Here is a 72,089-nt window from a genome sequence, read left to right as displayed (position 1 = left end):
GATATGAATGAAGACTGTCATGAATTGGTGTGTGGATTGTCTAAAGAGCATTAGACATATGCATATGATTGTTGCAACGTTCATGAGTGCTTATGAATATGATTTGAGCATTGGATTAAACCCACGCTCACTTGGATCACTTCATGGATTTTATCACGAGTGATTGGTGAGATGATAACATCTTATATTCTTGAAACCGAGATGTGTGAGTTGTATCTTGCGAGTTGGTTGCACATTGATAATATGTAAACGCACCAGTAACTTGGTGTTATAAAATATATTGTTGTGTGTGATTCGGTGAGTGAGTGCAAGCGAGCATTGAGTCAAAGTTTATATGTTCCTTTTATTCAAAGTAGGATAAAAGCGATATATGTGGGCCCCTAGATGATTTAGTGATGGCACCTAAGTGCTTGGCCAAGCCGGGACTAAATTGATGTGTTCAATTGTAGTCTGTTGTCAGTCATCATAAATCTGAATTCGGGAAACAGCACATAGACAGAGAGAATGATTTAGATCCATGTCTCAGTCTATACGATATCTAGAATGGAGGAATATATGATCCCTTATCTAAAGGACACGCGTATCTGATAAGATCAGAGTTGACAGCGGTTTTGTAAAGCTACGATTGCAGATCAGGATCTGAAGTCGTACGCAGAATAGTTATTAGACTTATCCAAGTGGGAGACTGTTGGATTAGTGTCTAAGTCCATAACTATTTTGGTATGTACTTGACCCGATGGTGCATGGTCCTTTTGGGTTACCTTCACCAAAGCAACTTGATAGGATGAATAATGGAGAGAAAGGATTAAATATGATTTATTAATATATTATGAGAATAATATATTAAAGGAGAAATCATATTGTTTAATTAATATTAGTCAAGAATTAATAAGAATTAAGTTTGTGGATAAAAGAGATTAATTAAACTTAAGGGACTGGAATTGTAATTATAAGATAATTGCAATTGGGCTATGGATTACCTTATAATATAAGGTTGGACGAATTCTATGGGGAAGCCCATTAGAAATCGTCCAAGGATTGTTAAGGAAGGAGTCCATGGGTTGCTTAGGGCTTAAGCATCCAAATTAGGGTTTCCTTCTTAGATAACCCTAATAGCCTCACTATTTAAAGGACCCTTAAGCTCCAAAAACGTGGTGAACAAGATCCTTTGGGTTTCCACACGTTTTGGGCAGCCTCCTTCACTTCTCCTCTTCATCCTCTTGCTCTTGGTGTTTGTGAACCATTAAAGGAGTGACATTTGTGACTCTAAGCTTTCTAAAGTCATTACAAGGAGGATTTGAGATTGTTATTGCTACATAACAATCAAGGTAATATCTTAAACCCATTCTTATGTTAATATTGATTATCATGTGCTAGATCTAGGGTTTAAAGTCTTGGATGAATTGCATGTACAATAGAGAAACCAAGATCCAAGCATTAGGGTTTGTATGAGCACATAGGATGTTCTTATGGCTAAAACCCATCACGCTCAGAGGATTGTACATACAAGGATTTCATGAATAGCAAACCCATTACTTTTAATGGGGCCGGAGGGATAATGGCTCTATCACAGTGGATAGAGAAAACTATAATGGTTTTCGAGATTTGTTCTTGTCCGGAAGGGAACAAAGTGAAGTTCGCTGCCTGTACTTTCTCCGTGAGAGCTCTGACATGGTGGAATGGCCATGTCAAGTCACTAACGCTAGTAGTGGCTAACTCTATGGGCAGGGAGAACCTAAAACAAATATTACTGCAAGAGTACTGTCCACAGGGAGAATTACAAAAACTCGAACAGGAACTTTGGGGCCTTACCATGGTAGGCTCAGACATCACGACCTATACCAATAGGTTCAGTGATTTGGCAATCCTTTGCCCAGGGATAGTTGCTCTAGAGAGCAAGAAGATCGAAAGATACATCTGGGGACTGTCACCCCATATTCGAGGAAGTGTTCTAGCTTCCAAACCAATCACTTTCGATAGTGCCAAACAGTTGGCACAAGCTCTCGTAGACCATGGGGTCTGCCAAGACTTCGCAACTACCGCACCGGAGCAACCCAGAGGAAGCAACAACAACAACAACAACAACAACAATACCAACAACAAGAAGAAGAGGTTCTGGAACAAAAGGAAGAGTCAACCTTCACAAGAATCTTCCAAGAAACAACAGATTGTGGCAGTCCATGCCGCTACTGCCCCCACTGCTGCTCTAATTACCACTACACCAGCAAAGCCATATGCTGGAAACCTGCCGAAATGCAGCAAATGCAATTTCCATCAAAACAGAAATTGTCGGGAGATGCACTGCAACAATTGCAACAAGAAGGGGCACACTGCTTGTTTCTGTAGAGCACCAGCACAACCAGTCACCCAAGTCCAAGGAGTCGGTGTAGGCCAGGCATGTTATGGATGCGGTGAGGCTGGACACTACAAGAGAGACTGCCCTAAGGCAAGGAACGTTGGCGGCATAGGAAGAGTGTTGGCAATAGAACAGGACGAAGCGATGGCTGATCCCACGTTGGTTACGGGTACGTTTCTCCTCAATAACGCTTATGCATGCATACTCTTTGATTGTGGTGCGGAGAGGAGCTTTGTGAGTCATAAATTCAAGCATATACTAAAACAGAACCCTATATCACTCAATAAGATATTCACAGTAGAAATGGAAAACGATAGAACAGAAAGCACGAATGACATGTACATAGGTTGCACGCTAACTCTAAACGAACGTTCATTTCAAATCGATCTAGTGCCGATCACTATAAAGAGCTTTGATGTCATCATCGGTATGGATTGGTTAAGCCTGCACCATACTGATATTCTTTGTCATGAAAGGGTCGTTCGCCTAAACCTGTCAAGCAGCGAAACTCTTGTCATTTATGGTGACAAACCCGGTACCAAATTACAAATTATCTCTTGCGTCAAAGCCCAGAAATACCAACGTAAGGAGTACCATGCCTTCTTAGCCCACGTGGTAGATAAGGAAAAAGAAACAAAGAACATCAAAGACATTCCAGAGGTCTACGATTTTCCCGATATCTTCCCTGAAGATCTCCCAGGAGTCCCACCAGAACGACAAGTCGAGTTCAGAATCGATTTAATTCCCAGAGCTACCCTAGTAGCTAAGTCGCCTTATCGTCTGGCGCCAGCTGAGATGCAAGAATTATCCAGCCAATTAAACAAACTGCTCAACAAAGGATTCATCAGGCCAAGCTACTCACCTTGGGGAGCACCGGTCTTGTTCGTAAAGAAGAAGGATGGATCTTTCCACATGTGCATTGATTACCGGGAACTTAACAAGCTTACTATCAAGAACCGGTACCCGCTACCACGCATTGATGACTTGTTCGAACAACTCCAAGGAGCGAGTTATTCCTCAAAGATCGACTTAAGATCCGGGTATCACCAACTACGAGTCTTGGAAGGAGATGTTCCCAAAACAGCTTTTCGAACTCGTTATGGTCACTACGAGTTTGTAATGATGCCCTTTGGATTAACAAACGCACCGGCGGTGTTCATGGACTTAATGAACCGAGTGTGTCGTTCATTCTTGCATAAATTTGTGATCGTGTTCATAGACGATATACTCATTTATTCAAAAAATAAAGAGGATCATAGTCAACACCTCCGACAAGTCTTGGAAACGCTAAGAAAAGAGAAGCTATACGCAAAATTCTCCAAGTGCGAATTTTGGATTCGAAAGGAAGATTTCCTAGGTCACGTGGTTAGTAAAGACGGAATACATGTGGACCCTTCCAAAATCAAAGCAATCGAGAACTGGTCAGCTCCAAGAACCCCAACGGAAATTCGACAATTCTTGGGCCTTGCTGGCTATTACTGTAGATTTATACAAAACTTCTCGAAGATTGCTAAACCACTCACCACCCTGACACGGAAGGGTGTAACTTTCAAATGGGAAGGAAAACAAGACGCTGCATTCCAAACGCTTAAGCAAGCACTATGCAGCGCACCTATATTGTCCTTGCCAGAAGGAACAGAAGACTTCGTGGTCTACTGTGATGCATCTAATCTTGGATGCGTACTAATGCAACGAGGTAAGGTCATCGCTTACGCCTCAAGACACACGAAGTCAACTACACTACCCACGATCTTGAACTAGGAGCATTCGTTTTCGCGCTAAAGATCTGGAGACACTATCTTTATGGCACGAAATGCACGATCTTCACCGATTACAAGAGCCTTCAACACATCCTTAACCAAAAAGAACTCAACATGAGGCAGAGACGATGGGTTGAACTACTGAATGACTACGAATGCGAGATTCACTATCACCCAGGAAAAGCGAATGTAGTAGCTGATGCCCTTAGTCGGAAAGAATACTCAGGTCGCCGAGTGAAATCCTTAACCATGGCGATCTATTCACGTCTGTCCACACAAATCAAGGAAGCTCAGAGGGAAGCCTTGAAAACAGAGAATGTGGCAGGTGAAGCCCTAAGAGGAATGGACAAGAATCTTGAAGTCAAGGGTGACGGAGTTCGTTACTTCATGGATCGGATCTGGACACCGAAGTTTGGTGGATTCAGAGATGTGGTCATGAACGAGGCTCATAAGACTCGATACTATGTGCATCCAGGTTTGAGCAAGATGTATCTTGACCTCAAGAAATTGTATTGGTAACCGAACATGAAAGCAGAGATCGCTACCTATGCGGGCAAGTGTCTGACTTGCGCTAAAGTCAAGGTAGAATACCAAAAGCTATCGGGATTGTTGCAACAACCCAAAATACCCGAGTGGAAGTAGGAACGGATAACCATGGACTTCATAACCAAATTACCCAAGACAGGAGGTGGGCTAGACACCATCTGGGTAATCGTAGATAGATTAACAAAATCCGCACACTTCCTGCCAATAAAAGAAACCGACAAGATGGAGAAGCTAGATCGAATCTACATCTGAGAGATTGTACGACTACATGGTGTACCAATATCCATTATCTCCGACAGAGATAGTAGGTTCACCTCGCGATTCTGGAAATCGTTACAAAAATCTCTAGGAACGAGGCTCGACATGAGTACTGCTTACCACCCACAAACCGACGGTCAAAGTGAGAGGACCATACAAACCTTGGAAGATATGCTAAGAGCTTGTGTAATCGATTTTGGTAAAGCGTGGGATACCCATTTACCACTAGTCGAATTTTCATACAACAATAGCTATCACTCCAGCATTAAAGTTGCTCCATTTGAAGCCCTCTACGGACGGAAGTGCAGATCACCACTGTGTTGGATTGAACTAGGTGACACACAACTCGCCAAGGGACAAGTACCCGACAGCACTCTCACTGGCCCGAAAATCATAAGAGAGACAATTGAGAAGATTGTACAAATTCGAGAACGAATAAAGGCTTCAAGAGACAGACAAAAGAGTTATGCGGACAAAAGACGGAAGCCCTTGGAATTTCAGGTCGGGGACCGAGTGCTATTAAAGGTCTTGCCCTGGAAAGGGCTGATACGTTTTGGAAGACGCGGGAAACTAAACCCAAGGTATATCAGACCATTCGAGATCCTTGCAAGGATCGGCCCGGTAGCCTACAAACTTCGTCTACCGCAGGAACTCAATAACGTACACCCTACCTTTCATGTGTCAAACTTGAAGAAATGTTTGTCCGATGAGACCCTTTTCGTCCCTCTAGACGAAATCAAAATCAACGAGAGTCTCCATTTTATATAAGAACCAATAGAAATCATGGATAGGGAAATTAAAAGAACAAAACAAAGTCGCATACCCGTCTTGAAGGTCCACTGGAATGCAAAGTGAGGACCTGAATACACCTGGGAACGCGAAGATCAAATGAAACACAAGTACCCACATCTTTTTCCCTAATCCACAAGTGTTTTTCTTACATTAAATTTCAAGACGAAATTCCCTCTAACGGGGGGATGATGTGACAACCCGATATTTCGATTCTATGTAATGACCTAAAAAGCCAAGTATTGTAAGCACTTTTGAAAATAATGAAATTAACTTTGAATATAAAATGTACAAAAGTCTCTATTTGGTTACCTACTATGTTAGATATCATTAAACCGTGAGCATACATAAAAAGAACGTCCAAATCTGACTTCGTATGAGGAAGTTATGATTTTTCCAAGTTCGGTATAGCGGTAGACAGCCAAAAACTCGAAACAGAGAGCGAACGACTTTTGGCCGAAATGACCTAAATGAGAATCAAAGGTCTCGAAAATGGTAAAAAGTCTGGCAAAAACAGACATCGGATAAAGAAGTTATGGATTTCTAACGAACTTTTCCTACCCCGACCTTTTAAAAATAAATAATAAAAATAATTTCAAAATTTGCCGACGGAGTCTAAACAAAAGTTGTAGAGCGTAGTCTCACCTGTTGGATTTTGAGCATTCTAACACTCCTAAGTGTACATGCAACCCTAAATACCTTGGATCTATGTTTTCTCTATTATACATACAAATATGAACATCCAAGGTATTATCCTAATCTAGCATACAAAACAATGAATATAACAAGATAGAATACATACCTCTTTCATGTAGAAAATCTTCATGAAGCTTGAGTGCCTAGTGCCTCAAGTGTGACACCTCAAATGGTTAACACAACACCAAATACACTTGGAATAACTTGAGAGAATTCTACACTTCATGAAATCGGCTAGCCCTTCTATTACACACACTAGTAGCCGATTTTGGTCAAGAATAAGATGCATATATAGTTAGGGTTACACCAGGTAAACCCTAATTGTCATGGCCTTTCATTTCCATGATCCATGGGTACAAATACACCATGGAGCATCATATGGGTTTTAGCCCAACTAGATAATCCATGGAGCATTAGCCCACTATATAAGTATGGATGATTTGCACAATCAACCCATATATTTAATTAGTCTTCTTTTGATCACTTAATTAATCCTAGATTAATTCTTGATCAATACTAATTAAATAATCTTATTATTCTTATTATTAATATACTAGAACTTATAATATATTAATAACCATAAGTGCCTTATTTTTCTCATTATAGTCTATCCAAATGCATGATGTCATGCAACCCAAATTGACCATGTCGGGTCGGGTCAAGTGTTACCAATTATAGTTATGGACTTAGACATTAATCCAACATCACCAACGTGTGGATATAAAGAACATCAAAAACGGAGTTCATATGAAGAAGATATGAATTTTTGAAGTTTACTAAATAATTAAAATATAAATTTAAATAAAAATCCGGTATTATCCGAAGGAGGAGTCACCGGGCCAATCCGAGTTACGCCCAGCGTACTCGAGGACTAGGCCTCGGAACGTCCACATCGCCCCTCTACTCCCCTATGTCTTGTCCCGTCCGAAGTCCAGGAGTCGAGGATGCGATCACGCATGATGAACGGGTACGCCCTGCGTAACCCCGTACGCCCAGCGTACCGAGGCGGTTCCCAGCCCCTATAAAAGGGATACGTGGGTTCCGGGTAAATTGCTCATTTTCTTCGTTTTACGTGCAAGTAATATCCCGAAGCCCCGGTTTCCATACCCAAGCCCCGAAGGAAGTTTACGCTCCCGAGAATCCCGAGAAAATCTGCTTTCTCAAGTCAAAGTTATGCTCGGTTTTCATCTCACCTTCTTCGATCTATCAAGTGAGTTCATACACCTATAAACTACGCTTTTAAATGTTTGATAAATGCTTTTTATACACTTTTAAGGGGGGGGGGGGGGGGGGAATGCAAGTAAACACACAGTTATTATCGTGTGTAACCTAAAGTTTCACTAAGTAAACACATGGTTATTATCGTGTGTAACCTAAAGTTTTACTATATAAACTTTTTATCTAGTAATCATATGTGATTCATAACTACTACGTGAGAACTTTCGTATGCAATATATATTCTCGATAACATCTTGTCTTTTGGAAATAAAACATGTTATATATATATATATATATATATATATATATATATATATATATATATATACACGAATCAAACACTTTATTTATACTTTAAGTATATGTGATCATTTATGTCACTTTAAATGTTATACTTTACATAACAAGTGAGCATTACACTAGAGTTTACTATATGAACGAAACACACTTTGAAAAACTATAATATGTATAGTTTACGAGAAAATCATGAACATTTACATACTAGAAACACTATATCAAAGAGATATTTTCATATGCAAGAACAAACGGACATTTTCATACGTAAATCTGTTTTATATTAAGTTTTGTGAGACATTTCACGTACTTTTGAGTATGCATTTTAAGTCCTGTATTATATACCATAATCTCTTGTAGGGGGGAGCGTGATACTTGTGTATAGATCTATACGGGATTGATAATCCCACACCTAAGTTGTTAGCTACAGCTAGGCCAGCAGGCCTGGGGTGACAAACGTCATAACTTTCCAACGCCTGAAGAACGTTGTTATAGGCATCCTGGTCAAACAGTACGGTTATAAGACTCACATGGAGTATTAAAAACACATTGATTTACGGGTTTTTCAAATGCCTTAACGATTTATACATAAACCTATTACTTTCGGCATGAAAAGTACTATTGCATCACAGTTTTGGAACAACTAAACTACCATCCACTATAGTAGAAAATATGAGATTTTCTAGGAACTTTTAAACATGTACAAACCATTTTTATTCTATTTCATATTAACATTGTCACTAAAAACTTATGAACTCACCAGCTTAAATGTTGACCTACTCTTTCAAAACCACTTGTATTTCTCAGGGATTCATTAATATAGGTAAACTACAGCTTTTGAAGAAGGGACGTTGCGACGTTAGTTTAATTTTATTTTGACATCATATTGTAATTTGTTTTTGAAACAAGTACCTTTCAACAATGTAAACTTTTAAATTATATATATGATGGTTGTATTACTTTCTTTACTATGTATTCAATTGTTGCGATACTACATGAAGTCATCCGCATTCGAACGATTCCGTCGTTCTGGTTTTGGGGTGTGACAATTGGGCCTTTCATTGTGGTTTATTTAAATGACTCAAGGTTCTCTGGCTTTCAATTTGATAAACTCATAAAATGATACATTTTTTATTTTATATCTCTAAAATCCATTCAAATGAATTTTTTTATTTTTATTTTTATTTTTGGAGAAAAAGTTTAACGGAAGTTATTTAAAGGTGGGGATCTAGTTAAATGATTCATGAAATTATATGTATGTATCTATGTTAAGTTGTTACACGAAGGAAGTGATCATTTGTTTAAGATTTATACCTCGTCATTTTTTTTTCTTATTTATAAAATCTGCCCATGTGTATCTTGACATTTTGTGTACAGCTTGTCCATATCTAAATTTTTGTCTAGTGGTTTTGAAAATTGATTTAAATTATCAGTTTATAGAGACATACATTGTTTGATTTATTCAATTTGTTGCCTGCTTAAGATGTTTTTAAGGTTTTCAATAAATTCAGTTATGAAAATTTATATTTTAGTTTATGTGTTATTAATACGGATATCAATCGATCCAAATGTAGGTTGACATTTGATCGAATAAACACATATATGATAATAAGCATGCGACAATCTTCTCGGTTACATGTTACTAATAACTCAATAAAAAAGACTTGTTAATTGATGATTTATTATTGATGTTTATTATTAAATTTTATATTTTTGTTTTATGTGTTTATTAATGCGGATATTAATCGACCCAAAGGTAGGTTCATATTTGGTCGGATAAACACATATTTGATGATAAATATCATTAATAAGTCAATCCAAAAAGAGACTTATTAATTGACATGTTTTATTGTCAATTCTTATTATCAAATTTTATAGTTTATCTGTTTATTAATGTGGGTATTAGCCGACCCAAAAGTAAACTGATATTTGGCCAAATAAACATATATGTGGTGATAAACATGTGACGATTTTTTGGTTTCATGTGATTAATAAGTCAATTCAAAGAGATGCTTGTTAATTGAAATGATTTCTTGTCAATGTTTATCTCTAAGACAAGGATATCTCTTGCAATTTAATATTATAGTCTAAAGACTTGATATTAATGTTGTGTTGATATCTTTTAAAGATCTCATACATTGAATTTATTGATTACGGTTTATGGATAAATAAACATAAAAGTAGATTTGCTTATGTTTGAATTATGATATTATATTTGTTAACATTGATCACATTTATGATTTATGTAATCAATGAGATTAACTTTAAGGAATGAAATGAGGACATTATGTTAGTTCTCAATCGCATGGATATTGACCTTGCATTCTGTGAGGAGCTTGAGTTTGATGCTGACCACGCTTCACTTTTGGGTGTCCACGATTATTTTTCTTAATCGAAGGTTCATTGATCGAAATTTTTGACGGATCCATTATCCCCCTTGACTTTCTTATAAAATTGATTTTTCCTTGATCTGGTTGATTGTTGTATATTTCTTTAAACCTTTGCATGTCATGATCACAATTAAGATCACCATATTCCACATATACAAAAAGCTCCAAATCAAGTTTTCTCCAAAAAAAACATCAATTGAATCTAACGGAATAGGTAAATCTGCAGTAAAAAGCACTAAATATCACTAAGTGATTACAAATAAAAAAAATATCAATTCAGTCTAGTAGACTAAACATACCTTTATTGATATACATCGCAAGTTCATGAGCATATGGTAATCCAAAACATGTCCGCAATTGACAACCACATTTTTTAGGAGTTGGACTAAATCCTTTTAACCGATGAAGCTCTTCTAAGACTTTATCCATAGCATGAAATGAAACAACAAACTCCAGTTCTCGGAATAGTTTATTCTCGAATTTTGGCTTACGAAAGATTCTACATCTTGCAAGACTTTCTTTGATAGCAGTGAGTTGTGCCTGAACAACTTTTTCAATGACATATATGAATCTGTCCAAATCACATTTCGCCGAATCTAGGTGTTTTTTCAGCTTGGAATGTTGGCTATCAACTCTATTTGTTGTTGAATTTCCAAAACTAATATGTTTGTCAGTCCATAATGATACAAATCTCTCGACATACTTGTCCAACCAAACACTACAAAGGTAACCAAAAACATCTAAAAGATGAAGAAAAATAAAAATCAGATTAGTATAACTAAATGAATAATAAGTGTTAAACAAATTAAGACTTCAAAAAATATATGAATGTTACTTGGATATTCAAACAATAATGTTTGAAGGGTTGCATAGTTTTCCAGGTATGCACTCGGTGTTGGAGATTCAACTAATTTCTTCCACATTGGCCGAAGAGGACCTTTTTGATGCATGTCATGCAATGCTTTGTTATATCATTAAATATATGTCACCTACAAAGTAAATTATTACTTTGTGGAAAAACTTCTTCGCACGCTTTCATCAATACCATATCTCTATCGGTAATGATAACACGAGGGAAAAAGATTCATTAATAGTTAATTTCAAACAAGTTAGTGCCCATCTATAGTTGCTTGTCTTTTCATTACACATGAATGCAAAGGCTATGGAAAACGTCTTATTTGTAGAAGTGACCCCAACAATTTCCAGAAAATGAAGGTTATACTTGTTTGTTTTATATGTATCATCCATCAACACCACATATGGAAATGTTTGCCATATTTTTAATGATGTAGGATGAATGAAAAATAAATCTTCTAACTCATTACCCCTATTTTAACGAAACTCAAAGTCGTACCCTTTAGTTTGCAAAATATGCATAACATTCTGCATCGGGGTTCTACCTTCTTGTTAAGATCTCTAAAACTTTGACGAAAATTGTATATAGTTCTCAGTGAAGACACATTATTTGGATTTTGCTCTTTTAATGTTGACAGAATATCTTGCGGTTTCACATTGAGCTTTGTCAATTCTTGCACCAATAAAACACGGTTAACGTTATATACTACAATGTATTTCAAAAGTAGATATGGTGTAAAAAAACCATTTTTTGAATATTTATGTTATTAAGATAGGATATTTTTTAAATTTTTAAATGAAAGATTTTTACAATTATCAAAAAAAAAATGGAAACTTGAATTTTGAATTCCTTATAAATACTTTCCGGAAAATAAGGAAATACCAAAAAAAATCAAAAAATAAGAATTTCTTAAAAATTGCCACGTGTCAATTAGCCTATTTAGAAATAGGACATGTGTCATTTCAAGGTTTTGTTTATTAGAGGAGGTAGATTTATTATATTTTAATTTGTGAGGTTAATATCAATTAATTTATACAAAATATTGTATTATATCCTATCTAATCTTTATGTCATCTAACTAATATATTTTCTTATTTACTTTTGTTACTTTGGGTTATGGCAACAACATATAATTTGTTCCGATAATTCTACATATGTTACCCGTTTTGATGAAAATGTTAACCCAAATATAGCACATGGATATCAGCACACAAGTTTCAAATCTTTTTCCATTGTTAATATCAAAGGTCCAGTATATAACAATGCCAAGGTCAAAAGAAAACAAAGAAAAATGTATTTGAATAAGAGAATATGTAATGACACATTCACCACACCAATATGTATTCCATCTAGTATATAAAATATATCCGTTTATCCAAATCCGTTTGTTTCTTTTGAACTAATTGATACATATTTATATTTACTAATGTTTATATTTTATAGCTAATCGTGGTCGCGTTCAACAAAATTTCGAATCTACTTCCATTTTTAATTTAATAATTTCGTTATCTAACATTTCCAACGATACGAATACATTCTGTTTAACATTTGTTTTATATGCTACTTATGTCGATCTACATGCATTATACATATTTCAATTTATATTTGTATCCGATTGATTTCTAAATTCAATACTAACAATCGAACATTGTCCACCACACCAACATGTATTCCATATGGTTTATGAAAAATATTCGTTTATCAAAATCCATTTGTTTCTTTTTGAACTAATTAGTACATATTTGTAGTTACTAATGTTTTTATTTTATAGCTAATCTTGGTCGTGTTCAACAAACTTCCGAATCTACTTCCAATTTTAATCTAAGAACTCTGGTATCTAACATTTCCAACGATACGAATACATTTCGTTTAACATTTATTGTATTTTATATGCTACTTATGTCGATATGCATGCATTATGTTTATATCCAATTCATTTCTAAAATCAGTACTAACAATTAAAACATTATCCTCGGGAAATGGACAATATTATGTATTATTTAATCATATGAGGTCATCGACTTCATTAGCAATCACTCAAGATTCTTCCGTAAGTTTATTGTTCGGGAATCAAACTTTAAAGGAATAGTGAAAATATATCTGCTATACCCTTTTTTTGATTTGACATAAGATGAAGACTTAAATGATCATCACATTCTTAAACATGTAATTTGAGGTCTCTCAAAAGGTAATGTTCATAATCTATGCCTCCATTTATTTTTAATTAAACTAATTCTTTATTAAAACTTTAATTTTTTCAATCTTTTAACAACTTTTATATATATATATATATATATATATATATATATATATATATATATATATCAGATTACTTGGACTAGGGTGATGAGACTCTTGTATGTGCTATTTGCCATGCAAAATTACGGAAAGATGAAGTCCATTGAGGTAATAAATCTGGGAAGAACACATATTTTTCCATGTTTTGTGGTGAGGGCAAAGTTGAACTTCCAAAATTAAAAGAAGCGCCTCCATAATACCTAAATCTCTATCGTCATCTTGATCCCAGATGCAAATATTTCATGAAGAATATTCGTCGCTTCAATTAGATGTTTTCATTTACTTCGATGGGTGGAAAAGTTGACTCTTCCATTAACAAATGCAATGTTTCGTATACTTTCAGAATTAGCGGTCAAAATTATCATAGTATGGACAGTCTTATACCTTCATATGGATCCAAACCAAAGTTCTCTCAACTTTACATATATGATACTGAAAACGAAGTTTCGAATAGACATAATGCTTTCAGTTTTGTCTTCATATTTATTTTCGGATGATTTTTAAAAAAAAATTATAATCTATTTATTTAAATATTTAATTACTGAATAACTCATACAATCTTTATTATTAACAATAAAGAAAAGACGGGTGTATATCACCTTCTCATTCACTTGATATCGAGATCAGACAATTCTTGAAGGTTATGTTGGATTCAACAAATGAACTGATTAAGTGGTATAGAATGGCAAGATATTATTTTTCGGAAAATCCTCATATGGATTTAAAGTTACGTCTTATAGGAAGAAGGCAAAAAGATGGACGAACGTATAACCTACCTGTTAGCCTATATATTATTAGCCCACTTGCTTATGGGTCATTTAGTCTTTAGCCCATTAGGGTTTTGTCTAGCTAGTATCTATATACACTTTCTTCTTTGTAGTCTTTATGCTTTTCATTGAGAACCCTTGTATTTTCTCTTTATTATAATCATATGACAACTTTATCATGGTATCAAAGCGGAGGTTTGATACGTTGTTAGAAGCCTTTATATGGTTACTGTAGCAGATTCATTTGTAGCAGATCGATGTGTTGATTCGTTGTTGTTGTTGATTCATTCTTTGTTGCTGTTAATTCGCTCGTTGTTGTTAGTATTTGTTGTTAAATTGATTCATTGTCGCCGTTGATTCGTTGTCTGATTGATTGATTCCGCTGGTTTGTTACTCCTTTCATTCTCAGATTGTTATATTGTTATTGTGGTTATTTATTCGCTACCAACATGACTGGAAAGGATGATTGCCTTCAGTCAATCAGTACTCGTCTAGATGGAAAGAATTATACGTATTGGAGTTACGTGATGAAGAACTTCCTTCGTGGGAAGAATATGTGGGGCTATGTCACTGGGACTAAAGCCAAACCCTCAGTGCCTCAAACTGAGAATGTTGATTTATTGCTTAATACTTGGGAGACTGATAACTCCAAGGTTATCACTTGGATTAATAACTCTGTTACTCGGTCAATTGGTATGCAGTTAGCTAAGTATGACACAATAAAGGAAGTTTGGAATCACTTGGAGAGACTGTATACTCAGTCTAATGTTGCTAAACAATACTAGTTAGAATATGATATTCGTGCTCTTCAACAGAATGACCAGAGTATTCAAGATTTCTATGATGCTATGTCTGATCTATGGGATCAGTTGGATCTTACTGAATCTAAATAGTTAAAAGGTTTTGAGCCTTACATTACTAGGAGGAAGAACAACGCTTGGTCCAGTTCTTGATGGCCTTACGTTCTGATTTTGAAGGTCTACGTGGAACAATTCTTCACCACTCTCCTCTTCCCTCAGGTGATTCTATTGTCGATAAGTTAATTACATAAGAGACTCGTATCAAGTCTCATGCAGATAAAGGGTTTAAAGCAACCTCTATTCCTACTCTTGCTCCTGCTATGCTTGCTTTCTCCTCAAATCAGTCCCGACAAACTTCAAGGGTTGCTTATGATGATTGTGCATTCTGCAAACATAAGAATCATTGGAAAGCTCAGTGTCCATTGTTAGTCAACAAGGGTGAATCTGGTCAACCTCATTCGAGACAACAAAATAAGTCTGGTCAATAGAAGTTTCGGCCACGTTCATATAGTACTCCTTCATAGACCCCTCGTCCTCCACATTTTGTTGTTGCTACTATCCCACCAGTTGATACAGATTCTGTTGGAAACATGCCCCCATCTGCATTGGATCCAAAGGTGTTTGAGAGCTTCAGTGTAACATCCCAAAATTCAAGACTAAAAATTTCTTTTAATAAAACATTACTTAAAGCAAAATCATCAATCCAAAACATAATCAGAGTATTAATTTCCAAAACACATGTTCGTTATCAGAGTAAAACATTCCCAGGCGATCTAATCTGTGGTGTGTGCCATGCGATCACCCCGAGCTCTTCCCTCCGCTACCGAAAGTACCTGAAACCAAAACTGAAAACCGTAAGCACGAAGCTTAGTGAGTTCCCCACCCTACCACATACCATGCATAACCACATACTGCACATACTGGGCTACTCCCGCCATTCTGGGCCTCGCCCTCTACCACGGGCCTCGCCCGCTACAACGGCCCCACCGCTCCAGGCCTCGCCTGGCTTCGAGCCCCGCTCGGATTCAGATCTGTTTCGCTTAGGCCTCGCCTGTCACAGGGCCTCGCCCGCTAACGTATAATAGCACATAAACATCTCACAACACGTAAGCTAACACATACTGATGGATCTTGTCCTAAGGCCTCGCCTATCCTGGGCCTCGCCCTTGTCCTGCTACTGATGAGTCATGGAACCCCGTCCATGCTCTTACTGATAGTGAGATACGGGCCCAGCCCACACTCACTATTTTCCTAACTTGGGCCTCGCCCCTGATCTGTTGTTAATGAGATGTGGAACACCATCCTCACTCTGCTATTGGTGAGATACGGGACCTCGTCCTGAATATCATACTAGTATACTGTGCCTAGGGCTAACCCCCGGGTCTTCTACTTATAACTACATGGGCCGGCATTGTGGTCGTAGACCCATTCACACAAAAGGGAAACTCACATGCACTTGCTGAACTTGCTGATAACCCCTCTGGATGTTGACCGACAATACCCTGAATTGTTGCTCCGCTAGTTCCCCGAGCTACCAATATCAATGCAACACTTAGTCTAACTGACCCCCGAAAGTCAACCCAGTCAACGCTGGTCAAAGTCAAAGTTCTGGTCAAAGTCAACCTTCCAGGTCAACCCTACTCGCCGAGTCTATCTACTGACTCGCCGAGTTCATATGCTTAAAGTCCTTCCATTCATAACTCGACTCGCCGAGTCAGTCCATGACTCGCCGAGTCTACCGATTTCCGAGTCCTGACCTGTCCGACTCACCGAGTCTCCACTCGCCTCACTGATTCGAGTCTCAACTCGAAGGGTTTGGGGTTTCGCGACCTGACTCGCCGAGTCCAAGAACAGACTCACCGAGTACAAGGCAATCTTCATCCGACTCGACGAGTTGTTCATCCCACTCGTCGAGTTGCTCCTAATCTTCATGCTACTCGCCGAGTCTACTCAAAGGACTCGTCGAGTCCATTCAGATATTCATACATGCAGAGGACTTTTGAGTCATGCATGGACTCCAAACTATAGATCTGCCCTTCCCAAGCCTATTCCTCACGTAAAGTTGCAAACTTTACGTGTAGAGAAGGAGATCTAGGATAAACACACCATAAACTAGGGTTTAAGGCAAGGAGGCTCTATAATCAACTCAAGGGCAGCTACTTTATGCTTCACGGGGCCAAAATGTGCTTAGATCCAAAGTAGCAACTTTAGATCTGGCTTCTAACTCAAATGGGTAACTAATTATGGCTAAAAAGCCCCAAAACTCATAACTAGAATAGATCTAATTGAAGTAAATGACTTAGTACCTTCAATAACTCTGCAAGATTCCACAAACTTCAGATCTAAGGCCAATCCTTGAAGCTTCAATGATTCCCCTTTTTCTTCTTCCTTCAAATCACCCAAAAATGGCTTGGAAGCTTGAATGAGCAACAATGGGGCTTAGGGTTCGGTGTTCTGGGTGAGAGAGGCAGTAAAGGAACCCTAGGGGAGAAAATGAGACGTTTAAATAGGCTCCAAGTCCCGAATTTAGGGTTTTCATCGTTCAGACCAGATTCGCCGAGTCTCCTTGGCCGACTCGCCGAGTCGGTCACTTACTCCTTGACCCGGATCCCGCTCGGACTCGCTGAGTTCCTCCTTGGACGCGACGAGTCGTCCCTTAAACTTAGGGTTTCCTTTCCTTTCTTGGCCTTCCTGACTTTGGGTGTTACATTCAGACAGTATTTGGCTTCTAATCCCACTGCCATTTCTGCATCTATGTCTCACTCTGGTCCTACTGCATCTGGTACAACAGGTATTCCCTCATCTTTGTGGATTTTAGATTCTGGTGCAACCAATCATATGACCCCTCCTTTGTTATCATTTACTTCTTTGTCGCAAGTGTCGTCTATTTCTGTTAAGTCTACTAGTGATACATCTACGTTAGCTGAGGGTGTTAGGTCTGTCTCTATTTCTCATATCACTCCCCCTGATATTTATTACATTCCCAAACTTACTTTGAATCTTGCCTCAGTCAGTCAGTTATATAAGTCTGGTAACTGGGTGTTCTTTTTTTATTATGTTTGTGTTATATAGGATCAACACACCCAGAAGGTGATTGGGATCAGTCGTAGGGTGGGGGAACTGTATGTCTTGGAGGTTCTTAAAGTGTCTGATGTTGCTGCCTCCAACATTGATTTATCTTCTTTCCGTTTGAGTCCTTTGTCGTATGAGTTTTATCTTTGGCATTCTCGTTTGGGACATGTTTCTGTACCACGTTTGATTTTTTTAGCATCTAGTGGTGTTTTTTTGTCATTTAGACACTTGTGATATTTCTGATTGCAGTGGTTGTAAACTGGCAAAATTTTCTGCTTTACCTTTCAATAAAAGTATTTCCTGTTCTATTGCTCCTTTGACATTATTCATTCTGATGTATGGGGTCCTTCACCAGTATCCACAAAGGGTGGGTCAACCTATTAGGTATCTTTTATAGATGATTATACTTGATATACATGGGTTTATCTTATGAAACGCATATCTGATTTCTTTGATATTTACAGTAATTTTAGAGCTCTTGTAAAAACTCAACATTCGGCTGTGATTAAGTGCTTCAGGTGTGACTTAGGGGGTGAATATACCTCTAATGATTTTACTCAGTTACTTGCTTTTGATGGTACCAAACATCAGTCCTCGTGTACTGACACACCTCAGCAAAACGGTATGGCAAAACGAAAACATCATCACATTGTTGAGACTGCCCATTCATTACTCTTGTCTGCGCAGGTCCCTAGTGCCTTTTGGGGAGAAGCAGTCCTAACTGTTGTGTATGTGATTAATCGTATCCCTACTTCATTAAATTCAGGAATGTCTCCTTTTGAGAAGTTGTATGGTCATCTACCAGACTATTCTTCCTTATGAGTTTTTGGATGTACTGGTTTTGTTCTTCGTCCTCATGTTAAGAGGAACAAGTTGGGGCCGAAATCTTCTATTTGTGTATTTTTGGGGTATGGTATTGGATAGAAAGGATACGGTTGCTATGATCCTGTGAGTCAGAAGTTATATGTTTCCCGGCATGTCACCTTTTTGTAACATATTCCTTTCTACTCAATTCCTGCTACAGCCCACAATGTAACGAAATCGGATCTTCTGCATATTGATCCTTTTAATGAAGAGATAGAGTCCCGGTATCCATCTATGCCACCTGTTCCTTCAGCTCATGATACACCCACCTCTTCAGAGAGTTCCTCAAGCTCCCCTACTCCTGAGCCTGCTCCTCCGATTGTTAAAATTGAGGATCCACCTCCTCCACCACCCCTCAGGAGATCTACTTGTCCTATCAAGTCCACCAAGCTTCCAGATTTTACTTACTCTACATATTTAGGACCATTTGCTTCATTTATAGTGAGTATCCATCATCTGTCTGAACTTGAATCATATAGAGAAGTTGTTTTAGATCCTCTTTGGCACAATGTTATGGATGAGGAACTCACTGCTCTTCATCAGACTCATACATGGGATTTGGTTTCTCTTCCTTCTGGGAAACATACGATAGGTTGTCGTTGTGTGTACAAGATAAAAACAAAAGCTGATGGGTCTTTTGAGTGGTACAAGGCCAGGCTTGTAGCAAAAGGATATTCTCAACAGTATGGTTTTGACTATGAGGAGACATTTGCCCCAGTTGCAAAGATGATGACAGTCTGTACTATGATTGCAGTTGCATCCGTTCGACAGTGGAAGATTTTTCAAATGGATGTCAAGAATGCTTTTTTTGAGTGGTGATCTCCATGAAGAGGTTTATATGACTCCTCCCCCAGGAATTTAGCACCGGCCGGGTGAGGTTTGTCTGCTTCGCAAAGCTTTGTATGGTCTCAAGCAAACCCCTCGTGCTTGGTTTGAAAAATTCTCCACAGTGATTACCTCTCTTGGATTTGTCTAAATTAATCACCATTCTGATTTGTTTGTTAGATGTTCGAGTGCAGGACAGATTCTTTTATCCTTATATGTGGATGACATGATTATTACAGGTGATGACCATGGTGGTATTGAGTCTTTGAAGCATGATCTAGCTCATCGATTTTCTATGAAGGATTTGGGCTTGCTGCGTTATTTCTTGGGTATTGAGGTAGCTCAGTCTAAGAAAGGGTATCTTCTTTCTCAGACTAAATATATATCTGACTTGTTTACATGGGCGGGCCTCTATGACAATCGGACTATTGATACTCCCCTTGAAACCAATACACGCTACTCTCCTACTGATGGTGTTCCTTTGTCCGATCTGAACCTTTATCGTACTATTGTGGGAAGTTTGATCTATCTTACAGTTACTCGTCCAGATATTGTCCATGTTGTTCAATTTGTCAGTCGTTTTGTAACTGCCCCTACCTCTGTTCATTGGGGAGCTATTCTTCGTATTCTGAGATATCTTCGTGGCACTCAGTTTCAGACCCTCTTGTTTCCCTTGACGTCTTCTCTTGAGTTATGTACATTAGTGATGATGATTAGGATGGTTATCTCCATGATCATAAGTCCACCACTGGATTTTGCGTATTTCTTGGAGAGTCTCTCATTTCGTGGAAGATCAACTGATCAAGAAACAAGATGTTGTCTCCGGATCTTCCACGGAGGCTGAATATCGTACTATGGTTGTAACTACATGTGAGATTATCTGGTTACGGTGGCTGCTTGCGGATATGGGAGTTCATATTTCTTCATCTACTCCCTTGCATTGTGATAACAAAAGTGCGATAAAAATTGCAAAGAATTCTGTTTTTCATGAGCGGACGAAGCACATTGAGATTGATTGTCATTTTACCCGTCATCACCTGCAGCTCGAGACCATATCGTTTCCGTTTGTTTCATCAACTTTGCAGATTGCGGATATTTTTACGAAGGCTCTATCGCTTCTCGGTTTCGGTTCTTATGTGACAAAATCTCAATGCTTATTGCTGTGGCATTGTGAGTTTGAGGGGGGGGGGATGTTAGCCTATATATTATTAGCCCACTTGCTTATGGGCCCTTTAGTCTTTAGCCCATTAGGGTTTTTTATAGCTAGTATTTATATCCACTTTCTTCTTTGTAGTCTTCATGCTTTTCATTGAGAACCCTTGTATTTTCTCTTTATTATAATCATATGACAATTTTATCACTACCTAAGGGTGTAAACGAGTCGAGCCGAGCCCGAGCCTGACCAAGCTCGAGCTCGGCTCGTTTAATTTTGAGGAAGCTCGAGCTCGAGCTTGAGCTCGATTCGAGCCTTAAAATGAAGCTCGAGTTCGGCTCGTGAACAATTTAGTGGGCTCGCGAGCCTAATTGAGCCTAAACGAGCCTCTATGTGTGTGTGTGTATATATATATATATGTGTGTGTGTGCGCGCATGTATGTGTGTATGTATGTATGTATGTATATATATATATATATAGGCTCGTTTAAGCTCGTTTAGGCTCGCGAGCCCATTAATAGAAGCTCGGCTCGAGCTCGTTTAATAAACGAGCCTCATGTTTAGGCTCGAGCTCGGCTCAGGATCGTTTAATTCGATCTCGAGCCGAGCTTTTAACGAGTCGATCCCGAGTAGCTCATGAGTAGCTCGGCTCACTTACACCCCTATCACTACCTACTGCTTCTAAGGTTGTTGCTTTAATTGTTGGTGACATTGATGATTCCATTGATAATAGAGATATCATTGTAACAACTCAATCAGGAAGTCTACAACGTATAAATGAATTACATCTTGGTTACCTTGCCTTCAATACCCACTACTCTTTCCTTATGGAGATGATGGATATAGAGTTGAAATCCCGGTAGAGGTGTTATGCCTTCAACGGATACCAAACGACGCAACTGTACAATGAGAGAATTCTTTGCATATAGAGTTCAAGACATAGTGAATATTTTTTTCATTAGTTTTGAATTCAAAAAGACTTTCTCAACAATTCCTGGTTGATGCCTATACAATGATCGAAAGTGAGCGACTATATTACGTGCGCAACCAACAAAAAGTTCTTAGATGCGAATCTTATGAAACTTTTCGTAGACTACAAAGTCATGGAAATACTGATATTTCCAACATCAGAAAACGCGTGATCTTGCCTTCTTGTTTTACAGGTGGTGCACGGTAAATGATGCATAACTATTTAGATGCCATGTATCTTCGTAAGTGGTATGGGTACCTGCATTTTTTCATAATTGTAACATGTAATCCAAAGTAGCCAAAAATTAAAAGGTTTCTTAAGGATACAACGCTCAATCCCGAAGACGGGCCATATATCCTATCTAGGCTATTTAAAATGAAGCTCGAGTCGTTGATTACAAACATAAAGACAAATGCATTATTGGGTTCGGTCCAAGCAGGTACGTTCTATAACAACTATAATTTTAACATGTTTATATTTATAGTTGTTATTTTTTGTTATATTTTCAATATTTTATAATATGATATTTATTTATATACATTTGTAGTTGTTTACACGGTGGAGTTTCAAAAACGTGGCTCACCTCACGTCCATATATGTATATTCATGCACTCTAATTATAAGTTGCCTACCGTTGAGCATATTCATCGAGTTATATCTGCTGAAATTCCAAACAAAGTTGAGGATCCAGAATTATAGGCACTTGTCAAAGAGTTCATGATGCATGGTCCTTGTGGTGGTGATAATCCTAAATGCACATGCATGATTGAGAACAAGTGTTAAAAAAAACTTCTCGAAACCATTCTTAGATCATACTTCTGTTGATTCACATGGTTATCCTATATACAAGAGACGTAGTGATGGTTCATTTGTTGAAAAGTCGAGTGTGAAATTAGAGAACAAAAGTGTCGTTCCATATCACAAAGTCCTTTTGAAAAGATATCAAGCTCACAATAATGTTGAATGGTGCAATTAGGATGCTTCCAGCAAATATTTGCTTAAATATATTAACAAGGGTCATGATAGGGCTACCATGGCAGTTGTCCAAAGCACAACGCAGATGATACTGAAGATGCAGTTGATGAAATAAAGAAATCCTACGATTGTAGATATTTATCTGCATGTGAAGCCTCGTGGTGGATATTTGGATTTCACGTTCATTACATGTATTGAGCACTAAACACATTTTGATTTAGAAAAAATATAAATTGTAAATACTAATTATTTTTCTTAATTAAATAATAATTATTTACAAGTATCCTTCTGTTGTTAGACTTCCTTTCCATCTTCCTGGACAATAAAATGTTGTGTATGGTGCAGACGACGATATCGACGATGTCCTCGATAAACAATATGTTTTTTCTTCAATGTTCTTAGCTTGGATGACATGTAACAGACATAATAAATAAGCACAAAAACTTTTAAATTTCCTATGAAATTTGTATGGAAATTGAAAGAGTGTTGCTGGAAGCCAAGAAAAATAGGAAAATCGATTGGTAGAATTCATGCAGTTTCACCTAATATTGGTGAAGCATATTTTTTAAGAATTCTTTTAAATAAAGTCAAAGGTATGAAATCGTTTGAAGATATCCATACGGTAAATGGACACAAATATGATACTTTTAGAGAGGCATGTTATGCTCTTGGACTTTTAGAAGACAATAGAGAATATATTGATGCCATCGAGGAAGCCAGTCATTCAGGGTTTGGTTACTATTTACGATCTCTATTTGCAATTATGCTAAAGTCGAATAGTTTGTCTAAACCGTCCTGTGTTTAGGAAAATACATGGAAATATTTATTTGATGGAATTCTATACAATCAACCGATGCGATTAAATTCTTCAGGTATTATGATATTTTTGAACATTTAAATATATGCATTAATAATATACTTATTTTTAATAAGTTTTTTTTATTCACAATTACAATTTTTTTGTAATATGTTAACATATTATTTTTGAAAACATTATTTCTATGTACTTATGATTGTGTACATTTCTTTATAAATAACTAACTTTCAATTTATATAGGTTTATCGTTTATTGAGGATCAACTTAAGAACTTGACCCTTTACGAGATTGAAAAATTTTACTACAGAACAACTCAAGCCTTAAAGATTATTATGGGATGCCTTACCCTGATCGTGAATCTATATCTTCTTCAAACAATCATATGATAACTGAGGGGCTAGATTTTGATAGGGTCGTTCTACACAACGAGTTTATTCAGCTGCTGGATTCGTTTACAGTTGAATAAAGAGGTGTTTTTGACGATATCATGAAACATGTTCAACAAAAAAAGCAGGCGTGTTTTTGTATACGGCTATGGAGGTATCGGGAAAACTTTTCTTTGGAAGACATTATCTGCAGCCTTAAGATCCAAATGTGAAATCTTTTTAAATGTTGCTTCAAGTGGTATTGCTTCGTTATTACTGACAGGAGGTAGAACGGCACACTATCGCTTTATAATTCCTATAAATCTTACCGATGATTCTTTTTGTTCTTTCGCATCGGATAGTGATGTTGTCGATTTGTTAAGAAGAACATCATTGATTATATGGGATGATGCACCAATGGTTCATAAACATGCATTTGAAGCGTTGGATTGATCTTTGAAGGATATATTAAGTTGTGATCTGTGTAGCAACTTAAAATTGCCATTTGGAGGGATATCAATTGTTTTTGGAGGCGGTTTTAGGCAGATTCTACCTATTGTTCCAAACGGAAGCAAACAAGACATTGTGAATGCTTCATTACGTTCCTCCTACATTTGGTCAGATTGCAAAGTCTTAAGATTAACGAAAAAGATGAGGTTGAGTGTTCGAACAAATGATATTAAAGAAACAAAGACCTTTGCAAACTAGTTTTTCGATATAGGAGAAGGAAATATGGGTGGTTTCAATGATGGTGAGGCAATTACTGATATACCAGATGATCTTCTCATTACTAATTCATCTGATCCAGTCGGTTCAGTAATTGCATTTGTCTATCCTTCTATTATTGAAAATGCCAAGCATCCCATGTTTTTTTCAAGAAAGAGCAATCATTGCACCGAAAAACGAAGTTGTTCAAGAAATAAATGATCGTCTGTTATCACTATTTCCAGGTGATGAAAAATAATACTTAAGTTCAGACAGTTCATTCAGATTTTGTTCATAATGACTTTGATGAAAGTTTGTATTCGCCAGATGTTCTAAATGGTCTTAAACTGTCAGGTTTGCCGATCCATAAGTCGGTGTTAAAAGTCGGTGTTCCGGTTATGTTACTAAAGAATAGTGATCCGAAAAGTGGTTTGTGTAATGGAACGAGACTAGGGGTTATAACATTGGGTAACCGTGTTATAGAAACAGAGATAATTTCCGGAAGTAATATAGGAAACCGTACTTTTATTCCAAAAATGTCATTAACTCCTTCATAAAAAAAGAATTCCTTTCACATTTCAAAGAATACAATTTCCATTGGTTGTATGTTTTGCAATGACAATTAACAAGAGTCAAGTACAATCGTTATCGAAAGTGAGTTTATTTTTTAGACAACAAGTGTTCACTCATGGACAATACAGTTGTATGTTGCATTGTCGAGAGTTACAAGCACAGATGGATTAAAAATATTAATTTTAGACAGTGATGATAACCTTAGCAATAAAGCGTCTAATGTTGTATTCAAATAAGTATTTGGAAATTTGTGAGTAATTTTTTACAATATTTAAATACTCTTATTTATCACTATAGATTCAATTATTGTATTAATCATCATTTCGTTTATATTTATTTCTAAATTTCAGCTTTATGTTACTGTACCATGATAAAATAATATAAATGTGTAATTATTAATCATTTAGTTATAAATTTTTTTAGTAATCGTACATTTAAAAAAAATAAGAAAATAATATTCAAGTAAAATGCTATTTATTGTATGATTGTAAAAATGATTATTTGTCGTTAACATGGTCAAAATAACAACTTTTAACAAAAAAAAAATTACTTTATTTTTTTAGAGTTTCATATTAATGTATTGTTTTTTTTTTCGGTACGCCAAGTTTAAAAAATGAAAATAAATTATTAATATGCATGTAAAACCTAACTAAATTGGATATAAAGTGAAAATGGTCATTTTGATTGAAAATATAAATAAAAAAAAAATATTTTATAATCTTTATATTACTATTTATTTTCATTTTAGTTATGCCAAATTAATAAACTTAGACAAATAATATTTTATGAAATAATTGACAAATTAATGTCGATCAACGTCATTTTAATACAAAATAATAATAATAATAATAAATCAGGACGAACACTACATTTTCAAAATCATTTTCTTAAAATGAAACTATTTTTCGTTTTCCTAACCAAAACAAGTATGTCATGCTCACATTCCTCTATCGTTTATCTCGTTACGATAATTCGATACAAAATTTTCTTATTTACTGATAATTTGCCTATATAACTATACAATCAGAAGTCAGTTTTAAATCCCCTAAAAATCAGCAAAAAAAATGATAGGGAATTGATGTTTTCTTTAAATTATATGCTACAATAAAGGATTTGATTTTTAAATTTACAGTGTAATATCTCAATATTTTAGGAAACAGAATGGATTATATAATCAAAATTGTGTATTGACACGTTTGCTATCATGTATCATATTGTCGCATTTTCCCATCTGTAGGTCAGGCTGCCATCGTTATTCTTCTTCAACTCAGTCTGCATACAGGTATGTATTTTATTTCCTTCATCTTATACATACCATTGTCTGATAATATTCAAAAACTAATCTTACATTATGTGTTGATTGAATGTTTCATTTAGATGGTTAATTTTTTATGTTTGCTAAAATGTTCATATCTCGCACTCTATGTGTTTGCTAAAATGCCTCAGACAAATGAAATTACTATCATATCTAATATTCAATTGTATATAACATGCTTTTATAATCTATTTCACAAACTTGCTAATTGATATACCGTACTTATGACCATGTAGATGAAATGTGTTCAATGTATTTGATGCATTTTAAGTTTTTACAAAAACTTTTGAACCAAATATTGGCGAATATAGGATTTGAAAAAATCATGCATTACTGAAAAAAATAATAGGATTATTCAAATGAATTAAGGACCGTGAGTTAAATACAACAGCAAATTTTATATGTAAATATTGGACTGTGACTTAAGTTTTATTAGCATTGTCTATAATGTAGCTTTTGTTGGTTGTGCGTGTTACAGATTCACTTTGAAAGTTCAAGTCATTCGCTTGACGAAACGACTAACTTATGAATAAAAAGAAGCCTTTTCGTATTGATATGATATTAGCTGATGAAGAGGTATTTATTCAAATTACTATTTTTTGGTCTCATTTTTTTAAGCATACTATATCTCAATGGTATTCTATTAATTATGTTATTATTCTAAATTATGATTTTTGCATATGGGGTACTAAAATTGAAGCTCAAGTTCCAAATAGGTGAGTTTTCAGATTTGAAAAGATGATTGCTGAAAATGAATCTTATGATATTGAGAATCCTCAAGTTGGTGAAAGCACTGCAGATAACAAATTTGTGATTAATTCAAACAAATTACATTTTTGTCAATCACAATTGTTACCAAATCCAATAATTTTGTGGGTCCTCTGTATGGTTTTTCTTTTGAGAACTACCAAACAATCTTTGAAAATAATATTCGAGAAAAAAAACCAGTCGGTTAGTGCCTAATCTGAATTTAATTATCTAATTTATTATACTTTTCTTTCTTACAGTACAATTCCTAATCCCTGTGTTATACTTTGTGTTATACTTTGCCCTTCACATATTCATTTTTCAAAATAAAGCTTAAATTAAACAATTTAGCTATAGACAATATGCATAATATGCAGAATTGTACTCTACAAAATTATATGTTTATAGTTTTTTTCATTATAATGTATACTGTTATTCTTTTACATGACTGATTTTCCCCTTGACTTTTTATATTATTTTGCCAGAAAAAAACTTATAACAAAACATCAAAAGCAAAAAATAGCATTATACTTTAACAAATAATAAATTCCTGCCACTTTAAACTTGAAAGTATATTTTATTAGGAACCTATTATATTGTTTTGACCGTACTCAAATAACTACTACATAATAATAATTCATATTTATTCCATTTTTTACACAAAAACCTGAAATCTAACTCTTTTTTGCAAGTTGTTTGTCTGTTTCAAATTGGTACTCTCTTACCAAACTTTACATCAATACTAACATAAAAGAAATCCTAACATTCAAGAACACGTTATATAGTTTCCATATTTTTTCATAATATTGTATTGTTTTTATGCATTATTATATAATAACTATTAAACTTTATTCATGAACAGTTTGGTTTCCAAAAATTTATTTGAAAATCCGTCTGTTAATCGTAGCAAAGATTCATCATCTATGTTGTATTCTGAGACCGATGAGTTTCTTTTGAAACATGACTTCAAACCCATTACCGAAATCCAAGAAATCACAAATGTATATTTTGTTGTATTTTTTTTTAAGTTTTACCTAATTTCACTTGATTGTATTGTAAAACAACTTCTAATTTTTATAGGTAAGCCAAGTAATTGTGCTCGGTACAGTTAAGCGTCTGTGCACGGATTTTTCATGGTATTATTAGGGATGTAAATCGTGTCATAAGAAGGTTAATGAAGATATTATGATGGATATTGAGCTAAATGATGGATCAAACGACAAAAGAGTTGTTGTGTGTTCATCCGCAATCTGCAAAAATAAAGTTGTTACTGTTCTTCCTAGGTATTGGACGCATACTTTATGCTTTCTCTTTGTTATTATTATTTTTTTACAAATTAATGTAATATTTCTTTATTGTTTTTTAATATGTTTAGGTTTAAAATCCAAATTAGAGTCCAAGATCGTACATGAGTAATTTCATTGACTCTTTTTTATGGTGATGCTAATAGGCCTTTTAGAAAAAAATGCACAAGAATTGCTGGAAAGTTTTAATGAGGTTGGGTTTGTTTTATTATACAACTTAATTGTTCTTCTCATGTTTTACCTTACACGTTATTCAATTGCATTTTTTGTAGGATGGTAATACTAATATTTTCCCTGTTAAAATTATTGATATGCTTGAGAGGAAATTTGCGTTTCTGATTGAAGTTTTTTATTATAATTTCAAAAATAAAGTTCAAGGGTATTCAATACGCAAATTGACCACTGACTGTAAAATACTTTCTGAACTTGACAAGACGTTTACAATTGACCAGGTATCAATTTTGCACAATTTATTTAATCCCTATAATATTTATATTGTTTAAGCAATTCTTGTTATGTCCTTATTTGCAACATGTTGATTCTGACTCTTTCAACACCGCAACATTTGAAGTCACATCTCAAGAAACTACCAATTTGAAGGTGCTATTTATTTTACATTTATATTTAACTTCATTTGCATTACTACTTAATTAGCATATTCTATGTACTTAAAAAAGGATGCAATATCATTCACGGGAGATAATATCATTCCGGCCTCTAATGTTGAGAAAATCACAGCGACAAGTCCGTTGGCCAAACACCATTTTTTTGAAGTTGTAGCTCCTAATGCAGAGCTAAAGCGCAATCTTTCTGAAGTTTACGATGTTGATGACCCACGAGCAATGCGATCGACAAAAGTGCGTTCAACAATCATGGATGATGGCTTTTCAGGACATGGCAAGATGGAACTTTTGATTCCAAAAATAGAGAAATAAATGCATCTTTAAGCATTTAAAACCAATTGGATATTTTAAGTGCATTATCCCTTTTAAAATTATTTTCAACTTTGGTTTTTTCTTTGTGTTGGTTTGATTTGCTTTGGTGGTTGGAACTATTTAACATCATTTTTATTGGGCTTGAATTATGGAGTTATTAGGATTATTATGGTGAAAATTGCATTTCGTTTTTGTTTTCAAGTTTTTTTCATATATTTGTCACTTATATAACTACTTTTATTATTAAAATGTCACCACCATGATAACTACTACATTATTCAGAAATACAAAAATTTTACCATTATAATAATTTACTTTTCTTATTCTTTTGTAGAATGGTCCTATTAATTAATCCAACAAATATTTGTTTTATGGAAACATTAAAGGGGTGATTTTTTTTCAATTTTTGTCATAATAAATTGGTTTTGCTACATGTTCCTGATTTGCCCTTCAATTTATACATCTTTTAACTAAAAACACAAAAAAGCAAATAAAAAATCAACTTTATAACACATATTCTCTTTATAGAACATATTAGCTTTCTATTTATTCCAATATAATAGAATTTTCTGATTTTATTGTATTTTATATGTATGTTTTAATAAAATACACAAATTGCAACAAATTTGTTTATTTTGTTCCTCTCATAAAAACTACTTTATACTAAGTCATAATTTTGCATTGTATCTTTCTTTTTTATTCTGCATTTAATAAATGAAATTAAACAATGCAACTTTACAGAATATGCATAATGTAATAGCATTCTACTTTATAAACTGTTTATTTTTAACATTATAGAGTATATGTGGGGTTAGTTTTATGATTTTGCGGTTCTTAAATAACATAATTATTTAAGATTTATGTAAACCTCAAATTACTCCAATTGTATAATCGACTTACCACATTTCCCCTTTCATTTCTAAAAACACCCACAAATATTTTTCCATGTTCGACATTTCATTACTATTGTAATGTTTTTATTATGTTACATTGCAAATTCAATTGTTCAATGGAATTGTCCTATTTACCCGTGCAACTGTTGTTGTTTTTGTTTTTGAATTTGTGTAATGTAGCATCATAATTCATATTTCGTTTTTATACCATAATAGCATCATATCTGTCTTTTTATCCCTTAACAACATCATAGTTTCATTTGTATCACATAATGTATTATGTGATACAAATGAAAGTATAATGCTATTAAGGGATAAAAATGCAAATATTCATTTCTTGTAATAATCACATCTAGTTGTATGTAAGAAAAGACATTAAAACAAGATTGTTGTTGTCGCCATCATCTAGGTGCGATGATTTTGTTAAGTTTCATACGAAAATAGTGTATGTTTTGCATATAACCTCAAATATGGTATTGTAGTGAATTACTTTGATTTCACACATGTAATTAGTATCTACACTAGTTTACCAAGTTATATGTCAAATTAGAATTTACATATGTTAACACACACACAAAAATGAAATTAAGTTATATATTAGATTGTGTTTGTTATGTTTTTTTTATATAAAATGTCTTTTGAACCTTTTATGTCTACGGGTGAAAAGATATCTTAGAAAACGACGATTTGATTTTTAGAAGACAAAAACCATAAAATAAAATAAAAATTCTTATTGAATTCTTTTTCCAAAAGACAAATATATATATATATATATATATATATATATATATATATATATATATATATATATATATATATATATATAAGAGAGAGAGAGAGAGAGAGAGATTTTAAAAGACAAAAATATATATTTCCTTTTTCACAACCCCCATTGTCGTCACAATCACTGCTATCGCCATTGCTACTGTTGTCGTTACCACCACAGTCTTCTCTGCCACCATTAACAACAACACCACCATTAACAATAACACCACCACTGCCGTCATCACCAACACCAACACATCCATCGTTTTCACCACTTCCACACCTCATGTTTAAAAAACAAACCATTTATTTATAAAAATTGAGGATGCAGAAAAATAATTTTTGTCCACATCTAACTATGCTAAGATATGAGAAAAACTAAAAGCATTTTACGTATTTAAGATGAAAATACACACCTTAATAACTAAGATTTGATTAATCCAACAAATTTTAGTTTTATACAAAAGCAACAAAAATGTGGTGGGTAGTTACCAGGGGTAGATATTGCTTTATAAAATTAGGCTGATTGAGAAACCTTTGTGTCATTTTTTCCCCACAAAACGAATCTTCCACCATGACCACATTTTTCTTCTGCTTCCTTCTTCCACTCTTCATCGCCTTCTCACAAACAGCTCCGACCACCGGAGCAGATCCCACCTTCGTGCAATCCATAAAACGGAACCCAATGAAGCTTCGAGCTGAAAAACTCAGCCACCTCCGATTCTACTGGCACGATATCATTAGCGGCCCCAACCCGACGGCCATCAACATCGTGCAACCGCCTGCCAACAAAACCACACCTAACAAATTCGGTGCGATTTTGATGATCGACGATCCATTGACGGAAAAACCAGAAGCAGATTCGAAGTTATTGGGGAGAGCACAAGGGTTCTATGGACAGGCGTCACAGGAGGAAGTTGGGTTGTTAATGGCGATGAACTTTGTGTTCTCGACAGGGAAGTATAACGGGAGTACTTTGACGATTTTGGGGCGGAATCCGATTTTTGAAAAGGTGAGAGAGATGCCGGTGATCGGAGGAAGTGGGCTTTTCCGGTTTGCTAGAGGGTATGTTCAGGCGAGTACGGTTACTTCTGATATGAAAACAGGGGATGCAGTTGTTGAGTATAATGTTCATGTTATGCATTATTGATCTTGTTGTTTTTCCTTCTCCAGCAATAAGTTGATTAATCGTTGTGGGTTATGATCAATGCTTTATCTTTTGGATAAATGTAATATTCTTCTTCAAGAGTGCTAGAATAATTTTATGTAATGGTGATCTTTTTAGCTTAGTGTGTTTGTTGCTAACTCGAATAAGAAGCTCAAATTAATTGTTGAAGCCTTGGATATAGACCAAGGAATTCTTTATAAAGCAAAGGGCACCTAAAGGAAAAGTGACATTGACTTATAAGTTAGAGGACCGACGGATTTGGGCATGAGTCCTCACATTATGCATTGCATTTATTATGCGGCCATTTTGCCTCTAACTTTGGTCTATTCGTTTTTCTATAAAATTACTTTTTGATTACTTTTTTTTTTCTGGTTGGTAGAATTTTCGTAAGTGCACGTCTTCTTCCGCAAACTTGAAAAAGACAAAAGACATTTAACCGCTTTCAAAACAAACAACACCGTTAGAATGTTTTCCTTATTATGCAATACGCTTCCCATAAATAATATTTGCATAAGAAATAGGGTTATTTTAATATATAAGTAATATGTGTTTATATATTGTTTTTGAAATATATCTAACACAATGATCACAACCTAACATATTAGTATTTAGACACGTCCTTAGGTAAGAAAAACTACCCTAGTTCGCATTGATATAAATAAATAGTCAAACAAATGCAAGTAAAAATGATTTTGTTCTTAGGATAATTAAGAAACTTATTGTACGTATGGGTATGAGTTCGGTAAGAACCCAAAAATTGGTAGGAACCGCGAGAACTATTCTCCACTAATCATTTCGTCAATGGCACAAACGTCAAACACATTTAATTGGTCGTGACGCGTTCGCACGCAACACACGTGTATGAAACTTAATACGAACCCGATGGAATATTCATGTGCGACGAAAGTCCATGAAATTTCATTTCAATGAGTTTTTTTTTTTTTCTTTTTCATTGATTTCGTTTTTTTTTTTAAATTCAATTTTTTTAAATAGATATATGCTCGGTTTTAATGTTTTTATATTCTTTTTGCTTTTTTGATTTTTTTTGTTTTTTTTTTTTTTGTTTTTTTTCGTTATTTTTCTCTTTTTTTTTAGTTTTTTTTCTTTTTTTTTTTAAATATGTTTACTACATGCTTAAAGATAGTAGGGTTTTTTCTTTTCCTTTTTGTTTTTGTTTTTGATTTTTTAAATTAAATATCAGTTTGAGTTTTTTTTTAAACTAAATATTAAGGTTTTATTTCTTTTTTTTTAAAGTAAATTCATGACTATGAAATTTGGCAGATAGATGTTAAAACCACTTTCCTTAATGGAAAGTTGGTTAAGGATGTTTACATGACTCGGATAGAGGGTTTTGCTGATGCAAAATTTCTCAATAGAGTGTGCAAGCTAGAGAAATCCATCTATGAGTTGAAACAAACTTCTCACAGATGGAATCTTTGTTTCGACGAGAAGGTCAAAGAGTTTGTTTCTCTAGAAGTGAAGATGAGTTTTATGTATATGTCAAAGCTAGTGGGAGTATAGTAACCTTCCTAGTATTGTATGTTGATAACATACTTCTTATAGGAAACGACATTCCAACTTTGCAAAATGTTAAGTCTTGGCTTGGAAAGTGTTTTGCTATGAAGGATTTAGGAGAGGCTGACTATATTATGGGGATAAGAATTCTAATAGACAGGAGTAAAAGACTATTTGGACTTAGTCAAAGTACATACTTGGAAAAGGTGCTAAAACGTTTTACTGTGGAAAATTCCAAAAACGGAGAACTGCCCATCAAAAGTAATACCAAACTGAGTAAGACTCAGAGGCCAAGTACCAATGCGTAGATAGCAGAAATGAGTAAAGATCCATATGTTTTCAAACCGTATTGAATGGTTTGGCTTACGGTTTTTAAGATTTCAAACTGTATAAAAACCGGACCGAATTTGTATATATATTAACTAATTTTTTATATGTATATGTATTTTTTTGTATTATATATTAATTTTTATATACAAATAATAAACTTTAAAACCCACAATATTTAATTATTACATCCCAATTGTAGTTTCTTTTGTGATCTGGTAATTGGTAAATGATGCCCAAATTGATAGTCCACCACCAAGCAATTATGAATTCATGATTCACTTATTCGTTTCAGCTTACCCTAATCGAGTACGCAATTCGCAAAGATGCAAAGGATCCGTTTCTCTCGTTTCCAATTGTCACACCACGCCATGTCGCCAAGTCACTCGACTAAAATGGGCCTAAAAAGCCCAAACCGTGAAACCAAACCGGAGTCAAACCGTTAGTAACGGTTTGGTTTGGTTCGGTTTTAAATTTTCAACGGTTCGGCTTCAGGTTTTGCTTGACAAAAACCGTTAGTAACAGTTTGGCTTTGGTTTGACCTAAAAACCGAAAAAACCGGACCGCAAACACCCCTTGTTTGGTTGAAGAACTTCATCGGAGATCTTAGAGTTGTGCCAACCATCAAGGAGCCAATAGAATTTTTTGTGATAATGAAGGAGCAGTTCCCTTAACAAAGGAGCCAAAAGATCATGGCAGATCAATACATATCAACAGAAAATACAATTTCATCGGACAAAGAGTAGAAAAAGGTCGCCTCGTAGTAAAGAGGGTATCCTCTGAAGAGAATCTTGTAAATCGACTTACAAAGCATCGGAGTAGGGCTAAACCCATTCAACATGCCAAGAGCATTGGTTTGAGAGATGATATTAGTTTTACTAGTTAGATAGCTAGTTTGAAACTTGTAGAAATGTAAATGTAATTGAATTTTGGTGATTAAATAATAAAGAACTATGTAGGAGTTTGTTTACTACCTTTTTTCAATTGTTTATTGTTGTGTTTCATTTTTTGCATGTTTTACTTCACGAATAATTTGAATATTCAAAATTCACAGTCATTCGTACTTTTGGAAGTAAGTAATGAATTAATATTATCGTGAATTGAATTGTAGATTGTCTAAAGTGTTTTAGACATAATGATAGTATTGCTACAATGTTCATGAGTACTTAGAAATGGAGATTTAAGTATTGGATAAACCCACGCTCAGATAATTACTTCATGGAATTAATCACGAGTAATTCTGAGATGATAATATCTTATAATCTTAAATCGGAGATATATAAGTCAATTATACATTAATGATACGTAAACACATCAGTAACTTGATGTTCTAAAACGTATTGGTGTGCATAATTTGATGAGTAAATGGTGCAATAATATAAGTCAAAGTTTATTCATTTCTTTTTCCCTAACAGGAAAAGCGATATCTTTAGGCTCCTCGGTGATTTGGTATTGACCTATAGTGTCGGGCCAGGCCATGACTAAATTGATGTGTTCGATTAGAAGTTTATGTCATTACAAATCAGAAGTTGGGAAACAAAGTATTTGACAATGAGATTGAATATGTTCCATGTCTCATGTCCGAATGATATCTTGCAGAACGAAGGACTATATGATCACTTATCTTAGGACACCTAACTGAATGGGTCACAGTTCGACAACGGCTTTTGGAAGCTACAATTTGCTGATCGATTCGGAAGTTATACTAGTAATCATAGTTACAGACTTATCCAAGTGGTAGAATGTTGGATTAGGTGTCTAACTCCATAGCATATAATTGGTGTAAACTTGAATTGATAGTAACACATTCCTTTTGAGTTGCCCTCAAACCTAGCAATTGGAGATGATGATTTTTAGAGAGAGTGGTTGATTTTTTATTTGATTAATAAATTGAAATAAATAATTTATTAATATATTATGAGAATAATATATTAATTAGAAATAGTAATATTTAATTAATAATTAATTAGAAATTAACTGGAAATAATTTTGGGTTTAATAGAATTAACTAAAAGTGTAGGATTTAAAGTGTAGTTGTTCAATAGTTGAACAAAAGGCTCCAAAACCTTCCACCAGGAGGGTGGGTGGACGGTTTCAAGGGGAGATAATCTAGGGTTTCTAGATTATCCCATATAGATAATTAGAAAGCTAGATAATTACCGAATTTGAATTATTATTATTTAATTCAAATCAGGGTTATCCAGGGTTTCCTAGTTATACTATATAAGGACTCCTAGGCTATGATTTTTGGCCATCACTTCCTTCCCAAGGCTTGACCAAAATTATGCTCTCCCTTCTCCTCTCTCCATAATCTCCTTCTTGCTAGCTTGGGTGTAACCACTAGAGGCACGATATTTTTGGTGCTTGCTTCCAAAGGTTCTATAACTCAAGGATAATTGTTATTTACTACAATAACAAGAAGGTATATAATCCTAAACCCTTTCTTGTGTTTTTCGAAAATTACCTAGGCTTTTTAGGGTTCTTATTTTGATGTTCTTAGTTATAGGTTCAATAGTGAAAACATAGATCTTATTTTAGGTTGCATGCACATTTAAGAGTTTTAAAGTTGTTTTATTATGCCTAACACCCATCAGGCAGAAGGAGAAAAGAAAAAGAAGAAGGGGATGTGTGTTGAGGCTTGCAAGGACTCATCATCATCATCTTACATTGTTTTTGTACCATTATTAGTATCAAATATTCCTCCTTTATTGTTTTATGAGGATAAATCTAGGTTTTGTCCCACTTTTCCTCTTGGATGTGCAAGCTTGATGAATGGAAATCATATTACCATATTTATACACATTTTTAGGCAATATTTCAATACATTTTAACTAATACTTTGGTTAATTGCAAAGATACGTGATAATTATTGAATTAAATTGTATTTTGCAGCTAATAAAGACACTCTTGAAGAATATGGACTAGAAATCACAAGCATTCGAACTTTGGAGGATTGGAGCTTAAAAGAAGAAAATTCCAGCGAAAAACCAAGAACACAACGTGACAACTCAAGGCCACGACGTGAAGAGGGTATTCTAGAAGATTAATAAGCGGGAAGTCAGAATCCTTGCTCGATACAAATTTTTATCTAGTTCACGACGTGAGACCCTATTTTGCGTCGTGAGCCACTTCTTTTGCAAATCTGTATAAACTCATTTTTTATTATCGATTTAGAGGGATTTTGGGAGGAGAGATAGTTTGAGATATTTGATTTTAGAGGTCAAAGAAGTGCAAAAAACATATCTTTGAAGGAGAAATTGCTTGAAGATAAAGAAATTGAAGAACAAATCATCACATTGGTTTGATTTATTTTAGTCATGTCGATTTCTTTTGAACTTGTGTTTTTGTTTTCAGTCATGAGTAGCTAAACTCGTTTGCTTTCGTTTAGTTAGATGAAACCTTGAATCTATAGCTTAGTTTATTAATTTATGGATTTTATAAGTTCGTTTTGTGCTTGTGTTGATTATCATTACCTAGCATGTTAAAGTATATGACTTGTTGCTTTAATTCAAGTTAAGTGTAGCTTAGTGACCATTAAATTACATGAACTTGATTACCTAGTGATTCGGTGACTGTTAAATTGCAAGAGCTAGGATTGACCACATCTTAAATAAGTAATAAAAGTAACAAATTTAGTTGTGCTAGAGAACATAATTGTGACCATAATTGTGTTAGCTTAGATAACTCTTACATAGCCCATCTATAATTAATAACTAATTTTATGTTTGCTTGTGTATGACCATACATGGCAGTTTATAAATTGGTCAAAATATTAGTAAATTTGGACTTAAATTGATAATTACATAATAATTGGTAACCAAATTTTATAATCCATAATTAGTAACTAACCATAGAAATGAAATGTATTCGAACTAAACGAAAATATTTTTAATATATTGATTAAAACCGTTAGTTAAGAGCTTAAATTTTCTAAACATGAAAAATCAGATAAAACCCTTTTAACTTTTGCTTGTTTTTAGATTAATCTGCTAGTGGTTAGGTTAAAAAAATTAATTTCGTTCCTTAAGTTTGATACCGGACTGTTTGTATTATATTATTTGCGAGAAGGTCTACTGCCTTAGTCGTAATAGTTAGTTAGATAGTTAGTAAAACTAATAGGTGTAATATTACGAAACATCAAAGTTTTTGGCGTCATTGCTAGGGAACGGCTATTTTAGTTTTTATTTAATTGTTTTAGGTTAATCAATCCTTTTTGTAGGGTAAAAACCACAAAAAGTTAATTTCTGCAAAGTTTAATTTCTTTTTCTCAAAAACATCGACTTCATGATGTGAAGGCCCTTCTTACGACGTGATCCCGGTGATATTAATTTTTTTATTTTTCGTTTTGTCGACTTGTTTTGATCTAACACGAGGCGGCACTATTACCACATCATGGTAATCGTTCAGTAGGACTTTTTAGTTAGTTGTTGTTCATTTTTATATTTTTATTTTTTGTTTTTGTGTCAGTAGTATATGACCCGTGGATTAAACACACCATTGACACCACCATTTAAAGATCCAGAGTCATCTTTCCATTAAAAGAAGGACAAGAACGTAGGAGGATCAAGCAAAATTCCAAAAAATGATAGCACGTTCGATAGCTTTGAAAGAACCCCTAACAAAAATGAAGCTAGTTACAAGCCCGACACAAAAACCAATAGAAGTAGTGAACCCGAAAAAGTGAGCCAAAAATCATCATGACGAACATTGCTGACATGACGATGGAGGTATACAAAAAAAGAATACGAGAGGATACCGGTCCAGGACTTGTGCAACCCACAATTCCCGCTACTGCTACCTTCGAGCTTAAGGGACATATCCTTTCCACACTAAAGGATATTCTATTTTTCGGACAACACCATGAAGATGCATATAAGCACCTCGATGAAGTCCATGACATTGTTGTCTACTTCAACATTCCTAATGTACCTCGAGAGACTATCTTGTTAAGAAAACTTCCAGTTAATTTTAAAGGAGCAACAACAGATTCGTTGAAGGCACTTTCATGAGGTTCAATCACCACATGTTCATAGATTCATGAAGAATTTCTCCAACAATTTTGCCCACTATCAAAAGTTTCGAAGCTCAAGAAAGCCATAGCTAATTTTGAGCAACAAGTGGGTGAGTCTTTGTACGAGGCTTGGGAGCGATACAAAGGGTTAATAAGAAATTGTCCACAAAATGATCTAAACGAGCAACAAGAAGTCTCGATTTTCTACTATGGGGTGAACGTCACGACAAGGAAACTCCTTGATTCTCAAGGACCTTTAATAGAGAAGAATCCCGCTGAAATTAAAGAACTAATTGAAGAGTTTTCAAAGCATTCATGAGAATATCACAACCCTCGTAATGATGGAGCTAAAGGGATCAGGAATGGTGCTTCGGAAGATATGGCGGCGGTATTGGCAATGTTAAGTAGCATGGATAGAAGAATGACTAAGATGGATTAATCTATACACGCTTTACGTGTGGGTTGTGAAAATTGCAATGGTCCACGTTTGACAAAAGATTGTCATTTGGACGAAAACGGGAATAGGAAGGCTCGAGTTTACTACTCAAGTGGAGACCGCTATGATAAGGATTGGAGGAATCTGAAGAAGGAATGGTTGCCTTATGATGAGTATAAAAAACAAAAAAAAAAAAAGTATAGGCAAACCGGCTGGAGCTTTTACCCGAGAAAAAAGTGGACTTGGAGTCAATGCTTCATAGATTCATGGAAGCTTCCGAAAAACATCACGATATAGCTGATGCTACCATAAGAAATAATCAAGCATCCATCAAAAATATTGAAGCTCAACCCGAGCAATTAACTACATTGGTTAACGAGCGGTTACCGCTTAAAAATCCTGATAATAAACCGCCAGCACATGTCATGGCCATCACTACTGAAGAAGACAATATTTCTGAGTTCTTAGAGGCCTTGGAAGAAGAGACAAGCAGCCCAAATCATAGCCAAAGCGGACGAAAATCAAAGAAAAAAATGTTGTTGAAACACCGTCATCACGATGTGAGGCTTCAATCCTCACGACGTGGTCTCAGTCTGGGCATACAAAAAAAATTTGGTGCTTGACCTTATCAACCTCCTTTACCATTTCCTTCTCGAGCCAGAGTTCACCCATTATACAAGAGCATGTCAAGTTTATGACGCAAGTAAAGGGTATTCCGGTCAATACACCTTTTATTGAATCCTTAGAAAAAGTTCCCAAATATGCCAAATTTATTCAAGACTTACTTGACACTCGCAAAAACTAGAGAATACCTCCAAGGTAGTCCTTAGTGAGCAAAGTTCCATGGTCATTATGGAGGGAATACAAAAAAATATGGGAGATCCTGGACGCCTTACACTTTCATGTGAATTCAGAAAAACACATGAAGAGATATGCTTTTTGTCGATTCTAGAGCGAGTATCAATTTGATGCCATATTCATTTTACCAAAAGCTCAACCTTCCAGAATTGAAGGCTACCGAAATGACAATTCATATCGCCAATCGTTCGGTCTCGAGGCATAGTTGAGGACATTTTGGTAAAAATTGAAAATTTTATTTTTCCAATCGATTTTGTGAGGCTAGACATGAAGGAGGATAAAGATGTCCCAAGTATCAATGGATTCCCTTTACTTAATACCACACGAACCTTGGTGGATATTCACGAGTCAAAGCTTACATTGCGAGTGGGGAATTATGAAACAACATTTGGAGTGGAAGACGGATTCAAGAAGGATTGTGCTCAAAATGAAGTTTTCATTATGGATGAATAAAACGAGCTTGAGGAGTTAGAGAAATTGATGGAAGAAGAAATTCAAACAAGAGAACAAGTCAAGCATACTAAGCCAAGATCTTCAATTTCAAAGTTTTTGAGGTCTTTGCTTTTAAAACTCCAAAGTCTCTAGTGAGTGAAGAAAGTGAAGAGAGTTTGGTATCAAGTGATGAAGAAGAAGAAATTACACAAGACTTGAGCAAGCTAAATTTGGATAAAGAGGACGGGGAAGATAAGGAGCTACAAAAGGAAAAAGGAAAACCTAGATTTCTTGTGAAGAATAAAGGGGCGAAAACGTAAGCATGAGGAAGGCGATTCTAAAATGAAGAAAGAAAATTCTAAAAAAGCCTACTTAAGAAGGGTGCAAACGTACAAGAAAGGTGGAGGGAACAGAAGGTGCATATGGAGATCGTACCTCCAAACAATACCACCTAGGGAATACAAAGTCCAACTTAGGACTCCATTAAAAAAGAAGCACTTCTCGGGAGGCAACCTGTGCTCAGTTTGCATTTTTTTTTTTTTTTTGCATTTTTAGGATAAATTTTCTTTGTCACTCTCCATATATTTTCAAAATAAAGTGTGGGGTCCTTATCGTAAAAGAAAAATATTTTTATGGACAACATTTTTTTAAAATAAAATGATAATGATTTTCATAAATTAAATAAAAGGAAAAAGAATATTGACTAAACAATTTAGCCCAATAGCAACAACCCATAGAGTTGGCCTAGTGCAATGGCACGACATGGTACACTCAAAGTCACGGATGCATTTGTTCGGAACATCAGTCACTGTCTTTAAACACTTTCTTTTCAACATTATGTCGTGAACTCAGCACTGCTCCCCCACGCTTTGATTATGGCCACAATCTTGGTTTTCCTATTTCTATATTACGTCATTATCATCAAAAGGTATTTGTTTTGAGTTACGTAACCTTTAATTTCCTATATTTTTATTAATTAGAAATTAGGGTTTGTTATTGAAACAAAATGAAAAATTGAGTCGATTTTCAAATGAAATTGTTAATGCATTTATATTAAAAAGCCTTGGAATAGCAGCCTAAACAAACTCTAAACATAGATTTGAGTTCGATTTGACATGAGAATGACCGATGAACAGATTGAGTTCATTCAGACTTCACGACATGGTCTTCGTGACCACGACGTGAAAACTGGGTATTCAGTTTTCTGTTTTGTTTTAATTGCTTAACTGTTTAGTGGTTCTGTGCATTTTGCTTGCTATTAATTTTTCAGGTACCATGAGACCAAGGCATGCAATTCCTGAAGAACAAGATCATATTGATGTTCAAAGTATACATCCACTATATCGATTCCCCAAAAATATTTCGCAATCCATGCTCAACAACTATTCAAATAAATTGGGATGGTTATATAATCCGGAGTTCGCGTTAGCACCCGTGATTGATTGTTCTTGGCTAAGTGGGGTTGGAATGGTGACGGAATTGGAGTGATATTGGACAAAGCTATATGTAGGAGACAGGTTTAATATCCAATGCAATGGGTGGTGTAATTTATTTTCCATTCAAGAACCGGTTTATCGAGAGTTCTCCATTGAATTCTTTGCCATAATTAGTTTTGAAGAACAGACGATCGACCCGACTTTCAACCGGGCGCTTGCATTTAGATTGGGAGGTGTCTATCGAGAATGTAGCATGTGTGAGCTTGCTTTGGGAATGGGGTTATACACAGAAAAGGAAACACAATCACCACATTTTATCTTATTTTTACAAGGTTGTGTTCGAGACTTCACCATGGGATTGCTTGACGTGCAATTTTGGAGATCCATTTCCAGTCACGAGTGTAGTTTGTGGAATTCTTGTGAAGGACAGATTCGATCACCCATCCATCGGTTCTTGCATCGCTTGATCACCTTCACCATAAACCACAAATATCATGGTGACAAGGTTCCTTTCCAAAATTTATTCTATCTTTGGAGCATCATCACGCTGGGAGTTTTTTGTGATCTTTCATACATATTAGCAAGATTTTTAGGGACGAAGGCGGTAAATTCTCGGCCCGGTAGTCCTATTACTGGTGGACATTTGGTTACTCGACTCACTTGTTCATATGGGATTTTGAGTCCTAACTTTATTCGGAATCTAACACGTTTCAAGGACTCAAAATTGACGACTCAATTTTTGGGTCTTATGCGAGTGGTGTTGAATGTTGGTGGGGATATGTCATATTCCCTGAAGATGATGAGGAACAAATTGGTCAACAGGGGGAGAAATCGAGGCAAAGAGGAAGGAGGAATGTAAGATCACATAAAGAAAGGGGCCAACAACAACAACCACCTCAATAATTTGAGGGTGGGTTACCAACCGACCCATTCCAAAGATAGGTTTGTACATATCTGGATAATCTCTGTGGGGGTATCAATTATCACAATCAAGCAATTGATGTGTTTTTTTCACACCTTAGCATTGAGAAACCGCCTACAATGCCACCTCATTATCCTTATATTCCTACATGGGAAGAGCTATGGTCGAGATAGGGAGATGGAGTCGGGACTAGTGGTGCGAGAGATGATGAAGAAGATGATTGATATTTATCATTTTTATTTTTAGTCATTTTTCTTAATTATTTTGGTGTGTTTTATTTTATTTTGTGAGTTTTTATTTGTATTTGGTATGTTTTAAAACTTGTACCCAAATTGTGTGATAGTTGTTTTCAATTTTCCACCAAATGTTTGTTTTGTTGCAAATTCATTAGAATATCGAGAGTGAAAAATGAGAGAATAGAGAAAGCGAGAGAAGCCATGTGTTTTAGAGTTAGGATTCGAATCCCATAATTTTTAATAAGTGTGGGGTGTATTTTGTGTGCGAAAAATTAGAGAAAGAGAGGATTACATAAACATAAGAGTTTTAATAAGAGTCTTAATCCATTAAGAAGTTCAATTGCACATCACTTGAATGGAAGAAGTATTGCAAAACTGCTTTTTGATGCACCCAGTTTTCATGACGTGACTTTTACTCACCACGTTGTGACCTCGAAGCCATCACAATTCAGAATTCAATTTACATCGACACCACGTCGTGACTCACTATTATCACGTCGTGGTTAGTAAAAAAAATGGCATTTTTATTCTACTCTTTCAACCTTACAATGTGGCCTATGCTTTCCCATATTGATATGTTTTGATTTGAAGATCTTATGCACCCCACTTTTTGAAGATGGAAGTTTCTCATTGACATCTTGCTGGCACATCCTCAAGGTGTTCAGGTTTTCCACACGTGTGCAAAATTTGAACTCGTCACTACTACCCTAGGAGAGTATGTTCCTTTTTCTCACTTTTATTGCTATTAAATTAATTTATGCATACAATGAGGGCATTGTATGAAATAAGTGTGGGGTAGGGGTCGAAATATAAAATTGCTAGAAAATTCAAAAGATTAAAAAAATTTAAAAATAGATTTGAAATAATAATCTAAAAATTAAATCTAATGAAAATTAAAAAAACTTAAGTTTTTAGTGTTGCGTGGGATGATCCAATGCGAGCTAGCCAACATATGTTATAGTATATTTGTGATTTCCCAAGTTTTAGTGAAAAACCATGAGATATGAAAGATAATCCGGTAGTTTATATGACATAATAAGTTTTGCAGTGTGTACCTGAAATCTATCCAGGAGAGCTTATATAGTCATTGCACTTAGACTAATACCTCTAACCAATAAAAGTTGAAGTTAAGCTCCATTGCTTGACCATGTAGGATTTGAGCAAAAAAAGTGAGATGTTTAAGAGAGAGAGAGAGAGAGAGAGAGAGAGAGAGAGAGAGAGAGAGAGATTGTGAAAAAATTGTAAAAATTTTGGAGCTATCAAAGTATGAAAATTATGAAGATCAAAAATTTTGAAGAATCAAAAGTTGAAGATACAAAAAATCAAACAAAAAGGTGGTGAATTCAAATAAATCAAAGAAGCAATTATCAAAGAAGTGAAGAATTCCAAAGAGCTCCATTGTGGTATCAAAAATTGTAATTCTTTCTAGATTATGTATGCTTAGGTAGCTTAACCAAACATACCATGAGGTTAAGAAATATTTCTGATGATGGATTCGGAGGGTTGCAGAAATGATTTTCGTATAAACTAAGGGGTGAAGGTTCATAAGGATTGCGAGTATTTAGTATTGAGAAGTTTTAAGGAGCCTTAGACACAAATATGTGCATTGATGTCTTGATATAATGGCTGAGTTCAAAATGGATTGTCTTATGTGATACTAGTAATGAAAGTTTAACTTAAATTAATTAGTTTTTCTTTGGGGCAAGCAAAAGATAAGTGTGGGGTATTTTGATATTGCCATATTTATACACATTTTTAGGTAATATTCTAATAGATTTTAACTAATATTTTAGTTAATTGCAAAGATATGTGATACTTAATGAATTAAATTGTATTTTGAAGTCGGTAAAGACACTCGTGAAGAATATGGACCATAAATGACAAGCACTGGAACTTTGGAGGATTAGAGATTAAAAGAAGAAAATTCCAGGGAAAAGCCAAGATCGCGATGTAACAACTCAAGGCCACGACGTGAAGAGGGTATTCTAGAAGATTACTATGCGGGAAGTCAGAATCCTTGCTCGACACGGGTTTTTATCGAAGTCATGACGTGAGACCCTATTTCACATCGTGGTCCACTTCTTTTGCAAATCTATATAAAATCCTTTGCATTATCGATTTAGAGGGTTTTTAGCAGGAAATATAGTCTGCGATATTCTATTGTAGATGTCAGACAAGTGCACAAAATATATCTTTGAGGGAGAAATTACTTGAAGATAAAGAAATTGAGAACAAATCATCACATCAGTTTGATTTATTTTAGTTATGTCGATTTCTTTTGAGCTTGTGTTTTTGTTTTCAGTCGTGAGTAGCTAAACTCGTTTTCTTTCGTTTAGCTAGATGAAACCTTGAATCTATGGCTTAGTTTATTAATTTATGGATTTTATAAGTTGGTTTTGTGCTTGTGCTTGATTATCATTACCTAGCATGTTAAAGTACATGACTTGTTGCTTTAATTCAAGTTAAGTGTAGCTTAGTGAACATTAAATTACATGAACTTTATTATTTAGTGATTCATTGACCATTAAATTGCTAGAGTTAGGATTGATCACATCTTAGATAAGTAATAAAAGTAACAAATTCAGCTGTGCTAGAGAACGTAATTGTGACCATAATTGTGTTAACTTAGATAAATCTTACATAACCCATCTATAATTTGTAACGGCCGATCCAAGTATTATTCATTTTTGGTCCTTTATATTTTAAGTTATTGATTTTTGGCCTAGTTTTGCAAGTTTGTGGGAGAGGAGGGACCATTCTTTCCAAGTTTGGACTTTTGGTGGAGGAGCTCAAATGTTGGGCGTTCCCCTGGAGGAATGCAGGGAATTTACGCATGGAGCTCAAACCCTAACTTTTACGGTTTAAGACCTATTTAAACACCATAAGTCCCAGGTGTTGGCCTTATTTCCAGCCTCCATATCCCCTAACCCTAAACTCGAAACCCTAGAGCCTCCAAGAGGTGTTTTAAGCTCATTGTGTGTGTTTTGGTGTGTATTTGAAGCTCAGTCAAGGAAGAGAAGCTTGCCGCAAGGTGGTGGTTCAAGTATGAGCTTATAGATCTTGGTTCTTTGCTCCATTTCCAGCTCATTTAAGGTATAAAGCTCTAACCTTGCTCATTAGAAGCATAGATCTAAGCCTTTACGGATTTTTAGCCCTTTTTGCCTCATGGTTGAGATCTTGTCGTTTGTGACCACTCCAGAAGCTTTGAGTTGCTCCTCTTGGCGTTTTTGAAGTTCTAGATCCTTAAAAATTGCATCTTTAGAGTTTTATAAGCCCCATGCGTGAGATTAAGCCCCTTTTATGGAAGTTGAATGCTATATCTTGAAGTTGGGACCTTTTGGGGCATACAAAGCCACCAAGTCAGTGACTTTATGGTTCTAGATGTTCTTTAGAACTTGGATCTAGTTTATGGATTTGTGGATTTAGGCATTAAGTGCTTAATAATCATTTTTGGAAGTCAGCGTGCGAATACCCAACGTTGGTTCGAGGAACACCCAACATTCTAGCTAAGGTTCGCGATCTATTGGCTAGTGATGAACTCCTAGCGTTCGTTCCATCAACGGGCTTCCCTTGGGCCATTTTCTTAGACCCTGTTGCTTTAGGCTTTAGTAGTCCATCTTAAATCAAGTTTTTGGCTATTATATGTATCGGCTTTAGGGTAAAGCCCATTAGAGGAGTTTGGTCCTAATTTGGAAAGTTGGGCCATAAGTGGGCCATTGGTGGGCTTTGGAAAACTATCTAGTGATGGACCTTTTATGTTATGGTTTTGGACCTTAGTCATGAAACAAATTAGGCCAGGGGTAAAATGGTCATTTTACCCTAAGATGGATTATTAGATTTTGATTGGATGTTATTTTGTACTGATAGCCCAAGGAGTCGTCGGGGCAGCAACTAGAGATTTCCTTCTGTGAGATTCAGCTTTTCGAGGTGACTTTCCCTCACTAGGTTTAGCGAGTCAAAGGAACCAATGTCGGCCTATGTTTATATTATGTCAGCATGCTAGTTGTCTTCGTGACTCTTGCATGTGTTTGCGTTGATATGCTTTCTGGGGTAAGGCCCGATATTGGGCGGGGCCTGATGACTATTTGTATGATATGTATCTATGTGACTATTGCATGTGTATGTGTTTATTTAATATATGTTATATGTATGATGGGGGGGCCCGATCTATTACCGAGTAGGGCTCCATGCCGGGCAGAGCCCGATGACAGGGCAGGGCCCACTATATGTTTATTTTATGTATGGTATATGGTAGTTTGAGGGAACTCGCTAAGATTTGTGCTTACGGTTTCCATTTTATGTTCCAGGTACTTCCAATTCCATGGGGAAGAGCTCGAGGTGACTGCGTCGTACACACCATTGGAGTTCCCCATTTGACATTTACTCTAATTTTGATAACACTTGATACATTGGTTTTGTTGTGATGAATGATTGATATTTGAAAAATACTATTTTATCTATTATAAGAAAATGAAATTTTTGGGACCATATTTCTGGATGTTACTAGTTAGTATCAGAGCCTTGGTTTTAGGGATTCGGGCACACTCCTAGGTGTGACTGAACTCAAACTAAGAACTTGGTAGAAAATTTTTCAAAAGAAAAACATTTTATAAAAAGGATTTCTAAAATAGAAAAAGGGTGTAGTGCATGCAATCAACCGAGCTCAAGTAAGTTATCCCAAATTACCCATACATGTTTATGGTATGTTTTGAATTGTAAATTTGTGAGTCGCATGGTATATTAGGGCCAAGGATCTAGCAGAGATGCCTTTGTATGCCTGCTTTACGAGCTTATAGATTTGCATGGTAGTACTGATCAGTCAGTAATAGGATGGCCTGATTAGGTTATGTTTTGTTCTAATTACTTGATGATCGAATGTTGCTTGCTTTGTGCTTTTAGGAGTTTTAGCTAGCTTCAACTAATTAGTAAGCGAATATGCTAAGTTACATATTATGGAAACTAATCAATTTTAGAGGGTTAGGTTTAGCTCTATTGCGCAGCTTTTGTTTGAGTCAATCGTTGCAGTGTGAGAACTCTCATTCGAAGCATTATCTAGTTTTTGCAATATGTAATTGTATTCATGAGCTAGTTCGAGGAAGTTAGTGTGAGTTCCTTCTACATCTGATGGCAGAGAGTGGTGTGGAGTTTGCCCTAGGAAAACCTAGGATGAGAATTAGTGTTGGGAGCCATATCGGTGAGGAAACTGTTGGTTATATAGCAACTTGGCTGAGTTAACGCACTTCTTGAGGAAAGTACGGATAGATGTGGAAGGTAGTATGGCCTCATACTACTGGAAGTAGAGGATCTACACTCGATTCAAGGATGGATGCAATGAAGCCAGGGAGCTTGTGGAGTTGTGATTTTCCCTGATGTGTGTATTGATGCATATTCTGATAGTTTTTATGGTCTATTTTCAGTATGGTGGTATTGTGAGGCAGGCCAGTGGGCAGTTCCGTTGTTGGGGAGGGTTCAGGCTCAGGTTTTGGATTCGGGCAGCTTGATAACCAAACGAGGGAGTTCATCTCGTCGGAGATTACGTGCAGTATCCTTTATGATCACTATGAACCGATTTGAATTTTTATTTTCGTGTAGTATCCTTTATGATTACTATCGTTTAGATTATTTCGGCTAACAATAAACCGATTTGAATTTTTATTTTTGTGTACACACGGTTGCACTGAAACTTTGAAAAATCATAACTTCCTTATATGAAGTCAGAATTTGACGTTCACTATACGTACGCTTTCTCTTTTATGATTACAATGACTTTCGTTTAGATTACATAGGCTAATAAACAACCTATCTCTGATTCATATTTTACGAAATACTTTGCCGTATCGGGCTGAATGCAAAACTTTGACGAATCATAACTTCTTCATACGAAGTCAAATTCGAGCGTTCTATACATCTCCAAAATCATCATCACGACTACTACAACTCTCATCAAAATTATTTATAAAAAAATTATCTTCTATTAAAAACATCTATTTATCGCTCATAAAACGTATGAAGAATAATTATTACTTTTTATATTTTAAATATCTAACCCGAATTTGCGGACATTACAATATTTTTGAAAATAACGATTTGTTTTTTAGAAGACAAAAAACATAAAAAGAAATCTTTTTGAACTCGTTTTCCAAAAGACAAAAATATACATTCTGATTTTGGAAGACATTTTTTAAATTTCTAACGCCAAGGTGATATTTCCTTTTTCACAACCACCATTGTCGTCGTCGTTACTGTCATCGCCACTACTACTGCATTCACCATCACTACCATCATCGCCTCCACCACCATTAACACCAACTCCATCACTATCACCCCTCCACACCACAGATTTTAAAAAGCAAACAATTTATTTTATAAAAACTGAAGATATAGAAAAATAATTTTTGTCCACGACTTATATGCTAAGATATGAGAAAAAAAAACTAAAAACATTTTACATATTTAAGATGAAAATAAAAACCATCTTAGACCATCTTCAACTCATTTCTATTTTTTTTCCCTAAAAATAAAATAAAAAATGGGGTAAATAATGTTTCATCTTCAACCCTGCTCCATTTCTTACCCCATTTTTTACACAAAAAAGTATATTCCTACTACTACATTCCATTCTTCCGACTTTATATAGATTGTCGAACAAGATTATATTTATAACACAAACAAGTATATAATCTATATTTTTTTCATTACAATAACAATAAACAAACAAATTTATATTTATAACACACTTATAAACTTTTTGTAAAATACGTTATTGTTTTTTTTAATTTCAATATGTATTTAACTTTTTATAATTTGATAAACAAAAAACAAACTTTATATTTATAATTAATTAATTTAATTTAAAATATAGCAAAATATAATAAGTATTGAATATAACATTTAAATTACAATTGGTAAGTAAAAATAAATTAAAAATATATAAATATATAAATAGATGGACTAAAACCAACATCACAAAGTTCTTTAAGAAAAATGAATAGTATAACTGGATGTAATAAAAACAGAAGTGACCCGACATTAAATAATAAAGTAACAAACATCTGTCGTGTCTCGAGTACAATTGAAAGGACGTTATGAGCGGCTGGAAAGTAGCTCGTCGGAAACAGAGGCCGGCGATCAACCAAGAAACCACGTATTTCGCTACGAACGTGCCAAAGGAAGCAAAGAAAGGAGAGCTATGGAAAATATTCGAGAAATATGGGAAACTTTCAGATGTATACATGGGGCAAAAGCTGGGGAAGAATAAACAGTACTATGCGTTCATTAGATACAGAGGGGTTGGCAATGCTAAAGAGCTAGAAAGAAGATTAGACGCTGTGAAAGTTGGAGGAAATATACTTGCAGTCAATATCGCCCTACATGAGAGAAAGGTATCAGTAAGGAATCAAACCCAAAGCGAGCAATATAGGAGGATCAATGTTGAACAGACAGCCATAGCCCAAAACCATGGAATAAAAACAGGGGCTATTCTAAGGGACCATCGGTCGTATGCCGACATATTGAAATCGGTAAATGCAGTACAAACATATCCCCCTGGTCCACCACTTCCGGTACCCGTCATCCTCCATCCTGAACCGGCCACACCTAGTTGGTTGCAAAAAATATCACTAGTTGGAGAAGCAACATCGCTAGAACACCTGGGCAATCTTCCAAAACTCCTCCTGGCTAAGGGGGAGACATGTGCTGAGGTGAAATACATTGGAGGCTTAAGAGTCCTAATGTTGTTCGATCACTCCATAGCTGCTAAGGAATTCATGTTTGATGAACTTAAGTGGAAGGAATATCTAAAGTGGGTGCGGTGGGAAGATCAAGTCGATTCACATGAAGAACGTGTTGCATGGATTCGAGTTACGGGGCTTCCACTACACCTGTGGGGGCAACGTAATTTTCGGTCTATCACTGATGGGTTTGGGAAGACGATAGCACCATTTGAAGACATTCCTCACAGAGTGGATCTATCCCATGCTAAGATCGGACTACTAACCTCCAGGAGGACTCGAATTAACGATGAAATACAAGCGACGTTTGAAGGTAAAGTCTACAAACTTGGCATCATCGAATTTGACGAAGATTGGTTTCCATTCAAATTCGATCCTCCTGAAGACGGCAATGAAATGACGGTAGCAGAAGAGGAGATGGCAGAGCAAAATGATGAAAGGGAAGAAGGGGAGATATGGCCGGAAAACAATGAATTGGATGATCAAGAATCGGGAAAATCTAGGGTTCTGGCGAGTGAACCTACCAGGACGGAGATGGAAGCCGAAGAGACTCGTTGTGAAGCGACGGTTCAAACGAAAGTATCGAGGGAAGAAGCTGAAGCGACACCTCGGAATATGGAGTTTCAAATGACTAACGGTACGATGGAACAACCCAGCCACGGGAACGATGCATGCCAGTTGGACCCTAGTTCGCCAAAGTCAAAGTCAATACATGATGGGCCTGGTAACGGCCTTCCCCCACTTGGCTGTTTTGGGCCTTTTCCATCTCCAACTATATGCAATGAAGCCCATACTTTCATAGTGGGAAGGTCCAATGGGAAAAGGAGAAGAGTGTTAGATACAACTCCTAGTATTAGTCCAGTGATTGAAATGGGTGATATAGATCCAATGCCACATACTGTCCCACTGCCGGAATCCCCACCTGACTCACCAATAGAAAATCAAATTGACCTCAATATCCCTCCTATACAGCAGGCAGAGATCATAGATGAATACCCCCAAAACCTCCGACGATCTGAACTTGTAAAAACAGCCGAGATATGAAAAGAACTGGGTTTCGACATCAACCCCGATGACCCTATTCTTCGGGAATCCATGGGAGATGAAGGTGGGCACCGTGAGTTGCAATGAATTGCCTAAGTCTGAATGTAAAAGGGATCAGCGAGGCTCATAAAGTCAGATGGGTTAAAAGACTTAAGGTCCAAAATAGGATCTCATTCCTGGGAGTGCAAGAAACTCAAATTACAAACACTGAAGCAATTGATGTTCGTGGGTGTTGGGACTCAGAGGAGTTTGGCTTTTCGGCAATGCAATCGTCAGGAAGATCGGGCGGACTGTTGAGCATGTGGGATGTAAACATCTTTGAGGTTCACGAAATTATAAAATCAAGCCGGTTCTTGATAACAATTGGTGATTGGGAGGGAATTCCAGGTAACACGATATTGGCAAATATATATGGTCCTCATGACCTGGATGAAAAGAAAAGATTATAGGATGAGCTGCTACAGATTAGAAGGGAGAGGCAAGGAACATTGATTTTGTTTGGAGATTTCAACACAGTTAGAAGAAGAGAGGAGCGTCTTAATTCTCATTTTTGTGGTTCCTCTGCGTTTTACTTCAACAAATTCATCTCAGAAGCAGGCCTTCAAGATATCAGAATGGGGGGGAGTAGATACACCTACTGCTATAACTCTCTCAACAAACTCAGCAAACTCGATAGATTTCTGGTATGTAATAACTTTGTCAATACCTTTCCATTTACTTCAACCACTGCCCTGCCTAGGGAGCTGTCAGACCATTGCCCGATAACCCTTCAAACATCCTTCGCGGACTTTGGAAAACCCCCGTTCCGATTGTTCAACTCCTGGATCGACCGAGAAGGTTTTGAAGAAGTTGTTAAAAATGCCTGGAAGGAATTTGAGGGCTATGGAGCTCCGGATATGTATATGATGGCCAAAATGAAATTTTTAAAAAATAGGATAAGGGGCTGGCGGGCCACAGATCACCCCAAGGAGGTGAAAGAAATGCAGGAAATTAAAAGAAGAATACATGAGATCGATCTCCTAGCAGAGGATCGACTACTTTCAGAAGAAGAGATTAATGAAAGAAAGGTAGGATTCCAAAAATTGGTGGAAATGGAGAGGTTCATGACATGCGACATCAAACAGCGGGCGAAAATTAAATGGGCAATTGACGGGATGAAAACACTTCCTTCTTCCATGGCTTTATTAACAACAACAAAAAAAGAACAGGATCGTCGGGCTGCTTATCGCCGATCAATGGACCACAAACCCTGAAAGAATAAAAGTTGAGATCTTTAACTTCTATCAAGAGAAATTCCGAGAAAGGTGGCCATCCAGACCAAAGTTCATTAGTTCCAGATTTTGTGTCTTGGATCCATTGGCAAGCTCAAACCTTGAAGCCCCATTCACAGTTGAGGAGATAAAAGAGGCAATTTGGTCATGTGGAAGTGACAAAAGTCCCGGATCGGATGGATTTTCCTTTAAATTCCTTAAGAGAAATTGGGAGTTAATGAAGCATGATATAGTGAACACAGTTAGATACTTTAAAAGCTATGGAGTCATTAATAAGGGCTGTAATGCTTCATTTATCACCCTTGTTCCAAAGATAAAGGACCCGCTCACAATCAGGGACTATAGACCAATAAGTCTAATTGGTAGCATGTATAAGATAATTTCAAAAGTTTTATCTATTAGGCTGAAAAAGGTCATTGGCGAGTGTATTGGGAATGTTCATTCGACATTTATAGAAGGGCGTAACATTCTTGAAGGCCCACTAATAATCAATGAAATGTACTCGTGGGCAAAAAAATCAAAAGAAAAAATGCTACTCTTTAAGGTAGACTTTAATAAAGCTTTCGATTCGGTCAATTGGGAGTATCTTGACCATGTTTAAAGGCAATTGGGCTTTGGCGAAAAATGGAGGGGATGGATACATAGTTGCCTGAAATCTGCAACACTGTCGGTCCTAGTTAACGGATCGCCAACTAGGGAATTTGAAATGGGGCGTGGAATAAGGCAAGGTGACCCGTTGTCCCACTTCCTCTTTCTAATTGCGATGGAGGGTTTGAATATTGTAATGAAGGAGGCTTGTGCAAAAGGTATTTTCACAGGAACGAGAATCCCCAATAGTAACCTTACTCTCTCTCACCTGTTTTACGTAGACGATGTTCTCTTTGTCGGTGAATGGAGCGAGGAAAACATAAATAACCTCGCTAGAATTCTTCGTTGCTTCCATGTATCGTGGGGGCTAAAAGTGAATTTCAATAAGTCACGGGTATTTGGAATTGGGGTGGATAAACAGGAAATAACAAGTTTAGTGGAGCCGCTTGGGTGTAAGCCGTCCGACTTACCATTCACCTATCTCGATGTGCCTGTAGGGGCGAATATGAAATTCAAAATACACTAGGCACCTGTGATAGAGAGATTTCAATCCAGACTGAACCGTTGGAAGTCTAAGACCCTATCCCTCGGGGGTCGACTAACTCTTGTGAAGGTTGTTCTCGGCAGCCTTCCCACCTTTTATTTCTCACTGTTTGTTGCTCCTACAGGTGTTATCAAGAAACTAGAAAGCATAAGAAGAAGATTCCTATGGGGAGGTGCGGATGATCAGAAGAAGATTAACTGGGTGGCATGGAAGTCGGTGACTGCTCCAAAAGAAATTGGCGGATTGGGGTTGGGATCTCTCAAGGCGATCAACCTCTCTCTAATCACAAAGTGGATTTGGCGGCTGAAGGTCGATAGCTCAGGCTTATGGTGTACGGTTATTAAAGGGATCCATAATCTCTATAATAAGCCTGCACAACATATCTCTAAAAAAATCAATACCTGGAATTTGGAACTGGATTGCTAGAGTACAAGATGAACTGAAACTATTTGATATTGATATAGAAGAATTAATGGTGAAAAAAATTGGAGCTGGAAATGAGACCATGTTTTGGCTCGGTAGATGGATTGGTGATTCGACACTAAAGACATCCTTCCCTGAAGCATACAAATTGGAACGCAACAAACACTGTAAAATCAATGATCGTCTACAAAATGGTGACATGATCTTGGATTGGAAGTCAGCACCAAGAACTTCGGAGGCGGTTAGTGAGATTGCCCTGCTTGTTTCCAGAATTAGTGATTTCCAAACTGTGCAGGGAAATGATAAGTGGGTGTGTACCCTAGCTAGTGATGGGGTATTCCACGTTGATAGACTTAGAATAAAAATTGATCAATGGAACTTACCTACGGTGGAGACTACACTAAAATGGATTCATGAAATCCCACTGAAGGTCGCCTGTTTCATGTGGAGGGCAAAATTGGAAAGAATCCCAACTGCTTGTGCTCTCCTCAAACGCGGTATCCAGATCACTTCCCCAATTTGTTCTTATTGCGAGAATGCAGAAGAAGATACAGCCCATGTACTCTTTCGATGCTCGATGGCTATAAGGGTATGGGAATGGGTGCTTAGCTGGTGTGACCTCCCTAATATTCACTTTGAATCCGTTGAGGAGATGTTGGCATTCACAGCGCAGTAGGGATCATGTGAAACGAAAAGGAGATCTTTAATTAGTATTTGTTATGGGACTACATGGTTTCTTTGGAAGGCAAGGTGTGATTGGGTCTTCAAAAAATCAAGAACTTCCCCTGCCAAAGTGGTTGACTTGGTAAAATCCACGGTGTTTCTATGGAAGAAATATAGGAGAAAACATTGTACTTTTCAATGGATTGATTGGTGTATCAACCCTTTTATTTGCATGTAAATTTTCTTCTTCTTGTACTCTTTGCCCCTCCTAGCGTCTTGCTAGGGTGGTGGTTTTTCTTAATAATATTTGCCGGTTCAAAAAAAAAAAATGGATGTAATAATATTCATATCTTTATAAGGAATAAATGGGAAAGAATTGAAAAAGAATAAAAAAAAATGGAAAAAAAAAATGAAAGTGAGAGTGGGTTGTCGACTTGTCGTTGCTCTGAGTAGTGATGAAGATTTGATTAACCCAACAAATTTTAGTTTTATACAAAAGTAGCAAAACGGTGGTGGGTAGTGACCAGGGGTAGATATTGCTTTAATGCTGATTGAGAGACCTCTTTGTCATTTTTTCCACACAAAACGAATCTTCCACCATGACCAAAATTTTCTTTTGCTTCCTTCTTCCACTCTTCATCGCCTTCTCACAAACATCTCCGACCACGGGAGCAGATACCACCTTCGTGCAATCCATAAAACGAAACCCAATGAAGCTCCGATCGGAAAAACTCAGCCACTTCCGATTCTACTGGCACGATATCGCCACTGGCCCCAATCCGTCGGTCGTCAAAATCGTGCAACCGCCTGCCAACAAAACCACACCCAACAACTTCGGTACGATTTTGATGATCGACGATCCATTGACGGAAAAACCAGAAGCAGATTCCAAGTTATTGGGGAGAGCACAAGGGTTCTATGGACAGGCGTCACAGGAGGAAATTGGGTTGTTAATGGCGATGAACTTTGTGTTCTCGACAGGGAAGTATAACGGGAGTACTTTGACGATTTTGGGGCGGAATCCGATTTTTGAAAAGGTGAGGGAGATGCCGGTGATCGGAGGAAGTGGGCTTTTCCGGTTTGCTAGAGGGTATGCTGAGGCGAGTACGATTACTTTTGATACGAAAACAGGGGATGCAGTTGTTGAGTATAATGTTCATGTTTTGCATTATTGATCTTGTTGCTTTTCCTTCTCTGGCAACAAGTTGATTAATCATTTTGGTTTTAGTTTCTGGGTTATGATTAATGCTTTATCTTTTGGATGAATGTAATACGTGCACTTATTCTTCTTCAAGAGTGCTTTTATGTAATGGTGATCTTTTTAGCTTAGTATGTTTGTTGCTAACTCGAATAAGAAGCTCAAATTAATTGTTGAAGCCTTGGATATAGACCAAGGAATCCTTTATAAAGCAAAGGGCACCTAAAGGAAAAGTGACATTGACTTATAAGTTAGAGGACTGAAGGATTTGGGCATGAGTGCTCACATTATGCATTGCATTTATTATGTGGCCATTTTGCCCCTAACTTGACTTAATGACTTTGTTAGAGTGTTTTCCTTATTATGCAATACGTTTTCCCATAAATAATATTTGCATAAGAATAGGGACATAGGGTTATTTTAATATATAAGTAATATGTGTTTATATATTGTTTTAGAAATATATCTAACATTATGCGACTCACTGTGATCCCGACCTAACATATTATTTAGACATGTACTTAGGTAAGAAAAACTACTTTAGTACGCATTGATATAAATAAATAGTCAAAAAAATGAAAGTAAAAATGACTTTGGTTTTAGGATAATTAAGAAACTTATTGTATGCATTTGTCTCTATATGGATTATGATTATCTCTTGTATACTTCTAAATAATCAAGTTTTTTGTCTAAAGTCTTGTTGAATTGGAATTTCAGTAGTTTGAATCTTTAAATGTTTTGTAATAATTTATTCAAAGAATCAAATCTGTTTTATATGAGGGACGTTAAATATTACTATCCATTGGATTTCTATATTGCTCCATTATCAAAATTCAAAAATGCCCAAAACTAGTATAAAATTAAAAATACACTTGCCGCTAACAATCGCCTGGTGAACCCATTGTCCACCGCAATCTAATATGCATCCAAGATGTAGACATTTGATTATTCTAAAAGATAATATTTGTCAAGTTTGTAATTATATTTTAGAAATGATTATATAAATGGTCCATATGTTTAAAAAAAATCATAGAAACCCCATATTTTTTTTCTTGACGAGGAAGGTCAACTGTGATTTCAATTTCCTGTATGGTTAGGTCATTTATGATTTTACCAATGTATTTCATGATTTTTATATCATTTTTATTATATATTTACTTAGTTACATTTAAAATGATTTTTATTTCGTTCTATAACATTTAAATGTTAAAGGCCCAATTATGACCCTATCCATACTCCCACCTCATTCATACCCTACCCCAAACAACCATCCGTTCGTCTTCTTGATCACCATTTCTCGATGACTGTATTGTTGTTGGATTATATTATAATTGTTATAATCTTTTGTAAAATCGATCACATGTGCAATTTTAGATTCCATTATAACAGCTAACATCAAAATCAAAATTAGTAAAACAAAAATTAGGAAAATAATTTATAAAGTTTTCGGAAATTTCTAACAAAAATTAAGGACAATGATAATCGCTATATTTTGTCAAGTACAACCATGGACTAAAGTTGGGTTTTCATGGATTTGGTCATCATCTTCATTTCCTCGTACCTATGTCATCACTAGTTTTGATTTGGTCTCCATCTTCACCTTTCCTGGTCAAGTATAATATAAGCACGGACTAAAATTTGGGAGTCGAAAGAGAATCAAAATGGAATCACAATGTAACATTATAGCCATTATTATTAAAAGATACATAGTTTTAATAGTTTTAATGAAGCAATTTCCATTTGATCCATACAAACTTTTGAACCAATATATATGAAGTGCAGTTTGCAGTTTTAAGTCTAAATCGCATCAAAAACACCTCTATGTTTTATATTACTTATGTTGTAAATAAAGTTACAAAATCTTTTAAATATGTTACCAGTAGTTAACTGGATTACTATATTATATTTAATTTAAAATAGACTTCACAGGTTTCTTTTCAATAAGTTTAATGATTAATCGAAAAAAGAGTGGGTAGATATTGCATTATAAATTAGGTCCTCACCTACACACCTCTTTTGTCGTATCATTCGTTTTCTCCACAATGGCCAAAATTTCCTTGTGCTTCCTTCTTCCACTCTTCATCGCCTTCTCACAAACATCTCCGACCACCGGAGCAGATTCCACCTTCGTGCAATCCGTAAAACGGAACCCAATGAAGCTCCGATCAGAAAAACTCAGCCACTTCCGATTCTACTGGCACGATATCATCAGTGGCCCCAACCCGACCGTCGTCAACATCGTGCAACCGCCGGCCAACAACAAAACGGGATCCATCGGAACCGGATTCGGTATGATTAACATGATTGACGATCCATTGACGGAAAAACCAGAGGCAGATTCCAAGTTATTGGGGAGAGCACAAGGGTTCTATGGACTGGCGTCACAGGAGGAAGTTGGGTTGTTAATGGCGATGAACTTTGTGTTTTCAACAGGAAAGTATAACGGGAGTACTTTGACGATTTTGGGGCGGAATCCGGTGTTTCATAAGGTGAGAGAGATGCCGGTGATCGGAGGAAGTGGGCTTTTCCGGTTTGCTAGAGGGTATGTTCAGGCGAGTACGCATACTTTTGATTTGAAAACAGGGGATGCAGTTGTTGAGTATAATGTTCATGTTTTGCATTATTGATCTTCTTGTTTTTTCAGGCAACAAGTTAATTGAATCAATTTGTTTTGGTTTTGTTTGATGATTAATAATTTATCTTTTTTTTGAGTTTTTCGTTTGTTGAAGTTGTTTTCAATTTGTAGTCGGTGGCACTTTTTCATCATGATGTCCATTGTGGTCTCATTTAGTATTCCTTTAAATAATACAATAAAAATGTGTTTGGCAATTTTTATTTTATTTTTACTATTAAAATAGATTGTGGAACAGGCCTACGAACTTTTTTTTTGTATTTGTTGTAATAAACATGATTACAAATGTTACTATAATAGTTTTATATTATTTTTTTAGTAACAGAACTAATAGACTTAGTAATTGTTTGGTATTAACCATTTGAGAACTTATAGCTTTTAATTTTAATAAAAACCCGATTTAAAAAAAATTGTTTCGGAATACGAACGTTAACTTTTAGTTTAAATAAAAAAAAATCAAAAGTAAAAGTTATTTCACATCCCGTTTAAAAAAAATTATTGTCATTTTTTATCAATTTCCAGAATTAACTTTAAAAATATATTTATAGATTTATCTTTTTTAAACAATTGACTTTTTATATAATTTTATATATTTTAAAAGCTTTCAACTACTTTTACTAAACACATATAATAAATAAAAGTTTCAGTTACCCGTTACCAGCTATTAACTGACAGTTGCTATTAACTGACAGTTACAAGCTACAGACTGGTTTTGTCAATCACATACATCTAAATACACATTAAAAACGAGTTATATTTATTTTCATTTTATTTAAACTTAATACTTTTATACATTATACAAAAAAAATCTATAAATCATCATCAATGTTTTTATATGTTTTGAACATGATTCTAGAATAACGATACATGATAACTACAAGAGCATGAAGGGTGTTTGGCAAAATGAGCTATTAGTTGAAAGCTGGTAACGTGTAGCCGGTAGCCGGTAGCTGGAAGCTGTAATTTTTATTTGTTATATGAGTGTTTGGCAAAAGTAGCTAAAAGCTTTGGCAATATATAAAATTACATACAAAAATAAATAAATATATTTTTAAGGGCAATTGTGAAAATTGATTTCAAAAGCTCGGTAACGTTTTGTTAAAAGCTAAATGAACTATTTTTTAGATCTGGAACGTTTTGTTTAAACTAAAAGCTAAAGGCTCGCACTGTCAAACGAAGTTTTTTGTTTAAACTACAACGTTTTGTCAAAAGTTAAAAGCTAGAAACTTCAAACGCAAAAAAAACTTTGTGATAGAGGAACCTAAATTGGAAACAACACAAGCAAAGGCAAGAAAGTAATATCTATTCGGACACATAATAAAGAATTTTTCACATAATCAAAAAGATTTTGTAAACAGTTAAGATATTAAGTTGACAAAATCATTCACTTTCGATGGATTGTACGTATAAATAAAAAGACGAAGTGTTAAGGACTTGCCTAATACAATACAACGCTCATAGGTGTTGAAACAAGGTCAAAAGTAGGTATATGAGTTGTAAATCTTTATAAATGGACATATTTACAAATCTAAGCTTTTTTTAATTATTTTGTAAAAAATAGCACAAATTAGCTGTCAGCCAAAAAATAACCACCGAAACCGCATACGAGATTAACTCATATGTTGTTTTGTGCCTCATATTTACAAATCTAGCATTTTTCTTTAAATATTTTGTATAAAAAAATCATTTCCCCCCCCCCCATAAAATCACAGATGGCATAGACATTCTACAGTTTCCTCCCATCTCAACTACTATTTCGTTTGTTTTTCATCCTTGGAGAATCGAAGAACGAAACCGCAGATGACCATATGTCATCTGTTGTTTCGTCTCATCGTTTGTTTTGATTTTTTTTTATGTCTAAACGATTGAGTACTTCTTATAGTGTATGATACGAGACTTTTATAGTAACACTTTTTTCTAGTATTTTATATTCATGATAAAAAAATGTTTAAACATGTTGTAATCTAATATAACATCTCTTATTCATATTAAGTATGGCCTCTCCTTGCGGTTTCATCCTTAAACTATTGTTTTGTTCATGAATTTTGCCGAATCAATCCAAATATCATAGAAACTATTAAATATAATCAAGCTGAAGCGCATAACAATGTTTAAACCTGCAACTAAACCTAAAGAAAAAAAAGAACAAAACCGCATATGACATGTCATCTGCAATGTACAAGTTTTTAATGCACATTTCATACATCAACAACTTTTATGGTGCAAATGGAATTGCCATGGTTTTGTTCTTTTTTTCCACTTTTTCAAAAAAAAAAAAAAAAAAAAAAAAAAAAAAAAAAAACTCACAATTACTAAATTTTACGCCAAATGATATATAACGATAAAAAAAAATAAGTACAGTACCACTAGTTGATTGTTGTTGGAGCCTCCGTCATAGAAAAATTTGTATTTCAGATATTCAAAAATGACCAAAAATATTTTTTTTGTACTTTATATATTATGGGTTCATGGGTTGCGAAACAACAACCCATTACATGAAACAGCATGTGAGTTAGGTAAAATAACTATCAAACAGCAGACGAGACATGGAACAGCATTCGAATTAACCTCGTATGTGGTTTCAGTGACTATTTTTTGTAAAATAATTAAAGGAAATTGCTAGATTTGTAAATCTCTCTTATAAATTTAGTGTTGGGAAGTTTTCTTGCACATAATTAATTAATTATAAATATAATTAAATTTGTGTATAAAAGTTCACATATAATATGTAGAAAAAGAGTTAAATTTATAATTAGTCACTAAACTTTTGAAATTATGTTCATTCGATCACTTAAGTCTTTTTTAAGCTTTAAAAATCACTAAACTTGTTAAAAAAAAAAATCTAAAATGCTCATTATGACCGGTGAACAAAATTTCATTTTTTTTGCTATCTAATTTTATTGAACTCGTCGAGTCCTTATACTCAGAAACTCACCCAATACGCCTCAACTCGCCGAGTCACCCCGACGACTCGTCGAGTTCCACGATCTCCGAGTCCCATCATGCCCAACTCACTGAGTCCCCACTAAACTCACCAATCTAAGTCTTAACCAAAATTTGGGGGGGGGGGGTTAGTGCTTCACGACCTGACTCGTCGAGTCCAAGAACAGACTCGCCGAGTCTATGACAATCTTCAATAGACTCGTCGAGTTGTTCTTCCAACTCGTCGAGTCCATGCTCATCTTCATCCAACTCGCTGAGTCCACCCATGTGACTCGTCGAGTCATTTCAGTCCTTAATCCATACAGTGGCTTTTCGAACCATGCAGGGGCTCCAACTCATAGATCCACTCTTCCCAAGTCTATTCCCCATGTAAAGTTGCAAACTTTACGTGAAACCAAAGAGATATGGGCTTAAAACACTCCAGGGCTAGGTTTTGTGACCAAGGGGCTTCACCAACAACTTATTGGCATAAACTTTATGGCTTTCTGGATCCTTAATTGCCTAGATCTGAGGTAGCAACCTCAGATCTACTCCAAACTCGAAATAAACCTCCTTCATACTCAAAATGCCCAAATCTTAATCATAAGATATATCTAAATGCAATAAGGTCGGCTTATTACCTCAGAGGATTCTGAAAAGCCACACCAACTCTGGATCTAAAGCCAATCCTTGAACCACCAAAGGTTCCCTTCCTCCTTCTTCCTTCAAATCACCCAAAATGGCAAGAAAGCTTGAATGTGCTAAAATGGGGGCTTAGGGTTTCGTGTTTTGGATAAGAGAGGCTATAGAGACCCCTAAGGGAGAGAATGAGATGTTTATATAGTGCACAAAGTCCCAGATTTAGGGTTTTCCTCTTCGGACCGGACTCACCGAGTTCTCTTGCCGACCCGTCGAGTCGGTCACTTACTCCTCGACCCGGATCCCGCTCGGACTTGTCGAGTTCCACCCTGGACTCGACGAGTCGGCCCCCTTGACTTAGGGTTTTCCTTTCCTTTCTTGGTCTTTCTGATTATGGGTGTTACAACTCTCCCCCACTTAAACTAAACTTCGTCCTCGAAGTTTCTCTACGGCCAATCGCCCTGCAATCTGCTTTCAACACTCTGCTTGGTAGACTTAACATCCGTTGACTACCTTCGTTGGCCTTCCGCCCGATCATTCTGACTAACATTAATCCTTACGGATAATATTATCGAGTTAACCCTAACCCTGACAATCCTGGGAACACCATTTACTCAACTAACAAACCTTATGGTACTCCCCGAGTACTTATGATGGATACCCTAGGGGTTCATCCCCTTTTCCTTGTGCGTTTTCTGGCCTCACCAAGGCAACGTTCCATAACCAACTACTTCCTCTGTCACTGTGAAGGTCCTATCCTTCAACAACTCCATTACCCCCCCCCCCCCGCTACTTCCAGTACGGGTCATTACCACCAGTGTCCACTGGACACTTCTCACTACTATAACTTAGTGTTGAGTACCCGTCGATCAACTAACTGAATTCCACCATAGTCTGCTTACCATCATTGTCACTGACTGAAAATTTCTGATGTCCCTTATCTGCCTTCCGGATGAACCGAGACCACCCTGGTCCCTACTGATCTATCAATATCTGGATTACCGGCTCCCACCGGTCGCTAGCCCCAACACAAACTTCTAGTCGCTCCTAGCGACTTCCGAGGAAACTTAGGCTACCTAATACTACCCCCTTTACTCTGCCACTCTGGGGCTACAAGTCCTGGGATCCTCGATCCCCCTAACTCGACCTTAAGGTTCTTACCAAGTCCCTCCTGTGCTACTAAAACTCACGGGCCTCGCCCACGGGTCCCACCCGACTACACTACTGAGCAACCCTGCTCTCAGGTCTCACCTATACTGCTACTCTCATACGGGCCTCGCCCACGGGTCTCACCCAACTACATCCTATAGCGGCCTCTCCCAAGGTCTCACCTTTCTAGGGCTATGCAGGCAAGCTCCATACCATTCTCATCCACTACTCATTCCTGATTCCTACCTGGATCACTAGGAGGTAAGGGCCTCGCCCCAACTCCGCTAACTAGGAGATACGAGCCTCCGCCCATACTCCGCTAACTAAGCTGCTAGGGAATGCTACGACTTACCCGTAGTCTTACAACACTTTCCATACTCACTTGCTGCTGTCGAAAAATGTTGCAGCTCTTCCGCCGCTCTACCATGCTCTACATGCTGTCTATACCACTGACTACTAACACGAAAGCATCCCATGCTAACCATTCTCAAAATCCTCATTCCAACTTTCCCGAGTCCTACAGGCGACCCTCCAACCCGAATTCCTAACCAGATACTAACCATCTCGAATACATGAACCAACTGTTGGGAAGTCTCCCAAACTCCCAACGCTGAACTCCTCAACCCATCAATCGTTGTGCTACTCCTTTTCCTTCTTCGAGGTCGTGTACTCATTCTCGATCTGCATGCTCTTACCCCATAACACTCGGAGGGTTCTCCCCCACTTTGATCCTACTTATACCTTAATGCTCAATGCTTGAGAAGAATTCCCAATCTTCTCTGCTATACCGCAAACAATCTGCTGAAGAACCAAGCTTGCCATAGCTATGGATATAACTGATACATCACTCAATAACACCTTTCTGAATTCAGCGGGTCACTACTGAGTTCCACACAAGCATGCTATAGTTGCTGCGTCCTAAGTAACCTGCTTCCATAAGGCACCACCCCCTAACTACCACTTTATTATCCAAGGTATGCAGATGGCATATAACTAAGTCACAAGCAAGCCGCTCAATTCTAAAATACTTATACCACAAAGGATGCAGATCCATAACAATATAATCATGAACAAAGAAAGCAGAAAACGGAAAACACATACCTGCAACGTCCAGCGTTGCTCGCGCCTCCAAGGTAGTCATCTAAAAAGCCCTGCTTCCTACCGCAGGCGCCTTTGCTCGGCCCCGACGGCCGTCTGTGATCCTCAGAGTTGCAGGGGCAGGTGTTATCACCCGTCCTGTCGAAAACAAATTGGGGCACTGGGCCTTCTTGTGACCCCGCTGACTGCAACGGAAACATATCAGGTATGATCCCTGTGTGGTGGTAGCAGCACAATCCCTGCTAAGATGACCAGTTCGGCCGCACTTGAAGCAGCCTGAATCTCCACCACTACCACTCCTACACGCACCCTCGTGTGTCCTGCCTCACCTCCCGCATCGGTCACGGCTCTGGTAATCCCTCGATCTCGAATCTGACCCCTTGGGCCTTTTGCCCGAACCTGTGGCTACCTGAACCTCATCCGGCTTCCTCTTCCGGATCTGCTCCGAATCAATCTCTTTCTAGATCGTGCGATCATGTCTTCCAACGTTTTGCAGCTGGACCTGCTCACAAACTGCCTGATGTCATCCCTCAACATCTCGTGATATCGGGCCTTCTTTATCTCCTCGTCCGCGACATACTGCGAAACAAGGAGGGCCCTCTCCCTGAACTTGGCGCTGATCTCCGCCACAGTCTCAGTAGTCTGCGTTAAATCCTGAAACTCACGTGCCAGCTGCTGCACCTTAATAATCGGTGAAAACTCAGCCCTGAACCTGGCCGATAAATCGCTCCATGTCATCGCGTTCAACGCGACATCATCACAAATGGCATGACCAACCTCCTCCCACTAATCCCTCGTGCTGTCCTTCAAAAGACAGAAGGCGAGTCTGACCTTGTCCCCCTCGGGACACCTGCTCGTACGGAATGCGTTGGCAACATCGGCCAACCACCTGCTGCTAGCGATGGGGTCCCTAGCCCCATGATAATCTGGCGCTCCGCAAGCTCTAAACTCTCGGAATGTCATAGTACACGCTCCCATCAAAGCCATTATCTCGGTACGAAAGGCTCCCAGCCTCTCATCCAAGATCTCCAGTATACCCTCCTTGACCGTGCCAAAGATCACAGTAGTTTGATCTAGGATGCTGTGCCTAACCTCTGTTGATATCAACTCCCTCATCCGCTCCTCGAGCTGCTCGGCCCCAGAACCCGAGCCTGATCCCTCTCCAGCGCCTGATCCGCCCACTGGTCTCTCTCGCAGTGTCACCATGCTGAAAACATATCGCGATAACTATTAGAATACTCATCACTACTGAGGGATCATACACACACACTACAAGTTTCCCGGTCTCATCTCGACCTTTCTCGAATCGAGTACGGATCCTCTGCCTCCAGTAGTACGGGCCCAAACTATCTTCCACATCTATCCGTACTTTCTTCGAGAACTGCTTAGACTCCACCAGGTCCCTTTTCTACTACTATTGCTCCTAGCACTATCTCATCATAGGCTCACCCTAGGGAAACCTCTTACTCCACCCAGACCAACCCTCAGCTGCTGAAGGCTTCCTTGTGATGTCAATTAGCCATCATCTGAATACCATCACATGTGACGAGGCTCAGATAATCCTTCAAGTAAAAAAACTCGTCCCTACAACGGTTGGACTCAGACAAGAGCCGCACAATAGGGCCAAATCCAGTACTCTGAGATTATTCAACCATGATCACATGTGACGTGACGTATTCACCTAATAGCTAACTTCCATCACTCAGAATCCCACAATGCACAAAGCAAGCAACATTCAGACAAGGGAAAATCTAACCATAACATACTCAGGCAATCATAATCTCATATCAAGAATCTGTATTGGCATGCAACATAAGCTCATAAACTCGGGCATAACCTAAACAGGCTATCCTACTATTGTCTAATCAGCACTATCATGCAGCTCAAAACACATATAATAGGCACATAAGGCATCCTCCCTAAATCCTTAGTCCTAATCTAGCATGTTGTTCTACTAACTGATAATCATAACATAATCTTGTAGGGGTATTTTGGGGTACTTACTAGAGCTCGGTTGATTGCATGCACCACACCCTTTTCTCTTATCAAAATTCTTTTCTTTCTGAATTCTTTTCGCATTTTCTAAAACTGTTTCATTTCTAAAAACTCTTTTTTTTACAAAAACCGTCTTTTCATTTTGAAAACTTTTAGAACAATCCCTTAGTTTGAGTTTAGACACACCCGAGAGTATGTCTGAATCCCTCAAACCAAGACTCTGATACCAACTTGTAACATCCCAAAAATTCGAACCAATTTTCTTTTCTTTAAATCATTAACAAAGCCATATTCATAAAAATATATCATAAGTCATAAAATGAATTTAGAGTATCATTTCCAAAACATATTTTCATTATCAGAGTAAACATCCCAGGCTGACTAAACAATGGTGTGTGACATGCGATCACACCGAGCTCTTATCTCCGCTACCGGAAGTACCTGAAACCAAAACTGAAAACCATAAGCACGAAGCTTAGTGAGTTCCCCAGCCTACCACATACCGTACCATCACAAGGCATACATACTGCATATACTGGGCCACGCCCGCTACTTCGGGCCCTGCCCGCTACAACGACCCCGCCGCTCCAGGCCCCGCCTGGCTTCGAGCCCCGCTCGGATACAAATCTATTTCTTTTAGGCCCCGCCTGTCTCTGGGCCTCGCCCACTAACCACATATAGTATAAAATAGCATATAACACATAACCGAACATACCCTACTGCATTCTTGTCCTTAGGCCTCGCCCCTGTGTTGTCACTAGTGAGTCATGGAACCTCGTCCAAGCTGTTATGATAAGCGAGATACGGGCCACGCCCACACTCACTCCATGCCTGTCTCGGGCCTCGCCCCTGCTCTGCTACTAATGAGATATGGAACACCGTCCATACTCTGTTATTGGTGAGATACGGGACTTCACCCGCCCTCACCTTCCTACCAGGTGTTGGATTAGTGTCTAAGTCCATAACTATTTTGGTATGTACTTGACCCGATGGTGCATGGTCATTTTGGGTTGCCTTTACCAAAGCAACTTGATAGGATGAATTATGGAGAGAAAGGATTAAATATGATTTACTAATATATTATGAGAGTAATATATTAAAGGAGAAATCATATTGTTTAATTAATATTAGTCAATAATTAATTGGAAATTAGTTTTGTGACTAAAAGAGATTAATTAAACTTAAGGGACTGGAATTGTAATTATAAGATAATTGCAATTTGGGCCATGGATTGCCTTTTATTATAAGGTGGACAAATTCTATGGGGAAGCCCATATGAAATCGTCCAAGGCCTTGAGAAAAGGGCTCCATGGGTTGCTTAGGGCTTAAGCATCCAAATTAGGGTTTCCTTGTTAGATAACCCTAATTGCCTCACTATATATAGATCCCTTAAGGACCAAAAACATGGACAAGCATCTTGCTAGGGTTTTCACACGATTTTGGCAGCCTCCATCCTCCCTCCTCTTCATCCTCTTGCTTATGGTGTTTGTGAACCATTAGAGGAGTGACACTTGTGACTCTAAGCCTTCCGAAGTCAATACAAGGAGATTTGGGATTGTTATTGCTACATAACAATCAAGGTAACATTATAAACCTATTCTAATGTTAATATGATTATTTGAATGCTAGAATTAGGGTTTATAGTCTTGGATAACATGCATGTACAATAGAGAAACCTAGATCCAAGCATTAAGGTTTGTATGAGCACATAGGATGTTCTTAGGACCAAAACCCATGAGTCGTATCAGAGCCTAGACTGGTTTCAATTGTATTGATGCATTACGTGTTCAAAAAAATCGATTTTTGATGTTCTGGAGGCTGGACTCGCCGAGTCCATAGCTGAACTCGCCGAGTCCATGCAGACTCGACGAGTCTAAGCTTGACTCGACGAGTCAACTCGTCAGATGGGGATATCTTCGCGATTTCTTGCTGTTTTTGCTTATGGATAGTTACCGTATCATATTAGATCAATATAAATCCGATTTTATGATATATTTGACTATATTCTTGATCTAATTGAAGATATTTATCAATTAATAAGATAATTGTTTCCTTATGTGATAATTGATTAATTATTTTGACTAAATTGATAAATTGTTTTGCAATAAATCATTAAATAAATCAAATATGGATAATTATGTAATTAAATGTTAATTTAGATTATTTGTTATTTGATCCTTGTTGTTATGAAAAGTTTCATATTTTCCCCTTTAGGTTTTATAGTTTAAATTTGAACCCAAAAGTTTTGTTGTTTTGAAATTTAAATAGTTAAAACCCTAATGTTTTGAAAAAGGTTTCAAAACTTGCCCTCAAGTTTTGGAATTTAAATTTTGATTAAATGGTTTAATTTTGATGTATATTTAAATTCTAAACCCTAATGTGTTGAAATGTTTCAAAACTTGCCCTCAAGTTTTGGAATTTAAAAGTTGATTAAAAGTTTAATTAGGAATGTTAAATTCTAAAACCCTAGTAATGTTTTGAAAAAGTTCAAATCACACCCTTATGGTTTTATTAATTAATTAAGGTGTATAATTAAAAGAGGTTTAATAAATCCATAAAAGTTTAGGTTTACAATTTAATTGAATTAAAAGTATAATTGTTAAATTAGACCACTTAGTATTTTAAAAGTGTAAGATACACCCTATACTATACATATAACATTAAAAGTCTAACATTATATATATATATATATATATATATATATATATATATATATATATATATGTATGTATGAGTAAAAGTCAATCTTACCGTTAGTAGGCCTCATTCACGAAGCTAGTCTATAAGGGGTGTTTAAGGAAATTGCCTATAAAATGGCGATTGAATGGGTATCCACTCTTACCCACCGCACTCTTGACTAGTGGAGGGTCGTTAGCCGAACGGGTAGGATAGGATGAAACCTTCCATTATAAGTATACTGAAGTATAAAAGTAACTAAATGTTTTCATAAAATTCCCAATCTTAGTTACTTAGGCAAAAGTGAATTAATGCAATTCCATGAAATTACACTTTGTGCCCTTGCAAAGACGTTAGTGGAGCGTGTGTGGTTTACCGGCACACTAAATGGTTCTAAGCAAAGGTAGCAAAGGGTGACTCAATGTTCGTCATAGTTCGGTGGAGCGTGTGTGGTTTACCGGCACATCGAATAGGTGACTGTAACATGTGAGGGCACCATGTAAGTTTGCATGGTTATTCACACCCGCTTTGTGATCCTCAGCATCCCAGTCACAAACAAGAGGGCATGTCGAGATTTAAACATGCCATTGAAAGTTCAATGAATCTCAAAGGATCTAGGAGTTTTCATAGATTTAAAACTTAAATTTCTTTTTCATTTTTCGTGGTGGAAATTAGTGAATCGTCATTCACTTACCTTCAAATATTCTTCAATTAGGGTTACGACATCCCTCTCCCGAGTTGTAGAATATTGTGTTGGGTCCTAGGCTTAGTATTCTATTTGGGTGTTTTACTAAGGACTCAATCAATCAACTAACTTGAATTCGTTTTTCTCCCGTTTTGTAGATGTCAAAGTTCGACAACTATGGTCTTCCCAAATCCCGTGGAACAAGCATTCCACATGAAGATGATATTCCACGATTCGATCGAGGAAGAAGAAATCATGCTTCACTTCCTCCACCTCATCCAATTATTCTTCCTAACCCACAAGTTCGAAGGCTTGAAAAGTTCAAGCTCACTCAATCCCTTTTGGCAAGTAAACATAAAGAAGGAAAGTCGGTGTGTGCACACGTCCTAGGGATGAAGTCACACATTGATAGGTTAAGAATGATGGGATCCGTTGTCTGGCTGTTGATTGGGTTCTTCAGTCACTTCCTATAGTGAGTTCGTAAGAGAGTACAATATGATGAACCGCAACGTGACCCTTATAAATCTCACCTATATGCTTATTGTTGCTGAATCAGCAATGGTTTGGCACAATAGAAAAGCAAAGTTGATTGGTGAATCTGCCTTCAAGACCTCTATTGATATAGACAATGGCAACGAAAGACATGCTATGATCGAAAAGTTTGATCATAAGAGAAAGGCAATGTCTGAAGTAGTTCCATGTCATGTTCCATAAGAGTCAATTTGCTTTGATTGCCAAGAGAAAGGGCATTGGAGACGAAGCTGCCCCATTTACCTAAGAGATCTAAGAGATGGGAGAGTCGAAACGTATGACTCTAATTTAGGTAAAATCCATTAACTAACTCTTTTAAGCTTCTATTCTAGATTCTTAATACATAATGTGATAAGATTACAATTGATGATATGTAGGATCGAAGAAAAGAAAGGAAGCTTAAGGGAAGAAGTGAGCAGAATCTAACCGTGAAGGAATGGATTTCGATCGCATTTATCGAAGATTAGATTCTTGAGCTACTACTTAGAGTTAAAATTAGATTTCTAAGAAAGATGTATTAGCATAAGTTTTTCAATGAGTTGCATTGTAAGGACAAATTTTTTCCGCAATAAAATAAATTTTGATTTTAAATTTTATTTATTTATCCTTATGAAAAATTGATGTTAAAATGTTTCTATTATTAACAATAATGGA

General features: G+C 36.4%; 1 protein-coding gene, 1 non-coding gene and 2 pseudogenes across 2 annotated transcripts; 3 read left to right on the top strand and 1 right to left on the bottom strand.

Moving 5' to 3' along the window:
- The first annotated feature begins 31,833 nt into the window (after nt 1-31,833).
- On the top strand, nt 31,834-32,595 carry LOC145094071 (dirigent protein 22 pseudogene; annotated as a pseudogene).
- A 6,802-nt stretch (nt 32,596-39,397) lies between these two features.
- LOC145080703 (small nucleolar RNA R71) lies at nt 39,398-39,504 on the bottom strand. Its single transcript, XR_013695293.1, has one exon. It is a non-coding gene; the product is annotated as a small nucleolar RNA R71 (small nucleolar RNA).
- A 16,915-nt stretch (nt 39,505-56,419) lies between these two features.
- On the top strand, nt 56,420-57,239 carry LOC145094064 (dirigent protein 22 pseudogene; annotated as a pseudogene).
- A 1,874-nt stretch (nt 57,240-59,113) lies between these two features.
- LOC145094056 (dirigent protein 22-like) lies at nt 59,114-59,937 on the top strand. Its single transcript, XM_079032322.1, has one exon. The coding sequence runs from the start codon at nt 59,151-59,153 to the stop codon at nt 59,733-59,735; it is 585 nt and encodes a 194-aa protein (XP_078888448.1). The 5' UTR covers nt 59,114-59,150; the 3' UTR covers nt 59,736-59,937.
- The last annotated feature ends 12,152 nt before the right edge of the window (nt 59,938-72,089 follow it).

Source organism: Lactuca serriola, chromosome 1 (genome assembly GCF_051521515.1).
Source record: "Lactuca serriola cultivar US96UC23 chromosome 1, Lser_US96UC23_V15, whole genome shotgun sequence".
NCBI lineage: Eukaryota > Viridiplantae > Streptophyta > Magnoliopsida > Asterales > Asteraceae > Lactuca > Lactuca serriola.
The sequence above is the reverse complement of the archived record's forward strand: the minus strand, read 5'-3'. Positions and strand labels throughout refer to the sequence as shown.

Excerpts from the sequence above, each read along its gene's own strand:
- LOC145094056 (XM_079032322.1), top strand. The coding sequence starts at position 59,151 with ATGGCCAAAATTTCCTTGTGCTTCCTTCTTCCACTCTTCATCGCCTTC.